The 72,089-nt window shown below is 35.9% G+C and overlaps 3 protein-coding genes across 3 annotated transcripts; 1 reads left to right on the forward strand and 2 right to left on the reverse strand.

The window, feature by feature from the left end:
- Nucleotides 1–30,766: 30,766 nt before the first annotated feature.
- LOC127125581 (NDR1/HIN1-like protein 10) lies at nt 30,767–31,888 on the reverse strand. Its single transcript, XM_051054358.1, has one exon. The coding sequence runs from the start codon at nt 31,789–31,791 to the stop codon at nt 31,105–31,107; it is 687 nt and encodes a 228-aa protein (XP_050910315.1). The 5' UTR covers nt 31,792–31,888; the 3' UTR covers nt 30,767–31,104.
- A 10,158-nt stretch (nt 31,889–42,046) lies between these two features.
- Nucleotides 42,047–42,746, reverse strand: LOC127129873 (uncharacterized). The gene is made up of 2 exons (XM_051058989.1): nt 42,361–42,746; nt 42,047–42,308 (listed from the first exon to the last, which is right to left on the reverse strand). The coding sequence occupies exons 1-2, from the start codon at nt 42,744–42,746 to the stop codon at nt 42,047–42,049; spliced, it is 648 nt and encodes a 215-aa protein (XP_050914946.1).
- A 9,332-nt stretch (nt 42,747–52,078) lies between these two features.
- On the forward strand, nt 52,079–53,191 carry LOC127125582 (NDR1/HIN1-like protein 10). Its single transcript, XM_051054359.1, has one exon. It carries the CDS (start codon nt 52,213–52,215, stop codon nt 52,897–52,899), a length of 687 nt encoding a protein of 228 aa, XP_050910316.1. The 5' UTR covers nt 52,079–52,212; the 3' UTR covers nt 52,900–53,191.
- The last annotated feature ends 18,898 nt before the right edge of the window (nt 53,192–72,089 follow it).

Genomic DNA, 72,089 nt, shown 5'->3' on the forward strand with positions numbered 1-72,089 from the left:
TGGATCAACTGGTTGGAGCTTGTGTGTTTAGCAAAATTGATTTAAGGTTTGGGTATCATCAGATTCGTGTAAAGGCTGAGGATATTCAAAAGACTGCTTTTCGGACAAGGTACGGTCACTACGAGTACTCCGTGATGCCTTTTGGTGTGACTAATACACCTGGTGTATTTATGGAGTATATGAATAGAATTTTTCATGATTATATGGATAAGTTTGTTGTTGTGTTCATCAATGATATATTGATTTATTCTAAGAGTGAAGAGGATCATGCCGAGCATTTGAAGGTTGTGTTATCGGTGTTGAAAGGGAAGAAGTTGTTTGCTAAACTCTCCAAATGTGAATTTTGGTTGAGTGAAGTGAGTTTCCTTGGACATGTGATTTCGAGTGGTGGTATTTCTGTGGATCCTACGAAGATTGAAGTTGTATCTCAGTGGGAAGCTCCTAAGTCTGTTGCTGAGATTCGAAGTTTCCTTGGTTTGGCTGGTTATTATAGGAAGTTCATTGAAGGATTTTCTAAGTTGTTGTTACCATTGACGCAGTTGACTAGGAAAGGTCAAGCTTTCATTTGGACTTCGCAGTGTGAAGCGAATTTTCAAGAGCTTAAGAGAAGATTGACTACGGCTTCTATTTTGATTTTACTGGATCTGTTAGAAACTTTTGTTGTGTATTGTGATGCTTCTTTGTTGGGTTTGGGAAGTGTTCTGATGCAAAAAGGGAAAGTGGTAGCTTATGCTTCAAGGCAACTTAAAGTTCATGAGAGGAATTATCCGACGCATGATTTAGAGTTGGCCGCCGTTGTGTTTGTGTTGAAGCTTTGGAGACATTATTTTTTTGGATCGAGATTTGATGTGTTTAGTGATCACAAGAGTTTGAAGTACTTGTTCGATCAGAAAGAATTGAATATGAGGCAAAGAAGATGGTTAGAATTCTTGAAAGATTATGATTTTGGTTTGAATTATCATCCTGGAAAGGCGAATGTTGTAGCCGATGCATTGAGTAGGAAGTCATTGCACATGTCTATGTTGATGATTCGAGAGTTTGAGTTGTTGGAGCAATTTAGAGATTTGAGTTTGGTCTGTGAAGTGACACCTTCGTGTGTTAAGCTTGGTATGTTGAAGCTTACGTGTGGCATTCTTGACGAGATTAGAGAAGGTCAAAAGTCAGATTTGAAATTAGTCGATGTTATGACATTGATTAATCAAGGCAAATGTGGTGATTTTCGGATTGATGAGAATGGTATCATGAGGTTTCGTGGTCGAGTTTGTGTTCCGGAGGTTGCGGATTTGAGAAAGAGGATTCTTGAGGAAGGGCATAGAAGTGGTCTGAGTTTTCATCCTGGTGCTACTAAAATGTATCAAGACTCGAGGAAGATGTTTTGGTGGCAAGGTATGAAGAAGGATGTAGCGGAATTTGTGTATTCATGTTTGACTTGTCAAAGTCAAAGATTGAACATCAAAAGACGTCTGGTTTGATGCAACCGTTATTTATTCCCGAGTGGAAGTGGGATAGTATCTCTATGGATTTTGTTTCGGGTTTACCGAGAACATCGAGTAATTGTAAGGCGATTTGGGTCGTTGTGGACAGGTTGACGAAATATGCTCATTTTATTCCGATGAGGATGGATTATTTGATGGAGAGACTTGCTAAGTTGTACATCGAAAGGATTGTGTGTTTACATGGTATTCCGTCGAGCATTGTTTCGGATAGAGATCTAAGGTTCACTTCGAGATTTTGGGAAGGTTTGCAAAGTGCTTTGGGTACGAAGTTGCATTTGAGTTCGGCATATCATCCGCAAAGTGATGGTCAAACGGAGAGGACTATTCAGTCACTTGAAGATCTTTTGAGGTCTTGTGTTTTGGAACAAGGAGGAAATTGGGATAGTTTCTTGCCTTTTATCAAGTTTACGTAAAACAACAGTTTCCATTCGAGTATTGGAATGGCACCTTTTGAGGCTCTTTATGGTAGAAGGTGTAGAACTCCTTTGTGTTGGTACGAATCGGGAGAGAGTGTTGTGGTTGGACCCGAGTTGATTCAAGAGACTACGGATAAGATTAAGATGATTCGAGAGAAGATGAAGGCTTCTCAGAGTCGTCAAAAGAGTTATCATGATAAGAGGAGGAAAGCTCTTGAGTTTGAGAAAGATGAGCATGTGTTTCTTTGAGTTACGCCAATAACGGGTGTTCGTAGAGCTTTGAAGTCGCGTAAGTTGATGTCGTGTTTCATTGGTCCTTATCAAATTTCCGAGAGGGTAGGTGAAGTGGCATATCGGATTGCATTACCACCGTTGCTTTCTAATCTTCATGATGTGTTCCATGTGTCTTAATTGAGGAAGTACATTGCGGATCCATTGCATGTTGTTCCATTAGATGATGTTCAAGTAACGGATAATTTGACGGTCGATACATCACCTATGCGAATTGAAGATCGAGAAGTGAAGAAGCTTCGTGGTAAGGAGATTGCTTTGGTGAAAGTGATATGGGGCGGAGTCGCCAATGGCAATATTACTTGGGAACTCGAGGATAAGATGAAAGAATCGTATCCGGAGTTGTTCGTTTGAGGTATTTTCGAGGCCGAAAATCTTTTAAGTGGGGGAGAGTTGTAACAACCTAATTTTTAGTAATTATTTCTTATATTATTATTATTATTATATTTTATTTTATTTATTTGGAGTGTTAATTAATTAATTGGTTGTTAGGTAGCATAATAATCAATTATATCAATTAATTTGGTGTGTTAATTAATTATTTAGTTGATATGAGATATAATGAATAATGGAATTAATTAACTTGGTGTGTATATTGAGTTGGTTTGATTTATTTGAATTAAATAGAGATGTTTAAATATTAGGTCTTATTGGGCCTAATAATTGAATTAGAGGTATCACTCTTTAAGCCCAAATATAATACTATATATAAGAGGTTGGAGAGTGAAAATTAGGATTCATTAGCTCATTGAAGGCAATAGAGAAAGAAAGAGGAAAAGTAAGGAGAAGAGGGGAAGAACAAGAGAGAATCTAGGGTTTCCAAAAAATTGAAGAGGTAAGGGGAGAATCCTTATTATTATGGGTTAGTATGATTGGGTCAATGGGTAGATGTATGTTTAGGTTAAAATCCCTAATTTTGTATGGTTGTTTGAAATTGTTAAGTTGATGAGTATTCTTGATTTGTGGTGATTGATTGTGTTAAAATTGTAAATTAACCTTATATGATTAGAGTATTGTATGATTTATAATTTTCTGAACGTTTGGCTTTTTACGGAATTGAAATCGGAGGTCCGAAAGTCCTCCAACGATGAAAAACGCAGTAAATTCTACATGTTGTTTTTGTGTTAACCGGTTACCCACCGAGCGTTAACCGGTTACTTGCTTGAATTTCTGCATTCTGTTTTATGTTAACCGGTTACCCACCGAGCGTTAACCGGTTACTTGCTTAAAAATCTGTGATTCTGTTTTTGTGTTAATCGGTTACCCACCGAGCGTTAACCGGTTACTTGCTTGAAAATCTGCGCAGGAAATTAATTATGTTTTATGTTAACCGGTTACCCACTGAGCGTTAACCGGTTATTTGTTTCGAAAAGTGAAAATTTGAGATTTTAAATGTTGTATTCGTTTTGGAATAAAATATAATTGTGCGTATTTGATAATTAGCATATATTTGTGAATGATATATTGTTATGAATGCGTATGTGTGCTATTGGTGGATTAATTCATAGAGTTGAATTATGATTATATGTGGAATGATTAAGATGGTAAGGATGATCTTAATTGTATATTATGTGAATGGTGTATTTGTTATAAATGTGTATATGTACCATTGGTGGATAATTCATAGAGTTAAATTATGGTGATATGTAGAATGATTAAGATGGTAGAGATGATCTTAATTGCATATGTATTGGTATTTGTACATTCATTCATGGCATGGTCGGCTTCATAGTGGAAGCGGTGAAACTGTGGGTTCACATGGTATTAGACGTTGATCCTTGAATGGAAATAGGCGTAGCATACGTTGATCCTTAATTGGAAATAGGCGTAGTAGTAGACGGTGATCCTTAATTGGAAATAGACGTAGCACACGTTGATCCTTAATTGGAAATAGGCGTGGTAGTGGCTTTGATCTTGTCCGGATCGGAAGCGTGGCTTGGATTCTAGATATTGAATCGGAAAGCGGTGAAACATTGGGTTCACATTGAGGTACCGCATGCATAGAGTCACATGTCTTGCATTGACTCACATTAGAGTTATGTGATGATTGAGTGTGTGCATTGTTGTGATTGTGATGTGTGTATGAGATATAGTAATTGAATTTGGTGATGTTTGAGTACATAACTTGGCAAAATATGTGATTATGTGATAATTGTAGTTATGTGTATTTTTGGGAATATAGTATTGGATTTTAATATTGTACTCCTTGAGTTTGGATGGATGTTTGAGACATGTGAAATAAATGTTGATTAATATTATTTACATGGTTATACGAAGTGTGATGAATTCCTTTAATTGTTGATTTAATCATTGTGCCTTGTTATACTTCTTCATAATGATTTGAATTCTCACCCTTTCTGTTTGAATGTTACCTTTACATGGGTATCGTGCAGATACTCCTGAGTAGTATTGCTGAAGTAAGTGGACGGTAGCTCACTCGAGATTAGCCGGAGAGTTTCCGTATTTTAGTTTGAAGACTAGGTAATGAGTCAATGCTCTGGTCATGTAACACTGGGTAGATTAATAGTATTGAACTCGTATCCTATTTGGATAAGTATTCTGTTATTACTTGTGAACATGCTTATGTGCAATTGCTGTTGAGAGGCCATAGTGCCATATTTTCTGATTATGGCTTTCGTTTATTTTGATGAGATTATTGAGAGATGATCATGGTATGGGACATGGATCATTTGATGAAATGCATGAGTATTCATTATTTTCCGCTGCGAACGCATATTCTGGAATATTCATGATAATTGAAATGTGTTATTTTAAATGACCAGGTGTATTGTGTATGGATGATGAATGATGTACGTTTTTGAAAGTTGTTAGTTTTTGAAAACGTCGACGTGACGCCCTTTTGTTTATATGCGTGCTTATTTACTCTGATTATATGTTAAGTATTTTGGGGTAGAAAAGGGGGTGTTACATAGACGCTAGTTCTTAATAAAAAGCAGAAGATAAACCTTCCTAATTTTTACCTGAATGACCCATTTAACCATTAATCATTTTATTGACTTCAAGGTCAGTAGATTTAACATGATAATTCCTAGTGAAACAAGCACGGCAAAGTTAGAAGAATTAGCACGCAATAATAGGAACCATGAAAAATGCTAAATGTTAACAACACTTACTTAACCCAAATAGCAATATATAACAAAACGTTTGAATATGTTTTTAATATAGTTTGATTATTGGTGCACAAGAAGAAAGAAGATGAAGATGATTAAGATGGGAGAGGGAGAGAGAGAAATTTTTCTAACAAACTCTAACATAAAATTTGGAATTCTATTATGGATCAAAAATTTAATTATAAACTAAAACCACACTTGATTTATATACTACTTATTCCTGATAAACACTATTTGGATAAATCTCTCTGAAGCTTACCATGTGAGATCACAACCGTCATATTTGTTAGGAGGTATTAGTTCATCTTCCTCGCTAGAAAGTCTCCTTTTTATACTAGTCTACTCATCAATGTCCCTTAAAGGGATGTCCCTTCATATCACATGTTAAAGTGACCTCTAGTAACGTTTGTCGTCTTCCCTAAGTAACGCATCTTCCCCTAGTATTTGTAACTCCCATGCAATCATGGAGATGTTTCATAACCGTCATTTGTGACTATTCATGTTGCCTCCTGATACCCTTCTAGAGACTGATTCCGACTTGTTCATCTACCAGAGTCACTACGTGATCGGATCCGACTTGCTTATGTCTTGTAACAATGTTCTCCTTGATCGGGAGACGACCTACTTAGCTTTTATGCAATCCGACTTGTTTGCCCTTCTATACTCAACCTACAAAATCTCGGTCTTTGAGAATTCCGGGATGTACATAAGCACCCCGATCACGAGATCTAATTGGATTGAAGTGTTCAGACATGAAAATCTTGGAATTCCTTCTTCCTTGCACCGACCACCTATTCGTCAAATTACCGTATGATAGTGATTTAAAATATTAATAATTACTTTTTTCTCTCTCCTTGTCATGATGACTTTTATGGGAACCATAATTTGTCATCATGGTTGTTGAGTTCGATACAACTTCTTGACCGTTGTAAACTTATCTCCCTAAAATACTTCTTCTTCATTTATTTTTTCACCTAACTATTGACCTCTCTTTCAAGATTTGCTGACGATTTTCCTTTTACATCTTTTGTCAACCGTTCTTTTTGAAAGCTCAAGCTTCAGGTATTATTTTTCCTTGCCCTTTTTACTCTCTTTCTCTCTTTTTAGACTTTTGTTATGGTTTTAATACATGGTTGTGATGATCCGGGAGAGATCTCATTTCCCCTTACTGTTCATGAGAGAAGAAAACACTAGAACGAATGCATGACTGAGTGCGAGGGTCATTTGACTTAAGCAGAGTTTGATCAGATTATTAGGGAACTTTATGGTGAGATCCCTTCATCTAGTAGTGAAACTGACTCAGAGTCTTCGTCGTCAGGTTTCATGGATACGCTGATGGACTCAACATGATCTTTGATTGATGAAGAGGTTCTAAGTTATGACCACAACGTCATCGATGGCAACTATATTTTGAAGCTTCTCTCCAATAACCAGATTTCCTCTACCGGAAACCAAGAAGACGTTGTGTTAGAACCCTATGTGGTTGGTGAGAGAGTCTGTATTACTCCTCCAAAGGGAGTGCCAAATGAGAATTTCTATTATTACTCAGGGGTAATTGAGGACTTTAAAAGTCGTATCCCCTTTACTGATTTTGAATTTGACCTCCTTAAAACCCTAAATGTTTCCGCTTCTCAGTTACGTCCAAATGGTTGGGGCTTTATTAAAGCTTTTGAACTTGTTTGTGAGACGGTGGATATAACTTCAACCTTAGGTTTGTCCTTCTCGTTCTTTGAGTTGAAGGGAGTGGATAAAGGAGGTTGGGTTTTCTTTAGCGGGATTCCTAGGAAGAGCTTCCTTCAGGCTTATACCACCAATTATAAAGGCTTCAAGGATAAGTTCCTTCAATTGAAGAGTGGGGAAAGGTGCCCCTAAGTTATGTATGCACTGGACGGGAAATATCGTTTCCCAATTTATTGGTCGGATATCCCACTTCCGCTTTCCAGTTTTGATTATGACAAATTGAACGCACTAGTTTATGTCCTTTTGGTTTCATGTCTTACCATGCATTTTGTTGAATCATGCTTTGAGTCCGTATGCATCTTCATATTATTTCTGGTTTGTTTGTTGCTTTTGGTATATGTATTAACCAATATTACTTTACTATTTTTTAATTTAAGACAATGATGGTATTTTGGTTGTTGTATTGAATGATTATGGCTATTGTTTAATATGGATGTGTTTATTAATCTTGTGTCTTTTCATATATGATAAATATATGTTAGTGTACTTCTTATCTTTACAATTGCCTTTGTACTATATATTAAATATGTGATATTGCTAATAGTATATTTTGTCTCTTTTTGATGTTGTCAAAGGGGAAGAAGTATATAAAGCTATGATGCACACATTGGGGGGAGCTTTTCATGAACAAGAAATGCATCGTCATCTCAAGTTTTGTCATTATCAAAAAAGGGGAATATGTGAGTGCAATTTTCCGTTTATATATGTTTTGTATGATTTTAAAACTAGGAAATATTGTTTATGTACATTGGAAGGCATCATTCAAGTATAGGTGTTCATTTTGGTGTTCTTGCATTATGAAGGATGTCAACATTGTTGGAAATGGTCTAGAAAGATTTGTGCATCAAGATATTGTGTTGTGCATGAAAAGTTTGGTTTTGGGTGAAAAATACTCATTATAGGTCGACACAAATGATCATAGGTCAACCTATAGAATACTTTTTCAAATTACAGATCAACACATAGAGTGTACAAGTCGACACCCATACTGCATTATTAAAGTCTATAAGCTTTGTTCCATGTGTCTCCCTGCCATGTCGACCTATAAGGAGCACATGACCTTTACAGGTCAACCTATGATTTAAACATGTCAACACATGACTTGTATAGGTCGACACATGGCTCGTATAGGTCGACCTATAGATCAAAAATCTTGAAAAGTTGCATTTGTTTCTATTCCTTTATATTCCTTTTTTCCTCCAATCACTCATGCATATAAATACTACATACATGCATCTTTCTCAAGTAAGATTTCTAGAGTGAGTAAAAGCTACATGAATCCAGGATTTCAAAGCATTCCCATCATATTCAATTCCATTTATGCATGCACACAAAAAAAAGTACACATAATCATTTTTTGATTGGGTATCATCTAGATTATGGTTGATAACATCCAATTAGGTTTGTTGCACCAGGAATATTGGGTTGAGAACTTTGAGGGATTCAAATCAGAAAATCGAGTTGGGATTTTCCTTCAAGATCTCTTAGGGTTTGAAGGTATTGGACAAGATTGTGCAATTCAGGTTCGATTGAGTGAAAACCTTGCGATAAGGGGTGTCATGCAAGGGAGTAGCGGGGACGGTGGATCGTGTTGGAAAATCTTGGGTTTCAATAATTGTGCACTTGGGATTAATTCAACCAGGTGAAAGCCTTGGGAAAAAGAGTGCCTTGCAAGGAAGTAGCAAGAACAAGTGAATTGAAGCGGCATTGTTTGTTACATGATCATGCGTTTGAGATTAATTCAATCGAGTGAAAGCCTTGGGACAAGGGGTGCCTTGCAAGGAAGTCTTAGCAACACGTGAATTGAAGCAGTATGGTTAGTTACTTGATTAAGATTGATCAAGGTTTTTGGAGGTGGTAGAGTCAACATCAAACTTAGGGTTTGTAGAGTTCGATTTTTTCATCTCTTGTACACACATTTTGCAAAGTAAGATTTATTATAATATCTCAATTCGAATTCTAATTGACGGTAGACGTACCCATAACAAGGCCGATTAGGGAAATTCCTAAACAAATCCTTGTGCACTCTCTCTATCTCTCTTTTGTTTTTCAGTTTGTAAATTATCGATTGCATTGATTTTATGATCAATATTGTTTGGATCATATATTTGAATACATTTTGAAATTTGTGTTGTTATGTAGATCACAAACCATTTGGTTGTGATTGGATTTCTAGAACAAAAAGCACCACATAGAATTCCAAACATTATTGATCGCACACTAAGTGTTCAATAAATTGCTTGACTTAATTTTTGTATGTATTTTCATTGGTGATAGACTTGTTCCTATTGTATTGCATTCAACTAGTTGTGATTAGTTGTTGTTGATTGACTTGTGGATTATTATCGTTTCATCGATACCTCTACGCATATCTGAGCTTTTTGATAGTAGGTTCGATTAGACGATTTTTGATCTGGGTAATTTGAAACTTGCTTCCGTGTCATAAACTTTTTCAAAACCAAATTTTGGTTCAAGTTTTAACTTGTGGTCTATTCACCCCCTTCATCTCTATGTTTAGGCATATCGTCTAACAAGTGGTATCACGAGCTCTGGTTTATTCTGTGCTTAAGATTCTCTTATTAGATAATGGCTACCGAACCTAAATCGGTGTATAAAAGAGAACCTATTTTTACCTGTGAAAATTAAGTCTATTGGAAAGCTTGTATACGTATCCATATCAACTCCGTTGATAAAGGTGTATGGAACGCCATCATCAATGATCCTAACGGAATTATAATGACCAGTGGTGAAGGTGTCATTGTACCAAAACCGGAAGGTCAATGAGATGATAATGATAGGGAGTTGTGGTCATATGATTGGAAGGCACAAAATATTCTTACATCTGCACTTGGTGTTGATGAATATTATTGTGTCTCTCAAAGAGAGACCTCCAAAGTTATCTCGTCAATCAATTGAATGCATTAGATAAGCTTGTTTCCAATGATTTTGTTACTAATAAGGTTTTTAGATGTTTTAATAAGGAATGGCAACCCAAGGTCACCGCTATCGAAGAGGCGAATGATCTTAAAGTACTTGATCTTACTACTTTGTTTGACAAATTGGAAGAGCATGATCAATAAATCTCTTGCTTAGAAAAACATGAAAAAGAGTATGTAAAGAAGGAAAAGAAGGAGAAAGCTAAAGACAAGGAAGAAGGGAGGAATTCCATTGCTCTAAAGACTTCAAGTTCAAAGGCCTCTAATAATGAGAAAAGTGATGATGGAACTAGAAATGACAAGAAATTCGATGATGAGAACATGGGGTATAACTTATCTTGTCATTATTGTTGTAAGAAAGGATTACACTATTGAAAATCCTATTTTTAGGAAAATTTGTACTCCGAAAGATGTTATTTTTTTGCCTAAATGCAACAAATGTTTCACTAGTTCTCAAGGACCTAATGAAGATTGGGTACCTAGTGTAACACCCCGATAATAATATGGTAATTATTTAAATTAAGTTAATAATATATTTATTAATTTAATTAGATAATTGGATTATTATTATTATTATTTTGGAATTATTGAATTATTATTTTATTGGGATAATAAAATAAATTGGAAAATATATAAGTGTGAAATAAAGAAAAAGAGCCCAATTGGTAAAGAAAAGGTTTTCACGTGAAACAGAGAAGCGATTGAGAAAGAGGAGAAAGGGCAAAGAGGCAGAGCAAGAGGAAGAAGATTGGAGAAGAGAAGAGCTTGGAGCTTAGAGATTGCCGGATTAACTCAGGTAAGGGGGGTTTATCGTTGTTTAATGGGTATTATGGGTTAGCATGTAATGGGTAGTGATAAACTGTTGAATTGACCCTAATTGGGATTGTCGAATGCTGAAAATTGTGATGGATATGTTGTGTAAAAAAACTGAAATTGAACCTGTAATTGAGTGTGTTGTAATTTCCCTAACGTATAGCTTTTTACGGAATTGGAATCGGAGGTCCGGAAGTCCTCTAACGGCGGAAAATGCGGAGAATTCTGCATTCTGCTTTGTGTTAGCGCAGGAACTACTGTTTTGTCTGCGTTAACCGGTTAACCCAGGGTGTTAACCGGTTAACACGGTTACGAGTTGAGAATTAGTGCTGTTTTGCCTGCGTTAACCGGTTAACCCAGGGCGTTAACCGGTTAACACTGTTAAGTTTTGGGCAGTAAGCGTGTTTTTCCTGCGTTAACCGGTTAACGCTGTTGCAGAGTGGAAAAATTGTTAGTTTAAATGTTGTGTGCCTAATTGGTGGTTGCCTATATCAGTGTGTGATATGGTAGGGATTATTTCCCGCTGTTCCGAGCAGTATAGGTATTAGTAGAGTGTGCTAATACTGTGTTCATTTATTTGAGATGATATGATGTTTTGACAAATGTGTTGATGATGTATGATGATATGCATAACGTTGCGAATGTATATAGTATGCATGTATTTGTGAATGGGCTGTTGTATGGCTTAGAGTGTGAGCATGTGTCCATTGTGAATTGTTGTTGATGTTGCATTGCTAGATGATTAGCATGTATAGCATAGCCCTTGGGGTTGTAGCTAATTCCCATGGTGAGGAATTAGTGAGTGAATTATTGTGGATTTGTTGTCGATGTTTGCATGCTAGGTGATTAGTGTGCATAGCATAGCCTTTGGGGCTGTAGCTAATTCCCATGGTGAGGAATTAGTGAGTTAGTCACTAGATCTCAAATGAGTGGGACTAGTGAGCTTAGTAGCCGTATCTGGATTTGATCGGTGAGCTTGAACTATATGTTCAAGAATAGTCGGTACCGCATGTGTGGGGTCTCATTGCATAATGTATGTATGGCGTATAATATGAATGGATGTATTCCAATATTATACTTGTGGTTGTATTGACATTGAGTATGAGTATGATTGAGTTGATATTGCCGTTGCTGAATGTGTAATCTGATTTGGGTGATGAAATGTGTTATTTACTTAACATGACATGATAATTTATAATGCTTATTATATCGATTGAGGAACTCACCCTTACAACTATTTTTCAGGTAACGAGCAATGAGTTGAGTAGAAGCTAATGCTTGGAGTCTAGTGTAGTCTCCTTAGTGGGTCGTGCTCTGATAGATGTAACATCGGGATGGGATGTTTTAACTTGTTTTAAATGTTTTATTGTTAGTTATGAACCATTTTACATGTAAAGTTTTACATGATTGATGAGATTTCTATCCGCTGCGTTTTATGCAAATGCTTATGTTTTGAATTAATAAAAGAGCATGACCGTTATATTGGTGAATGGTGTGTAGTAACTGTGTGACACCCTTGATTGCATATTACTCTGATTGACACTTTGTTATTTTAATTAAATAATTGGGGTATTTAGAAGGGTGTTACATTAGTGGTATCAGAGCATAGTCGGTCGAGTCGAGTCGTAATTATTCTGTTTCTCCTGTACGGGATAGGTGTTGTGTAACCCTATCAGTACTTATTGTTTTAGCTTGTTGGATTTTCAGAATAGAGATGGCTGGAAGAGGTAGAGATGACGCTGCGATTGCTGAGGCTCTGGGTATGCTAGCTGGAGTACTTGGAGGAAATCCGAATGTTGTGGGAATGGGAGCTGCTCGTCAATTGAGTGAGTTCCAGAAGAACAATCCTCCAATGTTCAAGGGAGCATACGATCCAGATGGCGCTCAGAAGTGGTTGAAGGAGATCGAGAGGATCTTCCGAGTAACTGAGTGTGCCGATAACCAGAAGGTCAGGTTCAGTACGCATATGCTGTCAGAGGAAGCTGATGATTGGTGGGTTGCTACCCGCACTGAGTTGGAATCTGCTGGAAATGCTGAGATCACTTGGGCTGTGTTCAGAGAGAGATTCCTGAGGAAGTACTTTCCAGAAGATGTCAGAGGAAAGAAAGAGATAGAGTTCTTAGAGTTGAAGCAGGGTAACAAGTCTGTTACGGAGTATGCTGCTAAGTTCACAGAGCTGTCGAAGTATTACATTCCCTATAATGAGGCTGCTGGAGAATTTTCGAAATGTGTGAAGTTTGAGAACGGGTTACGTCCCGAGATCAAGCAGGCTATTGGATATCAACGGATCAGAGTGTTTTCTGACTTGGTGGACTGTTGCAGGATTTTTGAACAGGATTCCAAAGCCAGAGCAGAGAGCTATCAGCAAAGGGTTGATAGAAGAGGCAAGAATCAGAATGATCATGGAAAACCGTATGCAGCTGGCAAAGGTTTCCAGAGGCAGAGTGGGATGAAGAGGCCTAGTGGGGGAGACTCCAGTGCCCCTGCTAAGTGTTATAGATGTGGTCGGGCTGGACATCGTGTCCATGAGTGTACCAGTGCTGAGATGAAGTGTTTCAAGTGTGGAAAAGGTGGTCATTTGGCTGCAGAGTGCCGGTTGAAGACTGTAACTTGTTTCAACTGTGGAGAGGTGGGTCATATCAGTCCACAGTGTCCTAAGCCGAAGAGAGAGAACCAGTCGGGAGGCAAGGTCTTTGCTTTATCGGGTTCTGAGACTTCTGCAGATGATCGTTTGATCCGAGGTACGTGTTATATTAATGGCTTTCCTCTTGTAGCTATTATTGACACCGGTGCTACTCATTCCTTTATATCTTTGGATTGTGCTGTGAAACTTAAGTTAGAGATATCTGAGATGCATGGTAGTATGGTGATTGATACTCCTGCAAAGGGTTCAGTGACTACTACTTCAGTTTGTTTGAGTTGTCCTTTGAGTATTTTTGGTAGAGACTTTGGAATGGACCTTGTGTGTCTTCCACTAGTACAGGTTGAGGTTATCCTGGGTATGAACTGGTTGGTGTTTAACCGAGTTTCTATCAATTGTTTTGATAAGACTGTGATCTTTCCTGAGGTTGAGGAAGGAAAGGATTTGTTTCTATCAGCGAGGCAGGTGAATGAGGAAGTAGCAGATGGGGCAGAGTTGTTTATGCTGTTAGCGACTTTGGAGGCTAAAGATAAACTGGTGATTTGTGATCTAGCCGTGGTGTGTGATTTTCCTGATGTGTTTCCTGAAGAAGTGAATGAATTGCCGCCAGAGCGTGAAGTTGAGTTCTCGATTGATTTGGTACCTGGTACTAGACCGATATCGATGGCTCCGTACCGTATGTCTGCTGTTGAGTTAACTGAATTGAAGAGTCAGTTGGAAGATCTGTTGGATAAGAAATTTATTCGTCCGAGCGTGTCACCGTGGGGTGCACCAGTGTTATTGGTTAAGAAGAAAGAAGGTACTATGAGGTTGTGTGTGGACTACAGGCAACTAAATAAAGTGACGATCAAGAATCGGTATCCTTTGCCGAGGATTGATGATTTGATGGATCAATTGGTTGGTGCGAGTGTGTTCAGCAAGATAGATTTGAGATCTGGGTATCATCAGATACGTGTGAAAACTGAGGATATTCAGAAGACTGCTTTCAGAACAAGGTATGGACATTATGAGTATTCTGTAATGCCTTTTGGTGTGACTAATGCGCCTGGAGTATTTATGGAGTATATGAATAGGATTTTCCATCCGTACCTAGATAAGTTTGTTGTGGTGTTTATTGATGACATTTTGGTGTATTCGAAATCTGAAGAAGAGCATGCTGAGCATTTGAGAGTGGTTTTAGAAGTTCTCCGAGAAAAGAAGTTATTTGCTAAACTGTCTAAGTGTGAATTTTGGTTAGAGGAGGTTGGTTTTCTTGGTCATGTGATTTCAAGAGGTGGTGTTGCTGTTGATCCTTCTAAGATAGAAGCGGTGTCTAAGTGGGAAGCTCCGAAGTCTGTTGCTGAGATTCGAAGTTTTCTTGGCTTGGCTGGTTATTATAGGAAGTTTATTGAGGGATTTTCTAAGTTGGCGTTACCGTTGACGATGTTGACTAGAAAGGGGCAAGCGTTTGTTTGGGATTTAAAATGTGAAGAGGGTTTCCAAGAGTTAAAGAGAAGGTTGACTACTGCTCCTATTCTGATATTACCGAGTTCGTCGGAATCATTTGAGGTTTACTGTGATGCTTCATTGTTGGGTTTGGGTGGTGTGTTGATGCAGAATAAGCAGGTTATAGCTTATGCTTCGAGACAACTGAGAGTTCATGAGAGGAACTATCCGACACACGATTTAGAGTTGGCAGCTGTGGTATTTGTTCTGAAATTATGGAGGCATTACTTGTATGGGTCAAGATTTGAGGTTTTCAGTGACCATAAAAGTTTGAAGTATTTGTTTGATCAGAAAGAGCTGAATATGAGACAGAGGAGATGGTTAGAATTTCTGAAGGATTATGACTTTGGTTTGAATTACCATCCGGGTAAAGCAAACGTAGTAGCTGATGCATTGAGTCGGAAATCATTGCATATGTCTATGTTAATGGTTAAAGAATTGGATTTAATTGAGCAGTTTAGAGATTTGAGTTTGGTGTGTGAGAGTACTCACAATAGTGTTAAACTGGGAATGTTGAAGTTAACGAGTAATATTTTGGATGAGATTAGAGAGGGTCTGAAATCCGATATGCTTTTGGTTGATAAGTTGACTTTAGTGAATCAAGGTCAAGGTGGTGAATTCAGAGTTGATGAGAATGGTGTTTTGAAATTTGGTAATCGGGTGTGTATTCCGGACGTTACCGAACTTAAGAAGAGTATTCTAGAGGAAGGACATCGTAGTGGCCTGAGTATTCATCCGGGAGCTACGAAGATGTATCATGATTTGAAAAAGTTATTTTGGTGGCCGGGAATGAAAAGAGAAATTGCGAGTTTTGTTTATTCCTGTTTGACTTGTCAGAAGTCGAAGATTGAGCATCAGAAGCCGTCTGGGCTAATGCAACCGTTGACTATTCCAGAGTGGAAGTGGGATAGTATCAGTATGGATTTTGTTTCTGGTTTACCGAGGACAAGTAAGAATTGTGAAGCTATTTGGGTGATTGTTGACAGATTGACAAAGTCGGCTCATTTCATTCCGATCAGAATGGATTATCCGTTAGAGAGATTAGCCGAGTTGTATATTGAGAAGATTGTAAGTTTGCATGGTATTCCGTCTAGTATTGTTTCAGACAGAGATCCTAGATTTACATCGAAGTTCTGGGAAGGTTTGCAGAGGGCTTTGGGAACTAAGCTGAGATTGAGTTCTGCATATCATCCGCAGACTGATGGTCAGACTGAGAGGACGATTCAGTCACTAGAGGATCTTTTGAGGGCTTGTGTTTTGGAAAAAGGAGGTGCTTGGGATTGTTATTTACCTTTGATTGAGTTTACCTACAACAATAGTTTTCATTCGAGTATTGGTATGGCACCGTTTGAAGCTTTGTATGGTAGGAGATGTCGGACACCTTTATGTTGGTATGAGTCCGGTGAGAGTGCTGTGGTTGGACCGGAGATTGTTCAACAGACTACGGAAAAGATTAAGATGATTCAGGAGAAGATGAGAATTGCTCAGAGTCGTCAGAAGAGTTATCATGATAAGAGGAGGAAGTCACTTGAGTTTCAAGAGGGAGATCATGTGTTTCTTCGTGTTACTCCGATAACTGGTGTTGGGCGAGCTTTGAAGTCGAAAAAGTTGACACCTCGATTTATTGGTCCTTATCAGATTTTGGAGAGGATAGGAGAGGTAGCCTATCGTATCGCTTTACCGCCGTCGCTTGCGAATTTGCACGAGGTTTTTCATGTGTCTCAGCTGAGGAGGTACATTCATGATCCGTCGCATGTAGTCCAAGTAGATGATGTACAGGTGAGAGATAACCTGACTGTTGAAACATCGCCTATGAGGATCGAGGATCGAGAATTGAAGCAGTTGCGGGGTAAAGAGATTGCCTTGGTGAAGGTAGCTTGGGGAGGACCAGCAGGTGGCAATGTGACTTGGGAACCGGAGAGTAAGATGAAGGAGTCTTACCCAGAGTTATTCGATTGAGGTATGTTTTCGAGGACGAAAACTCTTTTAGTGGGGGAGAGTTGTAACACCCCGATAATAATATGGTAATTATTTAAATTAAGTTAATAATATATTTATTAATTTAATTAGATAATTGGATTATTATTATTATTATTTTGGAATTATTGAATTATTATTTTATTGGGATAATAAAATAAATTGGAAAATATATAAGTGTGAAATAAAGAAAAAGAGCCCAATTGGTAAAGAAAAGGTTTTCACGTGAAACAGAGAAGCGATTGAGAAAGAGGAGAAAGGGCAAAGAGGCAGAGCAAGAGGAAGAAGATTGGAGAAGAGAAGAGCTTGGAGCTTAGAGATTGCCGGATTAACTCAGGTAAGGGGGGTTTATCGTCGTTTAATGGGTATTATGGGTTAGCATGTAATGGGTAGTGATAAACCGTTGAATTGACCCTAATTGGGATTGTCGAATGCTGAAAATTGTGATGGATATGTTGTGTAAAAAACTGAAATTGAACCTGTAATTGAGTGTGTTGTAATTTCCCTAACGTATAGCTTTTTACGGAATTGGAATCGGAGGTCCGGAAGTCCTCTAACGGCGGAAAATGCGGAGAATTCTGCATTCTGCTTTGTGTTAGCGCAGGAACTACTGTTTTGTCTGCGTTAACCGGTTAACCCAGGGTGTTAACCGGTTAACACGGTTACGAGTTGAGAATTAGTGCTGTTTTGCCTGCGTTAACCGGTTAACCCAGGGCGTTAACCGGTTAACACTGTTAAGTTTTGGGCAGTAAGCGTGTTTTGCCTGCGTTAACCGGTTAACCCAGGGCGTTAACCGGTTAACGCTGTTGCAGAGTGGAAAAATTGTTAGTTTAAATGTTGTGTGCCTAATTGGTGGTTGCCTATATCAGTGTGTGATATGGTAGGGATTATTTCCCGCTGTTCCGAGCAGTATAGGTATTAGTAGAGTGTGCTAATACTGTGTTCATTTATTTGAGATGATATGATGTTTTGACAAATGTGTTGATGATGTATGATGATATGCATAACGTTGCGAATGTATATAGTATGCATGTATTTGTGAATGGGCTGTTGTATGGCTTAGAGTGTGAGCATGTGTCCATTGTGAATTGTTGTTGATGTTGCATTGCTAGATGATTAGCATGTATAGCATAGCCCTTGGGGTTGTAGCTAATTCCCATGGTGAGGAATTAGTGAGTGAATTATTGTGGATTTGTTGTCGATGTTTGCATGCTAGGTGATTAGTGTGCATAGCATAGCCTTTGGGGCTGTAGCTAATTCCCATGGTGAGGAATTAGTGAGTGAGTCACTAGATCTCAAATGAGTGGGACTAGTGAGCTTAGTAGCCGTATCTGGATTTGATCGGTGAGCTTGAACTATATGTTCAAGAATAGTCGGTACCGCATGTGTGGGGTCTCATTGCATAATGTATGTATGGCGTATAATATGAATGGATGTATTCCAATATTATACTTGTGGTTGTATTGACATTGAGTATGAGTATGATTGAGTTGATATTGCCGTTGCTGAATGTGTAATCTGATTTGGGTGATGAAATGTGTTATTTACTTAACATGACATGATAATTTATAATGCTTATTATATCGATTGAGGAACTCACCCTTACAACTATTTTTCAGGTAACGAGCAATGAGTTGAGTAGAAGCTAATGCTTGGAGTCTAGTGTAGTCTCCTTAGTGGGTCGTGCTCTGATAGATGTAACATCGGGATGGGATGTTTTAACTTGTTTTAAATGTTTTATTGTTAGTTATGAACCATTTTACATGTAAAGTTTTACATGATTGATGAGATTTCTATCCGCTGCGTTTTATGCAAATGCTTATGTTTTGAATTAATAAAAGAGCATGACCGTTATATTGGTGAATGGTGTGTAGTAACTGTGTGACACCCTTGATTGCATATTACTCTGATTGACACTTTGTTATTTTAATTAAATAATTGGGGTATTTAGAAGGGTGTTACACCTAGCATTTGTTGTTGACCTTGTAAGATAAATGTCTTGGCTCTATGAAGAGAGTGTGTGATCTCTATTATGGAGGCTAATTCTGACTTGCCACCAAAGATTCCAATAGAGCAATCATTTTGTCTATTCTTACCTTCAATGAATTCACTTCCTCACAAAGTTCTCTTTGCTCTTGCTCAATTGTCTTCATCTTTCATCTTGAGTTGGCACGAGTATTGTATCGATGGGTCAACTTGTCTTCTACGAAGACCAAGGAAAACGAATGAGACTCTGAAAAACACTTGCAAAAAGCAAGACCAAATGATGCAAATGATGCTTGATATGCAATGTGAAAATGATTGTTTTCAAGGAACTAAGGAATTAAAAACATATTGCAAACACCATAAGTAATAACACATTAAAAGAAAAACTTGAACTTTCATTTCATTAAAATATCTGGAAGAATTACAATTTCAGTACATGATTTCAAAGAAATCCTAAACAAAAGACAAAAACTAAAGCCTATGATCTAAGGGAACCACAACTAAAGAAGATCCACCTTCATGCTGCAACTTCCTCTTGAGCTTCCTGATCTGAGCTTCAAAAGCAGTCTTCATGTCAGTCTTTTTTTTCAAGAACTTAGTAGGTAGACCAAGAATACCTCCTTTAGTCACACGATTAACATCAATCTCCCATTTTCTCAAATGCACAGCCTTTCCAATGACATGAGACTTAATAATCTCCTTTAAACCATTAAACGGTATCTGACCTGATACATGCAAGCCTATGTGTAACACGGTGGGAGAACTGACTTTAGTTAAATGTTGCGGATAGCAAGAGTCGCCACCGACTTTTATTTTATCCAAAAGGAAAGGACATAAAAGAACAGGAAAGACCTTAAAAAGATTTTGAGTTCGGGGGGTAGGTTATACAAAGGGAAGGTATTAGCACCCTTTACATCCATGGTTATCCATGGGCTCTTAGTTACTTAGCTCACTTTGTTTGTTTGCAAGAGTGTAGTGTGTGATTAGAAAAATTTCTTTAAGTACTTTGTAATGACCCTCGTATGGGTGTATACAAAGCCTAGTTTAGAAATTGTGAGGTGTAAAAGTAATTTTGAAAAGTGTGAGCAAGTAACTATGAGATACCTACCCTAGATTAAGTCTTTCGTGTTCTCGTATATTCTTTCAATGGTAAGACTGTCCCTATTATTAAGGAATAGGTAGTCATTACCTTGGATGTGTTTAAGGGACGGGCGTAGGGTCATCGTATGGTCAATGAAGGCAACATAAGGGGTGTCTTTAGCAACTCGTAGGGACTATCATCATATTTACCGAAGGGACAAGATCATTATATCGTAGGCAACCTCGTAGGGACTTGATCTTTTAAGTTTATAGGGACTTGATGATTTCTCTGTTTGAAGGGACTTTGCTTAAGACGCCCCTTTTTTCGAGGGACTTGACCATTTAAAGAAGGCAACCAAGAGGAATACCCTAGGAAGTACAGATGGCGATCAAAGATCGACTTACGTGTGTGAGTGTTATTTTTCAGATATTTGTCTTGAATTTAATTTTCTAAGTTCAATTATTTACAGTTAGTTTTTTGCACTCCCTAAATTACTAACCACGCAATAAATATTTACAAAAATAAAAGCAAGAAAAATAAATTCCTAAACTATTACATGGCTATGGGACAGATACATAATAATCAGGCGAGAAAGAATAAATTTACAACCTATATATTTGTTCCTAATATTATAAATAAAACAAAATTAAAATAAGGAAAATAATGAAGCAAAAATAGAATAGATAAAAGCAAATAATAATAAAATAATAAATAAACAATGGTAATAAATCAATAATGAAATAACAATAATAATAAAGTGATAATAAAAAGGTTAGAATTTTAAAAGAAATTATTTTAGGTTAAACAAGTTAGATTTTTTTAGAAGTTATTAGAAAAATATGAGTTTAAAATAAATTAGTAATAATAAAAGAATTTAAAATACATTAATGTACAAATTATAAAATAAAAGAGTTATATGAAAAATATTAAGTTAGTTATTTACAAAATAAATAAAGATTATAGAAAATATCAAATTATTAGATTAATAGGTTTATTATTATTATTCAATTAGAAAAATGATCAATTAGATTTTATTTACAAAATATATAAGGATTTATTATTATAAGTAAGTAATAAAAAAAAGTTATTAAAATAGTTAGTATTTATTATTTATTTACAAAAAATATAAAGGTTATAGAAAAATATTAAATAATTAATTTAGTAGGTTTTCACGCCCTACATTACTAAACCACGCAGTTAATATAGGATCAATGGCAGGAATTTAAATGGCAGAAAAATAAATGGCAGAAAAATAAAATGGCAGAAAATAAATGGCAGAAAATAAAACCCTAATTATTACAACGCTTTGGTGCAGTTACATAATAAAGATGGCGAAAAGTAAAACTGAAAATATTACAAGTTAAAACTTAAAATATTACAAGGGCGAAGCAGTTACAGTGTATGAATAACATAAATATGAGCGAAAATAGGAAATAATAATAAGGTTTGTTAAGGTTTAAGAAAATGTTTATGGTTTAGAGGAAACAACACGGTTAAAGTTTTAGGTTTGAAATTTAGAGTTTGTGGCGAAATTGTCAGGGTTTAGGAAAAATCAGGGTAGTTAGTTATGAAAAAAATGTGCAGATCTAAATATATATATATATATATATATATATATATATATATATATATATATATATAAAATATGAATTAAAAAAAAACAACGGCGTTGCTAGCGCAAAATTGCGATCATCGCAACTGGATCGGATAACACAAATGTCACGCCTCATACACGTATATGTGAAAACGGCGTATTGACACGATCTGATCCAAAAACATAATCAAATTATAACATAAAATAGAAATATATATATATATATATATATATATATATATATATATATATATATATATATATATATATATATATATATATATATATATATATATTTAACCAAACCGCATGTATCTGGAATACATAACACAGTCACACATATGAACATGTATTTGAAACACAGTAACAAATATATCAACAAAATAGATAAAGCATATATCATATATAAACTATTATCAAACTGTGTGTACGATAGTATAGATCAGTCACTCTCAGTTTCTCTTTTTTGTTCTGTCTTTCGGCCTCTCTCTATCAGTCATGCTAGTAAATATATATAAGAACAAATTAGGTTAATGATAATGGGCCTAAGTTTATTTTGAAACCCAATATTAAATTAAAAACTGAATAAAGTTAAATAATTAAAATAGTTAAAATTAAAATAAAAATTAATTAACCTATTTATTTATTCTAGACCCAATATGAAAATAAATAGACTCAAAAAAAATAAAAGTCGGGCACCAAAATGCTCGAAAAAATGAAATGAACACGTCAAAATAATCAGCGCGAAATAAATGACTCGGAAAAATACAGCGTTTGGTCGGATTTTGAAATAAAAATTATGACCGTTTAAACCGCTCAGACTGATCGACATGTGACCAAAAATAGTCGTAAAAATATTTTTAGCATGTCAAATTAAACCACGTGAACCGCAGATTAATGTTACCGACATTTGCAAACTTAAACTTGACATTTTTTCGTTGACTAATTTTAGGCACAGTTAAAAAATTAATTTGACCAGTCTGTTTGTAAATTCCGAGAAATTATTCCGGCTAATATTAAGACAGAAAAAAAATGTTATGCTATGAAGATGATGCAAATGAATGTGAAACAAAAAATTGGTTAGAGTTAAAAATAGAGGGCAAATTTTGGGGTGCAACACTATGTAATATGAGTACTCCTCCAAAGTAGGTGCAAGCTAATAATCAGGGAAAGTGAAACACTTATATGTTGAATCATAGAACTGGACCAAGGTGTTCAGAACTCCGTCTTTTACATCAGTATTCAACACAGTCAGAAGTCTTCCATACCGGTCTTTGAAATCAGAAGAACAAACCATCAAAGATCCTAGCTTCCTTAACTCTTTCAATTTGGGACGTTTCAAATGAAATTGATAAGTGTTTCTCCTTCTAGAGTCCATACTCAAATTACCTGCGATGTTTGCAAATACAGTTCCTAAGTTCCTTGAAAACCAGGTGAAAAGAGATGTTCATGAATGCATGAATGCATGATTATGCCATGATAACAAACATGGGGGGTCCAAAGGTTCAACATCATGAGCATGGAGTTAGGTGGAAAGGGTGGCAACCATCCCGCAGGGTATGTTGTATAGCTTTGGATGTCTCGAATAATAACCAGGTTCTAAAAAAGTTCCCAGAGTCGTAAATCCATCTTTTGGATATTACCAATTTAATAACTTGCTCATAGACCAATAATTTTTTCAAGAGAACCTCGTATGAGTGTAGTATCATGTATCAACCAGACCAGGCATACGCCGGAAAGGTCACTACACTACATCCTAAAAGGCCAAAAGGGGTTAAAGTGTTCTAAGGTCTCTTAAAATCTTGGACTCCCACATCAAAAATAATAACGTCATTACAACTAATCGCAATACGTTAGTACCTCCAAAGGGGTCTCATCTGAGCGGGGTTCTCATGCCAACCTAAAATGGCCTAACGCCAATAAGGTTAACATGACTATACCACCATCCTAGCTTAAGTGCGCTCACGCTCGGGTAGGGGACTTATCTCACCACACATAGACCATCAAGCACCCATAAACAAAACATCAAACAAAAAGTAATAACATAAACAAATATAAATAAACTAGGCTTAACCACTTAGAGACTACTCCCCAGCAGAGTCGTCAGTTGTCGTGGTGGAAAAAATTTGAGATTAAGCTATTGATTAACGTAGCTCAGAAAAGAAAAAAGTTACCACCGAACTTTATTGTTTCCAAAGGAGATGGGAAAAAGGTAGAACAAAACCCACAAAAGGTAAGCCAAAAGAGAAATTTGGATACCGGGGTTGGTTATATAAGGGAAAGATATTAGCACCCCTCACATCTATGGTACTCCATAGGATCCATTTGCAAATCTGTGTTTATAAAAAAGTTGGGTTGTTTGTTGATTGATTTTAATTTGAAAAGACATTTTATCGTATTCGAGTGGAAAACTCAACTTTTTACCCACAAGTATGAGGAAATGAGCATTTGCATCATCTTGAAATAAAGAACTTTTACTTGGACTTTCTCACAAGCACGTCTCAACAATCAAGTGGAAAATGTCAATCATTTCTCAACATATTGTAGAAGTATAGTGGTTTGCATCACTACAACAATAGACTAATATCCAATCTTTTAAAAAAAACTCTTAAAGTAAAGTTCACAAAGGCATAAAAAGAAGTTTGATGAGGTTTGTATTTTGTTACAAGTTTGAAAAAAAATAGTTTAAGTATGCTCAATTGTTTTATAATTTATTGAGAAAAATATTTTCTGGATCTCTTGACAAAGTCAGGGTTTATTAAGAAAATGTGTGAAGTTTGAAAACAAGAGGTTTTTGAAATAGGGAGAAGTTTTGAAAATTGAAGAAGTGCAAAGGAGATTAAGAGACTATCCTAAAGCATAAATTAAATGACATGAAATAAAAGGTCTCATTATAAGGTAGTCCAAGAGAAAATCTTTATGTGTGCAAGTGTACTAATCACATGATGGAGCAAGCATTTGACATTGTTCAAAACAAGCATTTCTTTCCCTTTGGATTGAGCCACAAGATGAAAATTCACATAAGCAAATGAATATCAAAAGATCCAGATGAACAACAAAATTGCAAAGCCACAAAGAAACATCCAAGTCTTGAATTGAATATCAAAGGGTCCAGAGGGATCACAAGGTCTCAAATGAATCACAAAGTACCAAATATACTTCAAGCATAGGGAAAGCGCTAAGTTCTAAGGTTCAAAGTCCAAAATACTCCTCGGGAAAGGGATAGTATCATAAAGTCCATAAGATCAGATTAAAGCTTTTTAGGGTTTTAGCCATTTTATAATGTTTTTGTTCTTTTGAAATAAGAAAGCAAAAAAAGGCAAAAAGTAAAAGGCAAGAATGTAAATGACATGAATGTAAATGACATAAATGTAAAGACATAAAAGTAAATATTATATGTTAGAATAATTAATATGTCAATGTTAGTATTAATGAGGATTCAACCGAGTCGAGACAATTTAGCGCTATGTTAAGTAATCGTAAGTGGACTTATGTAGAAGTCACACCTATCTGAGGCTGATCAATAATAATTTATGTGCCAAACATGTTAGAGAAATGATACAAAATCATTCTCCTAAAACAGTGTAACACAATAGCTAAAAACATAAGAAGAAGAGAGATAGAGATTATGAGAGACTCTAAAACAAGATCAAGTCATCACAGGGGATTATCTATCATCAAGTCCAAAAACCCAAACATATGTTACACCAAGGGATAAACCTATCATTAGTCCAAATCATCAAAAATGATAAAATGGTCATTTAATCAACATGTTTGAAATGATGAAGGTTCATGCAATCCAGAATCCATCTATACAATAAATGGAAGTGATGAAGAATTGATCAACCAAGTAAATTCTCAATTCAAACCAAATTTGAATAAAAAAGAAATTAAAAGGATTTAAAAGGATTTTAGAAGGAAAATAAATAGAAAATACAAAAGAAGCATTAAAACATAAAATAAACAGTTGAGCAAATTAGATAAGATCAGAAAAACTACAAGTAAATGTACCACAAAAGTTGAATCTCAAAATGTTTAAAAATCCTTGAAAATTAAATTGAAAATGAAAATAATGAAGAAAATAAGAGAAAAGAGCAACTAAGTTCTAAAAATGATTTTTAAAATGTTTTGAAAATAAAATCAGATAGAAAATATTTTAAGAGATTTTCTATAAAAAAAAATTGGAATCAAAAAGAGTTAGGGAGCTATTTTAATGATTTTTTGAAAGAAAAAAGAATTAAAAACAATTTAAAACAAAACTAAAATAAGCGAAAAAGCATGAGCCACCAGATCTAATTACTAAAGTCCAGTCAAAAGATCACATGGTCAGGATTTAAAGTCAAAACCCGATCACCAATGGATCACCTCCCCAGATCACAACGAACAAAAGAAATTTGAAAAAAATACACGTTGCCTTGTGAGTGGTAAATTATTTGAATTTTGGAGCAAAAATTAGAAAACACGAGGGAAACGTAGTCGCCTTCAAACTAAAACCAGATTTTTGCAAATCATGAACTTGTATTTTTAACATGAATTAAGCATGGATTCAATTGCCTAACACATCATCGTTCATGTCTCTTTGCTTCAGAAACATTAATTAGCTCTGAGCAAAGAGATTTTGATCAAGAACACGAAGAAACCTAGTTCTTCAAAGTAAAATTAAATGATGAGTACGAAGAATAAATTCCAGGTAAGTGAGGGCTTTTGATCAGTGAATCAAGACGAAGAGACTGGTAACTTGCTTGCTCAGAAATTTAACTTGTATCTACCTTTCCAGTTGAAGCTTCAGAGGTCAACAATGGTAGATTTGGAAGTCTGATTCCAAGGCGTTTCAAGCCATATCAATGCTTCAATTAGCTTCAAAGAAGGCCGGTGAAGAGTTATGGGCAAAGATTCGAAGCTAAAATAGCTCGAATCAAATAAACAGTCAACTATTTTTTTGAGGTATCGAGTTCAAACGGTTTCAGAGTTTCTTTGGCTATCCAAGATTTCTAATGAAGGCAGATCAACCCTCTATTTATAGGAAATGAAGTAAGGTCATGGGACGTGCGAAATTGTGAAGAATTCGTGTGAACTAGGGTTGAGTTTTGGTGTTTTGCAATCTGTGTGACATGAAGCACGAAATATGTGAGTTGATGATGAAACCAAGTCATTTTGGACTTGTTTAGATGTGTTTTGCTTTGTCAAAGAGGTTGCACATGTGCAGGTGGTCCCATTTTGAGATTGGCATGATATTCATGACCTTAAACTTGCACAAGAAGCAGAGTTTGAGGTATCATGTTAGGGCTTAGGAAAAATGAAATTCACTCGTGCGTTTTGAGATATTCTTTGTGCCAAATGATCTTCTCGTGATGAAGAATCTGAAGGAGAACGGCGATCCAAAACGCAGCCGAATTTAAAATTTCTCCTTTAATGATCCTTACGAATGGGCATGATCAGTGATAGAATCGTTACCTCTTGTGGCGATTGTAACCTTTGATGCAGATCTACGGAGCGATCACGAACGTTGAACGATGACAACGCCTCTACTCAGTCCACACGAACGAATTCCTTCAATCTCAGTGCTACCTGCTATGAATGAAGGCTTTGAGTGTGTGTGTGTGTGTGTGTGTGTGTGTGTGTGTGTGTGTGTGTGTGAGAGAGAGAGAGAGAGAGAGAGAGAGAAACGAAATTGCAACTGCCAAATGCTTCTACACAAGGGTTCTATTTATAGAACCACTTGTGTGGGCTTCAAGCTAAAAAAACCCACTTAAGTGTATGTGGCCCATATCTTATAATATGCCAAATTCACTTAAGCGCGGGGTACCTTACCATATTTGGTATTCTACTTAAGTAAACCGTACCTTACGATGTTCTACAATTCACTTAAGTGCACCGTACCTTACGGTGTTCCTTAGTTACTTTATCTCTCATCAATCCGTCCTTTGTGTGTGACCCTGTAGGTTTTCGCGACATTGGCAATTATATTAAATCACATATTTAACATAATAAACAGTGAGCGGTATCTAGCAACACATCACTGCTATCCAAGACAAGAAAATGTCATGTGATCTGACAAATCCTTATGTGATAATACTAATGTGCACAATTACCCTTTTGCCCTTATGTCTATATTGAACACAAGACATATACCGTGTCATCCTTGTCCAGTTCAATATTGGGCCCATAGACATTTATCCTGTTACGCAGGATGGGCAAATTCCATCTAGGTCACTCATGTCCCTTAGCATGCTTCGTGGAGTACCCATCAACTGTCTTTATGGTCATCCAATTATGGACAACGTTTGATCAGCAATAAGGCACTCGACTCTACATCTAGGTTCCATATTGGTTTCAGGTCGAAGGGTGGTATACACCATTATCACCATGAGAATAACTTATGACACTTTGCATAACATTCTATATAGTATTCTCATAGCGGGTCAATCCAGTATAAATATTACTCTTAATATTCATACTTATGTTTAACACTTGATAACTCCTTATCCATGATCCATGAGATGTGATCATCAGTCTATAAACATAATAGTCTTCATGCTTTAATGTTATCCCACTTCACAATAAAACTCGACTACGGATACTTTAAGAATAGTGTCCTTATGTTTAATGTGATCTTATGATTAAGTCATACTTGATACATTAAACGGACTAGCTATTCTAGGGACTTTATTAAACAAACATAATAAAGAAAAAACCTTTTATTATTAATAAATAATTCGATACAAGTACCAAAAGTATTGGCCTCTAGGGCTTACACCAACAGAATCAAATGCAAAAAGAATCAAATCAAAAGGATGCTTGAGTTAAAAATGGCATGGATGGAAAGTTTGGATCGTGACCTGAAATTCTAAGGTAGGCATTAGGCCGACCAGGTCTTGGGCAAACTTTTGTGCACACATGAGCATCTGGGCAAATTCCAAAATTGATGGACTTAGGGGAAACATTGATGATTGACCCTTGAAGAAAAGTTGTAGAGAAGTTCAAATGTGACATTTGGCTCAAAGTAGATTCCAAAAATATTGAGAAATGAGATAGTTATGGTGTTTGGACCAAGTGACATGCCATACTTGATGTTATGCCACCCAAACATGTGTCAACTTGTGATTTCTTGCCATTTTCTTCCATCCAAAGGCCCAATTATGAACACTTGAATACCAAATGAAGGAAACTTGATTGTCCTTTGAAGAATCTTGATAATTGCTTAAAAATTGGATGGAGATGACATGAAAATAAACATATGAACCATACTTGAATCAACTTTGAAATCGTGTACCAAACTTGAACTTCTCTTCACCAAATGATGTTGAATGAAGCTTGACATGAATGTGACCTAAGATTATAGGTCATGCCTTCAAGTGAAGCTCTTGTGGACCACTTGTTGACCAAAACTTTGAATTTGAGATTAAAAACCCTAATTTAGAAACCAAGCTTGATCTTTTAATTGCAAGTCTCTACCTTGTACAATAAGAAAAGAAAACAGCACATGTTTTGTATTTTGAATAAAGGTTAGAAAAGTTAGGATGCAAACATGCAATAGAAGTAAAAAGAAAACACAAAGGGTGCTTAGTGATCTCCCACAAAGGTCAACCCAAAGAGGTGGAGGTTAGAAGGATACAATGCTTGCGATCTTGGTTGGAATGCAAATAATATGAGTGGTGGAATCTTATGAGTAAAAATTAGGGTATGACAGGAATCTAATAGCAAAAGTCATTCACATTATCATTTGACTTGTCACTATTGTTGTAAGAAAGGTCTTACCATTTCTAAATGCAAATTTAGGAGATTTTTGGTTCTTAAAGGTGTATTTCAATTGTTGCTGAAAAAATGAAATAATATTTTCACTCACCCTCAAGGATCCAATGAAAATTGGGTACCTAATGTTATTGATTCACTTTGTAGGGAAAATATTTTGACTCCTTGAAAAGAGTATTAGATCTTAACAAGGGAAGATCAAGGCATATAAAATGTAACATCTCCTTATTCATTGACTTTGTGGCAAAGAAGAAGGATGTTGTGATCTATGAAGTTAACAAATATAAGTGCTAAATCGTGAAATAGGTAGTGTAGGTAAATCTCTCTTTTACTACTATCTTTGGTGTTATAATTTCTTGAGAATACTTACTATTATTAATGTTAAATACATCACTTGTGATGTATTGTATCTGAGAAACGTCGGAAAGGGTTTTTTCTTTTTCATGATGCAGATGAATCTTTAGAAGACATACTCAAAGTCACCAAAGACGGATTAATCACCCGGAAATGGTAGAAGTTGAGGAGGAGAAAAGATGACCATCAAGTCAAGAGAAGACAAGGCTTCTACAATATCTTAACTTGACCAAAAGTGTGACTATACGCTTTTAGATAAGTATTTTCAGTTATCTCTTAAATTGTGTTTCAATTCTTATCTTAAATAACTAAGTTGTATTCTTTGATGAGCATTGGTCTAAGGGCATGCTATTTGAGTTAAAATCATTGTGTGAGACATTGTCCTACATTCACGAGATCATCAATATATAGGTATCAAGTGAATTTGTGAAAATGAATTGGACGAAATCAAATTGATAACAAAGGGATTTCATCATTGCCTATATAATTAAAAGAAGTGTAAGTGATCACTTCCTCCGCCTTTCGTCCGCGAGGTAATTTCGTTTCACTTTTTCTTTGTGTTTCATTTTATTTTAAACTACATGTACTACTTGTATGCCATATCATATGCTATTGCTTGTTATGCTCTAAAGTGTGTGATAAATATGTTATATGATCAATCTCGTTTGTGCCCACTTCCAAAAACTTTATTGAAAAACTGTGTTTTTCAACGTATAAGTGTATAGTTGATTCATGATCTCATATGCAATTCATCTTAAACATTAGTTACATTTTAATGCTATTTTGCTTTAACATGTTATTTATCTATATTGCATGAAAATCAAACATTTTTGCATTAACTTATTAATGTCCACAATGCATGTCTCCACTCAAAATTTCATAAGTCAAGACATCCATGTACAGTTAAGTTTGATTTTTTAGATGAATAAGCAGCGCTACTCTTGACCAAAACAGTGTATTTAGCTACATTTCAGACATCAATATACTCGGCGCATTTGTGGTAGAATCATGATCTCTTTTCTACATTGAACACTTTCAACTCACGACTCCATCATTGAGACAAAATACATAACTAAATTGAAATGTAAAATCATCTTTATTTGTCTAAAATATGACATCGATGAGTGAACATCTTTTAAAAAACAGTGTGCTTTTTTTTTAAGGAAACTCTTAGAATAAATGGCGACATGGTGGAATATGGTGCCATATTAATTAAACTAATAATAACAAACAGGTTAATTAGAGAACTAAAGTAAATAATTGTTTATTTGATCGAAACATATGATAGTGATGTACACCCAAAGAATGAAAAAATAAATAACAAATATGACATAGAAAAAGAAGAAAAAAACATAAACAAATAAAATCCGAAATATTACTTATGTTCCAAGAAACCAATCAGAAGCGCACATCAGTAGAAATCAACACTGCACTTGGTGGGCACAAACGTTGCAGCGGTCTTGTTAGAATTCAAAGGGACTTTGAGATCACATTTCACCTCGGGCTTGTAATCACCAGATATCAAATCTCCGAGTCTGAATCTAATCCTGAAATAGAGTTTCACATAGATATCATAAACCTCAGCACTCTTATCTTCGTTCAACTCTGAGACTTGATCGTTGTCGAGCACCATCAGTTTTTGTCCTGAGAAAACAACGCTCATGGGGTCAGTGCTCTTCTTATATTGGCGAAACGAGTTCATGTGTGTGATCACATCAACATTATTAGTAAGCCTGGAGCCTTCGTAGAACGCTAGAGCCTCAACTTTGTCGTAATAGATGCTGAGTTTTTTGTTTGGGTTACGTGCTGTGAAATTGAGAACCATATTGTAGTGTATTGTGTTGTTTGTGTAGTCGAATTTAGTTAGGTTGGCTTCTGTGACATAGAATTTGAAGGGGCGGGGCTGAACAACGAGATAGAAGATAAGGACTGCGAGACCGGCAAGAATGATCAGCGTGACAAGGAGCTTCCAGAAGAAACTGAAGAGACAGCAACAACAGCTTCTGCTTCGGTGGTGGTGCGGACGGGGTTGTGCTGGTGGTGGAATGGCGGGACCGTAGTATGCTCCGTTCAATTGTGGTTGCTTAATATCTGCCATGTTTTATAAAGAGGAAATGAATACAGAACTGATGTTAGAGAGATTAAAGGAAGAAAACGAGTTGTAGTGAAAAATGTAAATTGAAAGAGTGAAATGTGAGGTTAAAGAACCAAAGAGTAATGCGTATATATATAGAATGGAGATTTGATGGAATAACGCGGTTGTAAAAAACGTGTGCGTGTTTGAATATTTGCTATAATTATTTATGATTCATTTTCCACTTTGCTAAGGAACCTATATCAATATGGCATCGCAGATAGTTTTGACTGCTGCAGTTTTATTTGAAGGTCCCCAGTTGGTCCGAAACATCCACGAAGAAACAAGAATATTCGTATGAAAGTTATCCAAGAATTTTTGTTCTATTATGTTTATGAATAAGACAATCTTATATTTTTATGAATAAGACATCCTACATGATTGCTTCACACATATTTTTGAAATTAGACCGTAGAAGTAGCATGGTATAAAATAAATACTCATCTTTATCCTTTACTCTGACAGAGGAAAAAGATATTTACAATAAAATAATTAAAAATTGTATTTATTGGGTCATCTATATATATATATATATATATATATATATATATATATATATATATATATATATATATATATATATATATATATATATATAGTATTTAAATAATTTTTTTAAAATAATTTACTATTATAATAATATATTTTATGATAAAACTTTTATTTTAGTTAATAAAAATTCAAGGTTAAATGACCTCAAACACATCATTTTATTTTTTATTTTCTAAAGTTTAATCTTCTTTTTTGATTTTGTAAAAAGTCGACAAGATATGTAATTTAGAATTTGAAGTTCAATTCACAGCTGCCGTAAATTTAGACTTTGTTTAGAAAATCGTTTTTATTTGATAAATCATCTTAATCCTCTATTATTTAAAAAATCGACAGTAAATGTTGATTAATATTTTATTTAATTAAATTGAACGAAATGTTTACCTTGATGCGTTCTCTCGGTTTTTCTAAAAACCGAGATGTAAACTCTAAACAATATTTTACTCCCTCAACAGAATGTTGTTCGAACGTGGTTTTTTGCGCGAACAATCTATAACCTTCCTATCGAGGTTTACTTGCAGGACCGGCTAAAAAGTCCTAGACTAATAAGTATGGTGTGTTTGTTGGTAAAGTGTTTGGGTCAATAGAGCGACAGGTAAAAATGTTTGCAAGAAAAGATGCAACAAAAATAAAAGGGTAAAAGCAAGATAAAGACGTAAATGAACAAAACAAATGAAATGACTTGATAAGTTAAATGGTTTGAAAATAAATGTGGAAGCAAGTGTACATTTTTGTAGGAAGTTGACTCTTTTCTCTTAGATGCTTGATACTTCAAGTGTTTTCCTATTGCAATGTTACAAATGCCACCCTTAGAAATGAAAATCACATCTACTTAAATAGTAATAAAAAATAACTGCCAGGTGGTTATGGTCCATTCACGATGCGCCACACGTCAGAGCCTGTAAACTCACGTCTTTAGCAACCTCCCCCACGTTCTACTTTAAATAATTTGTATCAATCATGGCATGTTTTGCTTCGACTTCAACGAGATCACCTCCCCCCCCCCATCGACTTTATTTCGACCTGGCTTAGGTCCTTCTTGACCGTTGAACTGCTCCGGCTTCATGTTTCCTACTTCAATTTTTTCCTCTTCGGCGTGGTCGAAATTTGCTAGCTAACAAATTGCCCCCCATAAAAAGGTCAGTTTCGACCGAGAGACATTTTGACTGAGAAGCTTGGCGTTTTGACTTTCCCAAATTTTGGTTGGATGTCTAATCATTGATGATGCTCTGTGCAATGATGATTCTTTTCTGCGCCACGATTTCCTAGGAAAAATGCCATCATTGGAAGCTACTTCCTAGGTCATGGGTACTCAACTAACTCTACTAACTTTCCCACTATCACTGAGTCTGACAGATATCGTCAATCGACTGACCCTTGGTTGTCATTTTGTTTGCCTATAAATATCACTCTTTCATCTTCGTAGTTTTTCTTTCTGCTTCTTCATTTGCACATTTTCCTACAACCTTTTCAAATCAATATTTTTATTCTCATTTTGTCTCCTTTTTCTGCTACAATGGCCTTCTCTATCAATGTCAAATATATAACTAGCTTCAACACCGATAACAACCCTATTGCGTTCCAACTTACTGAAGAAGAAAGTTTGAAACCTATTCCCCAACTCACATCCATTTATGAAGCTGTAGTCAAAATCTGGCAACGCCAAATGCTTATTCCTTGTGTTGTTGCTGACAAACTTATTGCCTTCCACGGGCCGTATCTAGATACCAAATCACAACCCAAAAACGTTCAAACTCACTTCCCTGACTTTAGTCCTGCCATTCCACCAGCCTTCGGAAATGAAGGTACCATCGACGTGAAGTTCATGGACCCAAAGGCTAGGGTCTTTAGGTCGATGCCCACTCCTGGCAATAAAAAGTATGCGGCTTGCCTTAACAAAGTTCAACGAAAACGCCACAAACAATGGAGGGTGGCTAGTATTTTTTTGACGCTATCCAAATCTTGAGGAACACCCGTCGAACCAACCCATGTATGTTGCTTGCTTCGATGTATTTTTGGGAAGGTTCGACTAATACCTTCCAACTTCCTTATGGTATGCTGACGCCAACTCTATTCGACGTGGCAGCTATTACTGGTTTATCACCTATAGGAGAAACTTTCGACCCTACTCTTCCTACAGAAAATACCATTTCTTTCAGTCGTGCAAGTCTTCAGAACTATATTGAAGACCACCACGATCAAGACTTTATCGAAGTATCTGACGAGGAGCATATTGCATTTCTAACTCTTTAGCTTTCGTATTATGTATTATGTATTAAGTCCTGGCTCTCTGTAAATAACCAAGAGCTACATAAGCCTGGAAATCCAAATCCACGAAGGTCGACAAGTTTCTTTAGGTAAACTTTTACTAGCTTCCCTGTACCATTCTCTAGGTCTTGTGACACTAAAATTGTAACTTATCCACTCTACTCCAAAGGCTATGAACTTGTCTTGCCCCATGTGGCTGCTGCAACATTAGTTAAACGCCACCTTCGAGTACCAGTTAGGCTATCCTGTGTCGGAGCGTATAATGTGTTTGAGCCAGGATTGACCAATCTAAGGCATAAGACTCGCCTTAATGACATGTTAGGAGACTCCCAACAAACACCTTTTCATGAAGTATCTTAGTATGTTTATCGAAGCCAATTCTTTTGTTCGAGTTATGGCCCCATTTGTAGATCGAAGCTTTGGCCCAAAATGGTTTTAAAACCCTCTCCCTGGTGATTCTCCCCAGGTTGCACTGATGTTGAGTGTTGTGTGGAGGGCGTTTTTGACTCATACACTGTTGTCCTTCAGGATAGAGGCAAGGTCGAAGGGATATGGTTACATGAGCTACCAACCTAACTTGGTGGCTTGATAATTTGGCTTGAGCCAAATATTACCAAAGACTTTGGTGTCTCATTCGATTGACATTATATGGACTGGTCGACAATTGAACATTGAAGGCCACAAAGCTTGCCTCAAATTTCACAAGTCGACTCAGCGTCTCGAATTACCAATCTTCAAATTTCAACAGTCCTTCCTGGCCACCAAAGAATTTGACAAGTGGTGGTCCGAATACCAAAGTCAATATTTTCCTAGTGCACTTTTTCTCCAGCACGTGATCGACACTTTCTTCTCGCTGGCGAAACAAAGGCTCCACAGCCGAATACCGATGCTCCCGTCGAAAAAATCCAAAATGTCGATGTCGAAGAGGCCCAAAAAAAAGGTAAATACTACTACCTTGCTTTTCCTTTCTTTGAAAATCAAAAAAAAAAAAAATTATCTTTATTTTATAGGGTCGAAAACGGGCTCCGGCTGCTGCGCCAGCCCCAAGCAAACCTCTAAAAAGGTAAAAAGCGCCCTCAACTCCAAAACCACGTGTACTTCGTGTCTTAACGTTTCGTGATGTTTTTATATTCAGTCACCCTCTGACGTATCTTATGACTTAGGTTCTTGAAGAGGTGCCTTTTGTCGGAAATGAGGATTCTTATGGCAGCGCGTATTCCCATATTTTCTCTACATCGAAGGCGCCACCATCCAAGCCGCCCACTCTGGCCAGAAAAAAGAAAATTCAGGCCAAAAAAACCTTCTTTGAGAATTGTTTCCTCGACCGCAAAGACCTCAATTCCTGATGACCCTACCGAAGTCTTTGCACCCATAGGTCAAACAGAAACTGCTTAAGCTTTCCCATAATACATGGCTCCCCATGTATTTGACCCCCCTTATTTCACCACCTCGTGAATTATTCTCCACCATTGATCATAACTTCTTTGTTGTGCGGACACGAGGCTGGTTCAACTCCTGCTGAGCCCATAATCGACGTGAGGGTTGAAACCCAACCAGCTGAGACTTCTACTATCTTAAGTCCTCAAAGGCAAGATGAGTTCCAAAGCATGTCGCTTGAAACTCAACAAAATATCGATGTTTAGAAAACTCAGGCCCCCTCGACCGCTGCTCGCGAAGGTACTTCTTTTATCACTCTCACTCCGGAGGAGGTTTTGGCCATGAAGCGAAAGAATCCGGCAGAGGCCCTAAGAAAGCTGCAACAGCTTCCCCAAATATCGACTGGGGTTCAGCCTTCTTCCTCGACTGTCGTACCTGCTCCATGAATGGATGCCTATGTCACTCTTAAACTTCAACAGATAAAAGATTATTTGTTTGAGCGTGAGATTCTAATTGTCGTCGAAGAAGAAGAACCTGTGGCGCTCGACATCCTCAAACTACTCTACGAACTTGCTCGACACGAGCTTCCTACTCCAGTTGCCATATACATGATTGAGTTCGAATCTTTCTTCACACAGCTAATCAAGGACCTCGCTCTTTGTCGGAATGCTGATTTTCAAATTAAAACAAAGATCAACGAGATGAGACGTGAGTAGGATTTTAGTGAAGTTTGTGAGAAAAAACTCAATGACTTCGAGGTCAAGAAAGAAGAACGTCTCAACCAACAACAATTCTCTAATCAGCAAATCTCAGATTATCAAGCTCAAATAGCCGAACTTACTAAGAAGATTGTTGAGGTCGAAGCACAAAAGGCCTCTTTGGATATGATTGAACCTTTTCCTACTCAAGATGTCGTCGACTAGGATATTCTTAAAGGGATTGCACACGGCGAAGAGTCCCTTGAAATCAAGGCAAGGATTAGCCAACTGCAGGAGAAGAAAAGCCTCCTTGATAACAGAATTGGTCATGAGAAGACCCTTTTCGAAGACTTTAAGTCTAGGTTTTCTGCTTGATGTATTTCTTTGTTGAGGCAATTATAGCACTGATTGGTCATTTTGTATGCCATCTTGGCTTTTATGATTAATGATCATTTTCACTATATTTTAGTTTGAATCTCTTGTAGCATAAGTTTATATTTTTTCAAATATTTCCCTTTTACCCTTAAGATTCGTCGATCAATACCCAGCTCCTGAATTTCGTAGGCATTGTTAGTAAACGTTTGGATTACTTGAAATGGTCCTTCCCACTTTGGTGACCATTTTCCTAAAGTTTGATCTCTTCGATCCATAAGTAAAATTACCTTCCAAATCAGTTACTTTGATGACCATTTTTCATCTTAATCCTTTTATTGTATACTTTGGCCACATGCGCCTTTTATCGTATCAACATGTCTATTGCAGCCAACCTTTCTTCGTCTAAATCAGTTAGTTCGTCGAACATCAATCTCCAATATTGTTCCAACGGGATATCGTTTTGCCGTTGCACCCTAACTGATTGTAAACAAATTTATACTGGCAACACAACATCGTGCCCAAATGTCAAACGGAAAAGCGTTGAAATAGTTGACTTTTTTGGGGATGTCCGATAAGCCCATAAAATTTGTTCTAATGTTTTGAGCCAATTCTTAGGTTACTTGGCAACATGTTTTTTGATTAAACCAATTATCACTTTGTTGGCTACCTCGACTTGGCCATTTGCTTGGGCGTAGTAAGGTGTGGAAGTAACCAACTTGAATCATGTTTTGGCAGTGAACTCTTGCATCTTTTGACCCATAAAAATTGAGCCTTGATCTGTAGTAATGGTTTCAGGAATCCCAAACCTATACACGGTGTGTTTTTTAATGAATTCGACCACAACCTCTTGATCCACTTTTACCAAAGGGATAACTTCTATCCCTTTTGTAAAATAGTCTATTCCGACTAGGATAAACTTTTGTTATTTCGACGAGGCTGATCGAATCTCACCGATGACATCTAATGCCCATCCTCGAAAGGGACAAGGCTTGATAATTGGATGGAAATTACTGGCTGGTACATGTTAGATGCTTGCGTGCATCTGACATTCTTGACACCCTTTGGCGAAGTCAATACAATCTTTCAACACACTTGGCCAGTAAACACCTTGTTGAAATAATAACCATTTCATTTTATGGCCAACTTGGTGTTCCCCACATATTCCACTGTGTACCTCAAACATTGCCAAGTATGCTTTTGTATCTCCAAGACATTTGAGCAACACTCCTTCTGGAGTTTTCTTCAACAACTCATTTCCCAGGCGTACATAACTTAAAGCTCTATAATTGATTTTCCTATCAGTGTTTCCGAATGGATTTTCTAGGTACTCTATAATTGATTTTCTCCAATCTAACTATGACAAATTGTCAATGGCAAAACTCTGTGTCTTACAAAAAGTTCGAAATTTTCAAAAAGTTTATTGTTGACGACATCTACCCCCCGAGTTTTGGGATTTCCATTTTGGATGACAGTGAGACGTTCGATACCATCTTCTCTTTTACCTCAATAAAATCCTTGAGCTTTTCTTTCGATACCTTGTACCAGATGCAATTTCTACTAACTCGTTGGCTTCTTAATTCTCCATTCGGGGCACATGCGCGATGCTAACAACCTCGAAGTACTCTAATAGTTGTGTCGCCATTGCGAAATACATCAGCAGATTTCTTTAATACACTTGTACTCTTGTGTGATTTGTTTGATCACTAGCTCTGAATCTCCTTTTATTTCAACCTTATTGGCTCCTAAATCCCTTAAGATTTTGAGACCAATTAATAGGGCTTCGTACTCCGCTTCACTATTGAAACACTTTCCGTCGATTTTACATTTGAACTTCGCCGGAATGTCTTGTGGGGATAATATTAAGATCCCAACTCTCGTTCCATTTTTATGACTTGACCCATCTAAGTACAACCTCTAAGGGTTCGTGTTGACCATGTTCAGTGATTGTTTGACTATAGTGTGATCCACAATAAAGTCTTCCATTATCTAGCCTTACATAGCCCTCAAAGGCCTATATGTTAAAGAAAACTTTGGTAATGCTAGTGCACATTTCCCAATTCGACTATGTAGAATGGGTTTAGACAACATATATTTAATAACATCACAATGAGACAAAACATAAACATCAACTTGTTTTATATATTGCTTTAATTTCATACATGAGAAGTACAAGCATAGGCACCATTTTTCAATCACATTGTACCTAGTTTCAACATCTATCAAAATTCGACTGAGGTAATAGACGGGTCTTTCGACACCACTGTTATCCTCTTGAGCTAACATACTTCCTATGGTCGTATCCAGTGCAACAATATACAACCTCATATTCTTATTCCTACTAGGTGGCAATAAAATAGGAGGCTTTGTGAGGTATTCCTTGATGGTGTCGAAAGCCTCATGTTGCTCTCGTCCCTAGTAAAAATCACTTTCTTTCTTGATCTTGAGTAGTGGCGAAAAAACCTTATTCTTGCCACTTAGATTTGATATAAATCTTCTCAAGAAGTTTATTTTCCCCAACAAAGATTGGAGTTGTTTCTCTGTTGATGGAGGCTTGAGATCTAAAATTGCTTTTGTTTTGTTTTGGTTGATCTCGATGCCTTTCTTGTGTACCACGAAACCTAAAAAGTATCCTGCATGTACACCAAAAGCACATTTTAATGGATTCATTTTCAATCCATATTTTCTCATCCTCTCAAATGAGCGTCGAAGATGATTCAAATGATCATTTTCAGATAAAGATTTTATCATAATATCATTAATGTATACCTGCAGAAATGTTTCAATAAAATCATGGAATGGCGTTCATGGCTCTTTGATAGGTTGCTCCTGCGTTTTTTAAACCGAACGACATTATAACCCATTCATATGTTCCCAAAGTTCCAGGACATGGAAATGTCGTCTTAGGAACATTACCTTCCGCTATGAGAATTTGATTATAGCTAGAATAACCATCAAGCATACTCAAGTATTCGAAGCATGTGGCTGAATCGACTAGAAATTCTGCCACATGCATCGAATACTCATTTTTTGGAGTAGCATTGTTTAAGTCTCTTAAATCTTTATAGACTCTAAGAGTTACATTCTTCTTAATAACAGGTACTATATTAGCTAACTATTCGACATACCTTGCAGTTCTGATGAACCGACTTTTGAGGAGTCTTTCAATCTCCTTCTTAATCTTTATTGTGATTTCTGGAGCAAATCATCGAGGATATTGCTTCACTAGTTGTTTTCCTGGTTGAATAGGTAATCGATGCTCCACCACACTTCGATTCAGGCCAGGGATTTCGCCATAGTCCCAGGCAAAGTAGTCTATGTATTCTTTCAATACTTCGATCAGTTTAACCTTCATATTTGACCCAACTTTAATGCTTATATATGTTGGTCTTTTTGTGACTCCGTCTCCTAGATCAATCTCTTCTAGTGGGTCTTGCGCTTGCATTCTCTGCATCTCGTTCAATGGATTTTTCTCAAACCTCAAAGGCTCATTGTCATAAATGCAATCAAGCCTTCGACTTTCTACATCTGTTGTTTGGCCTTGTCGGTCATCTTCACATTATTCAACTTTGGCTTCGATAGCCAAATTTTGTAGTTTCTTAGCTTCTAGAGCCAACTTTATTTTGTTCTCAGCCAAATAGACCAAAATTCGAGCTAAACTTTCTGACTTAGCAGTCATCTCATCGACTGCAGGCCACCCCATGGGTGAAATTACCATTTCTAGCTCCATTTCGTCTTTAGCATCCCAGATATACCATAGTCAGGATCGAGATTCAGGACACGACATGTGTTGACTGAAGTGTAGGACCCTGATTCATCATCCCAAGGCATGATGTTTGCCAAATGCTGGTCGAAAGATTTCTTCGAGCCCTTGGACTCATCGATCCTGTAATAACTCTGGTCAGCTTCGATGTTTTCAACAATGCCATCCTTTCTCCAGATTATTAATCTTTAATGTACAGTCGATGGGCTAGGCCTTTTAAACATGGATTTCTGTTCCTCCACCATGCCATTGTTCATAACGTAATAGCATAGTGGTTTGCCTTCAGCAGTTTCGTCTGGCATGAAGTCCTCATCTACCTCAGAGACTTCCGACACCATATCATATTTTGTAGGCAACACTAATACGATGTCGCAGTTAACAAAGAAATCTTCACCATAAGTGTCGTCATTAGTATCATCGTACATATCATCATCGAACTCTTCGTCGAACTAGGGAGAATACTCAGGTTCCTCCTCATCTGACTAAGGAGAGTATTCAGGCTCCTTCTTATTTGACTGAAACGTGTTCTCAGGTTCTTTCTCATTCTCGACCTGAGATGAATATTTCATACTTTAAGATGATATTATCCCCTTTCTTCCTGTAGGGTCAACAATCATCGTTATTGTCTGATTTGCCACGATTTTCCCTTTCTCCATCCAAACTCCTTTTGGGAGTTGTCTTTTTTGTCTAGAGGTTTCGGCATGCTTCAATTGCAAAGTCGGAGCCTCTTTCCCAGTTTTCTTGTTCACTGGTAATGCCTCCATTGCCTTCTGGTCATGGGGTTTTTTCCTTTATAATTAGGAGAAACAAAATAACCTCTTGGTTTGACCTTTTTCTATGGAGTCTTCGCTTCTTTTTTAAAATCGAGCACTCTCCATTTTGGCCGCTTTCCCCTCTTCTGGTTCACAGGTTCCACCCACTTCTCTTGTGGGATATCTGATAGAGGAAGTAAAATCCTTGGTCGAGGCTGCTGGAACTGCCTCATGTATTCTTCATTTCGGCGTGGTGTTCCATGTTTGTCGAACATAAATCTGGGGATGATAGGCTTCTCTTCTTTCTGTGCCTTCTTTTTGTCCGTTTCAAACCTTTCAACGACTTTCTTATCGGACACAGTGTTACACCTTGGGCATAGTACCGCTTTCGAACCAATCACCCTGCATTTTTCTTGGAAATCTGTCAGGTCTTCACCAGCTTAAGGATAAACCACCTCTAGTTCATCTTCAGTTCTCTTGTCGAAACCGTCAGTAGTTTCAACAATCATACACTCAAATGATTCATCTAGAGACTCAGCAGCCAGGGGCTCCATGGGACCATCAGTAGACTCCACCATCATGCATTCAAAAGGTTCATAGTACAAGGCTTCTTCAACCTTCATAGGATCTGAGTCCACTTGCATCTTTGGCCTTTCACCAAATTGAAGCTTGCCTTCTTTTAAAGCTTTCTGCACCAAATCCCTGAAAAGAACACATTGAGATGTTTTATGACCAAGAAATTTATGAAACTTACAAAATCCCCTTTTCTTTTTCTGTTCTAAAGGGGGGTTCCTTTAAACCCCGAGGAATAATAATTTGACCATCTTTAACTAACAAATCAAATATCTCGTCACACTTAGACACATCGAACATGTAAGTTCTAGCAACATATTTATCTATTTTTTCTGCTTCGATGGGACTTTTCTCGTTTGATGGTTTTAATACTTTACATGTGTAAGGAGGTCCATGCTTGAGCTCACCCATGTTGACCTCGCTTTTGTCGACAAACTCTTCATCGTCATAAGAGTATTCATCAACTGCTATATAAGACACTTTCTCTTTCTTATGGTATCGACCGATTTTGGTCTTTTCGGCTTTCAAGCGTTCGATATGTCGAACCTTATCAGCTAATTGTGCCATATCCCTCAGATACTATGTATCTAACTTCTTTCTGATAGAATAGTCTAGACCACCTGCGGCCATTTTGACTAATTCGTGCTCAAGGACTTGATAAAGCATCTAGCCTTCAAAAGTCTAAACCTGTTAAGGTATTAATTGACTGACTCAACAATCTTTTGTTTGACAATGGCTAGTTCTTTCAGACTTATTTTTGACTGTCCCATGTAAAATTGTTCATGGAACAACCTATCTAACTACGTGCGTGTATGGACAGATTGTGGAGGTAGCATTGTAAGCCAAGTGAACTGTGGATGTTTAATTGGCTGCATTTTATGTTAAAACATTAACTGGACTCTAATGTCTTGACTGATGTCATGACATGCTCTGGAGATGTTTGATTAGCTGCATTTTGTGTTAGAACATCTAACTGTACTCTGATGTCTTGACTGATGTCATGACATACTTGAGTAGTATACTGCAGGTTTAGCTAATACAGGATTTATAGAATGTCAAACTCAGTATTTAAATTTCAGTCTGTTTATCAAGGGAATAACAGACCTGGCATAAGGCCTACTGTCTGAATGTCAAACTGGATGTTATGACATTCATCATTGACAGCATATACTGAAAAATAGGCAAGTTGGTTTTCTGCTACAGTTCAGTATGTATCTCAGTCTGTTCTTCAGGAGGATAACAGACTATGGCATAAGGCTCTATGTGTAAATGTCAAATTGGATATTTTGACATTTATTAATGTAAGCTGATACTGAAGTACGAACTGAGTGGTCCTTTACAATACAACATTTTGTACAGTCTGTTTTCAGGAAAATAACAGACTTAGCATATGGTCTATGCTTTGGACGTCAAACTGAATGTTGTGACATTCATTCCTGACAGCATATGCTAAATTGTAGGTTGGTTAGTTTTTCTGTTTCAGCATTTTTCTTAGGCTATTCTTCAGGAATCCAACAGTTGAGCTAAAATCCAGGAAACTAACAACTAAGCTACAATTAATGAACTTAACAAATAGCCTATTTGTTAGTACCCTAATATGTGGAAATTAGGTTAACTTGCTTGACCTTAATTTCAGGAAATACAAGTACAAGGCCCAAGTGCTGCAATATAAAAGGATGACAATCCTTCATTCAGAACTTGGGGATTTTAGGCGTGAAGATTTTATTGTTCCATATACTTCACTGCTGTATTTGTGTGTGTGTCTTGTATTAGGTGTATCTTGTGAGCCAAGCAATTATCACCTAAATGATTGCATTGGACTAGGGTGTTCATTGAGTTGTAAGTGTTGTGTCACTCTAAGCTTTTAAGCGTGAGTGTTGTGTATCTTGATTAAAGCTGTTAAGCACAATCAAGAGTTGTTTGAAGTGTGACTTCACCATTAACTTTAATCTAGTTAAAGGTTGTAATCACTGAGGTGATTGAGGGGGAGTGAGTAGGAACTCTGATCTTAGTGTAAGATTGAAATTGCATTGGGTAGGTATTAAGTGATAGGATTAAACAGTTGGTTTAAGGTCTGAATTAATACTACTAATAATGGATTTCCTCCCTAGCTTGGTAGCCCCCAAACGTAGGTGTGTGTGACACCGAACTGGGTAAACAATTCCTTGTGTTATTTACTGCACTTACTTTTTAAGTTCTGCATAATTCTTGTCTGCGCAGAATTGGATGTCATAACATCCCATGTGACATTGAAAGTCTGTTAACTAGAATTTCATGAACACATGTTTTGTAAGAGAGCTTGGGAAGTATTTCAACTTCAAATCCTTATTGTTCACTATGTCGCCGGCTTTGGTTTGATATCTAGATACATGTTCGACGATAGACTCTTCGGTGTCTCCGGCGAACTTGGTGAATTTTGGAACCTTCTATCCCCTAGGCAATTCTGTTTGTAAAACAAAATCAGATAAGGGAGAAGAATATGTTGGCCTTTGTAGGCCTGGGTTTATCTCGTTTCGAACTATTATCCGTTCGAAAATAGCTTCTAAGTTTTTCTCTCCAACCATTGCCTCTTGTCGAACCTGCCTTACCATATGGTCGGGATCTTAATTTCTATTAACTAACACAACAGAAGGCCTTAGGGCCACCCTAGGTATTGGTTCGACCTTCTGGTATTCTTGCTCAATCGTTTCGTCGACCATCTCCCCATGTCGGCCCGAGGGTTTTCGGTCGAGGTGGAGGTGGAGGAGTCTGACGAACTTGCGCTCTGGGAGCCCTTGAGAAATTCCCTATTCGGGTCATTTGAGTTGCCAGTTGTTGGTAACTCTTAGTCGAATCTTGAATCAAGGGTCTCAGTATGGTACCCGTTTGCTGAGTCAGCATGTGGACTATTTTGTGATTGCTTTCATCCATTTGCTGTCTCATGACTGCAACAGAACTTGATGTGAAAGTTGGGATTGACTGAGTTCTATACATGCATACTTGCCATAAAATCAGTTGGCATTCTCAGAGTTCTATACATGGGCACTCTGAAACTGGGCATATATTACCCTGAATTCCCCATCGTTGCCAGTCTTGGAGTTTTAGGTTGACGCCGTGTTAAAATTGGTCCATTATATGCAGTCGAAATAGCAGATATTGTTCCAGAACCAACATCGGTCGCTTGCGACACAACTATGTCTCCTCCCGAAGACGGTTCTTTGTTTGGACGTGGTGATACCATTTTGCCACTACGTAGTTGCATATACTGAACACAACGGGTCCTACCAGGTGTGCCAATTTGTTCGCACATGGTTTTTCACGTGAACAATCTCTAGCCTTCATATCGAGGTTTAATTGCAGGACCGGCTACAAAGTCCTAGACTAATAAGTGTTGAGTATATGGTGTGTTTGTTGGTAAAGTGTTTGGATCAATAGAACGACAGATAAAAATGTTTGCAAGAAAAGGTGCAACAAAAATAAAAGGGTAAAAGCAAGATAAAGACGTCAATGAACAAAACAAATGAAACGACTTGATAAGTTAAATGGTTTGAAAATAAATGTGGAAGCAAGTGTACATTTTTGCAGAAAGTTGACTCTTTTCTCTTAGATGCTTGATACTTAAAGTATTTTCCTATTGCAATGTTACAAATGCCACCCTTAGAAATGAAAATCGCATCTACTTAAATAGTAATAAAAAATAATTGCTAGGTGGTTATGGTCCATTCACGATGTGTCACGCGTCAAAGTCTATAAACCCATGTCTTTAGCAACTTCCCATATGTTCTGCTTTAAATAATATGTATCAATCATGACATGTTTTGCTTCGACTTCGACGAGATCACCCCCCCCCCCCCCCTCCCGTCGACTTTATTTCGACTTGGCTTTGGTCCTCCCTGACTGTCGAACCGCTTCGACTGCATGTTTCCTGCTTTTATTTTTTCCTCTTCGGGGTGGTCGAAATTTGTTGGCTTACAAATGTTAAGTTTAATTCACTTTTTACGCCCTAGTAAATGAAACACCATTCTTTCCACCTAACAAACTTAAACACCATCTTCTCCAAGGAGGAAGGAAGTTCGAACCTCAAACCAATATTTTTATTTTACTCTCTCATCATGTTTCTGGTATATAAAACTCTCTCCATGTTATTGTTGTTTATGTATTTGTAGTTATTCTTGTTATTGTTTTCAATGTTGTTATTGTTGTTGTTGTTATTATTATCATGGTTTTTGAGACTTAGGGTATAATGTAGTATTATTTTCTGGTATTTGTAGTTATTGTTGTTTATTGTTATTGTTGTTTAATTTTTGGAATGTTCATTTTTATTTTACTTTTAGAAGTCGTATGTGATTATGGATCGAAGTTGGATGAAAGCCAATAGATTAAGTAAAGAGTTTGAGAATGGAGATTCAATTTCTTGAATTCACGGGGAAAAAAACCTTCATGACGATAATGAGATTTTTTAGTGTCTTTGTAAAATTTTCCGAAATACACAAAAACATCCTAGGAATGTTATATTCAATCATTTTGGTTGTGAGGAAAATACTCAAAATTACGCGAAATGGGTAAAATGGCATGGTGAAGTGATAAAAAAAATATTTATGTCACATAGAGTTAAAGATGATGAATTTATGAATGATAATTTAGAAGATATGATTTGTGATATTATAGTAGATGATTTTAAGAAAGCTCATATGGAAGATACTTTGCAAAGAGACCTTGAAGAGTCGTTATATTCGGGATGCAAAAAAATTACAAGATTTTCAGTTGTGCTAAGACTATTTAATCTTAAGGAAAAAGGTGGGTGGATGGATAAAAGTTTCACTGAATTGTTTGAATTATTGCAAGAAATGCTTCTAGAAGGTAACATGTTTTTGAACATTAGTTATGAGTCCAAGAAGATATTGTGTCCAATAGATTTGAGCTTTGTCAAAATACATGCATGTCGTAATGGTTTCATATTATATAGCAAAGAATATGAAAACTTGAAGGAATGTCAAAGGTGTGGGGAGTTATGCTACAAGAAGAAGGACAATGGTGTTGAAGATGATGATGGTGTAACTAGAAAGAGTGTTCGTTCCAAGATGACGTGGTACCTACCGATAATTCAAAAATTCAAGAGATTGTTTGCTAATGTAAATAACACAAAGAATACTATATGGCATGCAGATGAAAGATTATGTGATGGAAAAATTCCTCATGTAGCTAATTCATTATAATGGAATAAAATTGATTCGTTGTTTCCAGATTTTGACCTTGAGCCAAGGAACCTTAAACTTAAACTTGTCACCGACGGAATGAACTCATTTGTTAATTTGAATACTAACAAACCTTTATGGCATGTTCTTCTCATGATTTATAACTTATATCCTTGGTTGTGCATGAAAAGAAAATATATGATTTTATCAATGATGATTTTGGATCCAAAATAACCAGGGAACGACATAGATATTTATTTAAAGCCATTGACTGAAGATTTAAGAATTTTGTGGTAAGAAACTGTTGATGTTGATGATGTGTATAGAAGTGATAATTTTAAGTTGTGTGTCATGTTGTTTTGCACAATCAATGATTGTCCTACATACGATAATTTATATTGGTACAGCGTCAAGGGACATAAAGCATGTCCAATATGTGAAAATGATACATGGTTTCACCAATTAAAAAATGGAGAAAAAATGTTTAGTGGTTCAACTCTATCGTCCTCGTTGAGCCTACTCCACTCTTCAATGGTTTCGATGAGACTCTGCAAGTAAATAAGCTATGGTTACTTGCTATTCAGATGTTGATTAGTGTGGAGATAAGGAAGATCGAAGAAGCACAATTAATTATCTTTTTCAGGTATTTGGTGCACGAATCTCATGGGTCTCGAAAAAGAAACTTGTGGTGGAATTGTCATCATGTGAGACTGAATATATTGAAGGATCCTATGATGCGTGTCAAGCAATTTGGATTAGATATCTGCTGGAGGAGATTGAGGTCGAAGTGAAGAAACCTCTGGTGTTGCAGATCGACAACAAATCAATCATTAATCTTGCAAAGAATTTAGTTCTGCATGGAAGGAGTAAGCACATTGAGACTAGGTTTCATTTCCTAAAGGAGAAGGTAAGTAAGGGTGAATTTGAAGTGAGGCTTGCTCGAGTGAAGCACATTTGACCGATATTTTCACCAAAGGTTTGAAGACCGGCATATTCTTGAATTTGAGAAAAAAAATTAAGAATAGTTCAGATCGACTATAATTATCGTTTGTTCGATAAATTGGATTATAGGAGGTATGTTGAGATATAAGTAATATAATCCAAGTTGTTTGTAATTCAAACTCAAATTAATTAGGATTAGAGTTTGTTACTTAATAGTCAAGTAAATTTATATATAAATACGTGAATAGTATTATTCAGTTTAAACAACAATAACATTCAATAATACAATCTTTATTTTTTTACTTTGTATCATTTTTCTCCTCGTTAAAAGTATTTCACGCATTAACACTTATATTACTCATATTTTGAAATTAATGTTGTGAAGTGCAAAAATAGGAGTAGTTTATTCAATTGAATATGTCAAATGTAAAACTAGATCCATTAAACTAAATGTCTATTTAAGATGCAATAGAAAAAAAAAGCATTTGATGATCTTATTAATACTTATAAACACTTGAAAAAAAGTCAAGGTATATTAAATCGAGAAAAATAAAAAGGAAATCATAAGTAAGTCGATGACTTAGAAAGATAGGAACTAAACGTGAAAAGGAAAGCAAACAATAGTCAAGTCAATGGCTTTAGGGAGGTTGGAACTTGGAAGTTTCCACGAACGTGCTCCTTCCTAATACATTCAAATTCACGCGTTTCATTTGTGCAAAATTTCCCCTAAATTTCTAGTACTTCCTCCAATTTTTTATATTATAAGGGAAAAAAAAGAACACTACTACCTAATTAACAATAAGGTCTAACTATATTTGGTGGAGATAAAAGTTTTAATGGAGTAGAGGAGATTGATAGAGATATGGAAAGAGAAACAAAGAAGATAATTTAAAAAATGTAGTGTGTTTTGTTCAACCAATCTAAAAGAGTGGAAATATTTTGACAAAGAAAAATAAAAAATTAACATTTTAGCTTATTATAATATTTAACGTCACATTAAATACCTGTAGTCTTAAATACATATATGTTCTTGCTAATAAATACCTGTAGTCATTTTTAAAAAAATTTAATTAAAGAAAATATTTTATAGAAAAAAGTTAACTATTGCAATTTTCGAAATATTAATTATACACATTTTCAATTTTACTTTACTATTTTAAGATTTTAAAGAGTGTCACAAAACACTTGTTAACTTTTCTCATATATTAATAGTTAACTTTAGTTTTTAAATAATTGTTCCTTTTCAAAATATTTCTTTTTATGAGTTTTATTTTGTAAGAATTCTTTTTTAGTAACATTGATGTAAGTAAATATTGGCTTAGAGAAACTTTCCTCTCTTCTTTTTATATTCAATATTTCAATCTCTTAATTTTTTAACTATTGAAAAAAAACATTTTTCGCATAGAATAGATATAAGTCCTAAAATAAATTTATAAGAGTCATATTCATCATCTTACAAATTCAATAGTGGTGAGTGTGACAATATCTATCGAAAATAATTCAATGACGACTTAAGAGTAAGGACGCCAAAACAACCGCCTTAGATGTATTCTTTGGACGCCAAGACAATCGTCTTATGTGTATTCTTTAGTTTGAATTGAATTCTAATATAACTTTTGATTATTCAATTACGAGGTTGAGATCCAATAATTATTATCTAAGAGATATAGTCTCAACTACAGCTAGTTGACACTATAAAATGTTATAGAGGTTTTGAAAACCTTGTTGAAATGAACCTGGGTTGAGGATTTTTCATGGTTGCTCTTGGTTCACTAATATAGTGTTTATAAGATGATTTCGCAATATCATAGAGGTGTTACATTGGTAAAATAGATTTATGATTCATGGTAGCTCAATAACATAATCAAGTGTTGGTCCAGGTGTCATTGAACCTTTCATGGATGGTAAAGATACATCAGGTAATGGCATGTATTTTGTAAGATTATGCAATATGGTGGGAATCGTTCTTCTACCTGCTGAATCAGGTAGTCCTCAATTGGTCTTTAAATTCATGTTGTCAGGATAAATATGTTTCATTTATCATAAAATATATGATTCGTTTGCACAACACTACCATAAGATAATAGTCACAACATACAAATTTTCCTTACCGCCTCATATGGTATTCTTGCCACATGTCCCTATCCAAGTTTATGATTAGTCTGATTATAAGTATAATTCATCACTAGGTCCCCTCTAGGGTTAGTTGTTGCAAAAAATACTAGCTAACGATGAAAATAACAAAGGGTAAAAGGAATACGTTGTATAGAACTAAATTGGACCTGAAAAGACCCTACCATCGTATATGCCTACTATATATCTTCGAGTAACAATGTCGGCCTAACATTGACTTTCTTGAACTCCTTGAGTAGTTGACATGATAGAACTATCATTTGAATTGGTTGATTTAAACCCAACTCTCTAACTTTTGGGACCACATTCTGAAATATAGGTCGTACAATATCAATAAATTGTTAAGAGAACTGATACATGATGTCATGTATTCTTATGAGTAATTTTTGTCTATTGAAAGTCATGGTTGTTAATAGACAATATAGATAATTTCATGTATCCCTCATGTAGAACAACAATCACAACTTCTGAACCATTAGGAATATGCACAATTGTTTGTGTTCCCATTGATTATAAAAAATGTTCAATCATTATAGGCCCGACCTCCTCGTAGATCACAGTTATGGTTGATCCAGTGATTGAAGATTTGTAGTGGTATTAGATATAGTATCTCATTTAGTGTGTCTGCTTTATTGACAAACTATTAAAATTTAGCCAAAATTTGGTCGATAGATCTTACCTTATTGATAAACTATTAAAATTTAGCCAAAATTTGGTTGATAGATCTTAATAGTAGTTCTCTTTTATCTTCAAACGAGGGGAAATCTACCCTGGGACTGATGACTCTTTAACTAATTCAAAGAGTGTTGCGTATGAACGTGAAAAGCTAAATTATTAGTATAAAAAAATACATAAAAATGCTAAAATAAAGAAGATGAAGTGTATAAAATATTTTAATTATCAATTTCACGTGTTTAAAATTTTGCAAAATTTGATATTTATAAAGGTTATGATGACATGAGAAAAAATTCTAAAAGGGTTGATCATTTGTTATAGTTACATCCCAAATAAAATTACATTAAGTCCTTAGATCATATGTTATAGTTACATCCCAAATAAAATTATTGTTACAACTACCTACATATAAATCTTGGATGCAACATAGAAGGAGACCTCTCTATCACCATAAAAGAATGCATTTCTTTTATAATTCATGACTCTTTTCACTTGATGTTATCATAATTTTGGCACTATAACACCATAAAAGAATGCATTTCTTGTTTGAATCCCCTTCTTGTAGTCTATTATAACTGTTTTTTTATAAAATATATTAAAGATCAAATTATTATAGATAAATAAAAAAAACAATTCAAGATGAGTGACTTAGCTTAAAAACAAGATGTTTGCAAAAGCAACCACATTTTGAAAACGAACCACTCTACACAGTTGATTCCTATGTTCTTTTTTACCATTTAAAATCAGCAAAGATATTCTTCTAATGTTTTTTCCACACGGTTGATTCTAATGTTTTTGTTTTTCTGAACGAGCGAAAGCTTAACTTAAATCGTTTTTTGCCGTGTCTTTTATTCCATTGCCGTAATTATTTTCCCAACTATGAGTATAATCTAATGCAGACTATTACACGCGTTTTTTCACTTGTTTTGCCGTCCACAATATACACTTGTTCCTTTCAACCTCTCTTCCTATCTACTCCATATGCATCATTTCCATTCATACCTCATACCTTAACTTCCTATCAACTATTATTCTCTCTATATAAATATTTCACTTTTCTCATACTTTCTCATATCTTATTTTTTCCTATCTCTTTTATCTCCACAACCATGTACGAGAAGCAACAACTCAACGGAGCCTACTACGGCCCCTCCATCCCCCCACCAAGATCCCACCACCGCCCATCCCGCGGCGGCGGTTTCGACTGCTGCTGCGGTTGTCTCTTCAACCTCATCTTCAAACTAATCCTCACCGTCATAATACTCATCGGAATCGCCATCTTCCTCTTCTGGCTCATAGTTCGTCCCAACGTAGTCAAAGTCCACGTCACCAAAGCTTCCCTCACGCAATTCAACTACACAAACAACAACAACAACCTCAACTACGATCTCTCTCTCAACATGACAATCCGCAACCCGAACAAAAGACTTGGTATCTACTACGATTACATCGAAGCCAGGGCTTTGTACCATGATGCTAGAGTTGACTCTGTTTTTCTTGGTCCTTTTTATCAAGGACACAAAACAACTAACACGCTGAGCCCTTCGTTTAAGGGTTCGAAAGTGGTGCTTCTTGACGGTGATCAGAGTTTGGATTTCAATAAAGAGAGGGATTCTAAGGTTTATGAGATTGATGTGAAGATTTATCTTAGGATTAGGTTTAAGCTGGGAGTGCTTAAGACGAGGACGATTAAGCCAAAGATTACTTGTGAGTTGCATGTTCCTTTGAACTCTGGCGGCGGTGCTGCGACGGTGGACGGTGGGTTTCAGACCACCAAGTGTGACTGGGATCGTTGATGGGTTTGTTGACCCGATTCGATGACTTTGTATGATACAGTTATTTGTTTGTTGTTTATTGGTTACATAGTTTTGGTTTTCTTTGACATAGTCATACATATTCTAGAGGGTTATTTCGGGGAATTTATTACTACAGAATATGACATTTTATATTTTTATTATTATGTTTATTTGCTTGATATTCTCCTATATTGCATTAGGTGGAGGGTATTTTAGGCTTATTGTTTTATATCATAAATAAACTTGTTATTTTGTTACATAAATAAATATGATTTTTTTTCTTATTGGTCAACTAATAGTTTCCCTAGTTCGTGAAGTGGGATGTGAATTCCAAGACTTATTACCAAATTAAATAAATGGCATGTATGATTGTTTTTATAATTAGTCTGTTGTTAAAGAAAATGAAAACTCCATGAAACTCTATGAAAGGAGTTGAAAAATCGAAGATGGAAAAGAGAAACGTTGTATTCCTTCCCAGCGTTACTTTGCAAATGTCATTTCAAAATTTAAAATAGTATTGATTGTTTTTTGTCAAAAGTATTCTTAATTAATTATTATAAAGAGAGAAAAATTAAATAAATTAATAAAAATTTAAAAATAAAATAAAATAAAATAATGATTGTTTAAAAAATAACAACAATGATTATTTTTATTCGTATATGTAAAAAATCAAAAAATTACATTTAAAAAAAAACGAAGGGAATAATATTTATATAATTCAAATTGATTATAAATTTGTGTATGTTTATCATGATGCTACATTATATCTAACATAACAAATTTTTAAAATTTTGTTATGATAGTTACAACCGATCTTCATAATTAACTTAAGTGACTTGGGCAGCAAGTAATTTCATGATCCTCTTCTATATCATGAGCAATGCTTATGCTTAGTTTTGAAAAAACTTCAATCACTTAGGATATGTTTGAATCATTTCTCAAAAATTGTTTTTTAATTTTTAAAAATTAAAAAATTAAAAATTTGTTTGATAAATTATTTTTAAAATAATAATTTTGAAAATTAGTTTTGTTTTTTAATTTTAAAAATTGAAAAACTAAAACTGGTCATTGGAGTTTTAATTTTTATTTTTATTTTTCTATTAGATAATTTTAACTTGTGCCTTTAAAACACAAGATAAGAGATAAATATAATAAAAAAAAATTAAAAATTGTATCATTGTTTTTAATATAAATTTTTTATTTGTGAATTTTTTAATATGTGTCATTGGAGCACAAATTAGTCTAACTTTTTTTGTTTAAAAAAATCTAAAAAATAAAAACACACATAAATCTAGGAATTTTCATTAATGACACTTTAATAATTTTTGATTTTTTTATTTATAACTTCAAAAGGATATCAATATTTTGCTTTTTCAGAATAAACATTTCTACAAATGTTTAGCATAAACCACTACCAATAAATATTAATGGCCGATTATTTTAATTTTCTGTTTTATTTTTTTTCTCTAAATAACCAAATTCTTCCAAGCATTTTATATTTTCATTAATGAAACCAATATATATGCATCCAACTAAATTACATCAAATAAATATACTAAAAAATATTTTTATAATGTAACACTAGCATGTATTTTTATTCGATTGAAAAGTTTTACATACATACATATAAATTATATATGGTAAACTTATTTAAGATTATTTAAAAAGAAGTATTCTACTCAAAAATCTAACTAAAAATATCTAAAAGATATACTTTTACCAAAGTAAAATATGTATCATAAAAATTAGGATTTTTTTTTTTAAAATAACCAAGTTTTTCAAAAAAAAAATCGAAAATAATCAGGTTTTCAAAAGAAATACTAAAATAACCAAGTTTGGTAGAGCGCACCCACATACATTTAAGAGGAGGCGCCAGATGCATTGGCGCACATGCATTGAGCCTCATGAAGAGGCGCCAATGCTTGTGGCGCCTGCATTGGCCCTCCAAGAGGAGGCCCCATTGCCTCTGGCGCCTGCATGGCCCTCTAAGAGGAGGCGCCCATGCATCTGGCGCCTGTGTGTGTTGTGTATTGTGGGTGTATGCACCAATTCATCTGGCGCATACACCCCCTCCTAGTATTTTTTTTTTAATTTTTTTTAGTTATTTAATTTTATTAAATATTTTTTGTTTTTAATATTTAATATTTATTATTTAATACATAAGAAATAATAATGAAAATAAAATAAATTCATTAAATATGTAATAATTGGTTACATTGGAAAGACCAAAACCTAATGACCCGCCCAATTATAACGTCTCCTGATTCCACATCCCGGTGCGTTAGTTTGTCTCCGAGGTCTCCCACGATTTTCTTAAGGTGTTTGTGGTCTTTTGGTGCTGACCTGATCGAGCGATGACTGGTTGGAAAGTCCGGCGGAAGTTCCCGCGGTATTTGACAGATGTGTCATCATTTGCTCCCAATATCCGGAGGGGCTCTGGCCAACGGCGCTTCCGTAATGGAGTTCGATGCCCATGTCATCGTAGTTAGGGCGTTGGGGTTGGGTGAATTGGGGACGGTATAGTTGCCCAAATTGGGCCATTGAGTCGTTTTGAAAATGAAGCAATGGTTCTTGGGGCGTACTATAGTTAAACAGTGGTTGGGTGTTAATTGGTGGGGGGCTACGATGACGTGACCCATATGAATCATCTGGGCTATAGACGGTTGTGGTTGCGGGGTTTGATTCTTGGTTTTGTGTTTGGGTGGGTGGTATGAATGGATTGCGACGTTGGATGGTTCGTTGTTGGGTGGTTGGCATGAACGGGTTGCGATGTTGGGTGTGTGGTTGTTGTGTGTATGTGGTCGGTTGATGTTGTGTGGTTGGTTGTTGGGTTTGGGTGGGTTCACATTGGTGTTGGATGGTGAATTGATGTGGGGCATACGATGACGAAGCAAGTTGGCGCAAATCCATCAAATACCGCGACTCAGATACAAATTGCTGAGTTGTTACAGACCTAAACCATGCCATGTATTGTTGAGTCGGTATTGCACCTTGGATGACTGGTTCGTTCAAGATGTGTTGTCGTCGATTCCTCCATTGACGACACATGTCTTTTGCAAAGTCTCTCCAGTCAGAATAATCCCACTGTGCATCGACCCTTTTTTGATGCCAATTCCCTAAACACGTGGGAGATTCTGGAATATGTTGTAGCATTCCGAACTGCAGCTTGACCCGGTCACTTTGGTGCATTTCAACTGTAGTGAATCGGATAATCGATGTCTTCGATGTTCAAACTGCAGCATCGTCATGGTTCACATCATGATTCAGACCCAGATATGGCCTCCAAACAAACTGGAAAAAAATACCAAATCGTTAGATGGACAATAATTTGAGAAGTATTTGTAAATTGAAATATAGTTTGGTAGGAGTATTACATCATCATGTCCAATGTGGTCCAATAGATTTCGATAGACTACAATAGCGTGTTTCGGACACCTATTGTAGTTCATTCCCCTTACTGACCACCTAAGATAATAAAAAGAAGTGAAAAATATTATTTACTGTTAATTTAAATAATAAATATAATTAACTAAATGGTGAATGGTAAAGTGTTAGACTTACTTGGTTGCAAAGGGGAACATGAATGGGTGCTCATTTATCGGGGCAAGCGACGACATTCTAGACCACCCCCAAGCTTGAAGCAAATAAGCACATGAAAAAAAAGTACAGGTATTCTTTTTTGCAATTCTACACATTGCACTATATAGATGGGCCAACACAGCTGAACCCCAACTATAAGTGTTTACCTTATTAATGTTGCGTAATAAAGGTAAATACATTATATTCACAGAATTACCTGTACTTTCTGAAAACAAAAAGTTACCAAATAAAATCATAATATAACACCGAGCTTTTATTATTTTCTCATACTCGGTTGAATCGTCGGACAATACTATACTGACATAATATTGTTTAAGATATTTTAAATTTATACCTTGCCCTCTTGCTTTACCGGATGTGTCTCCCTCAGTTTCGTCGTCTAACAAAGGGGCACCCAATAATTCATTGCATATATTGTTGTCTTGCTTAACTTGCCCATTCACTGCCTTTCTGTCTATACGGAGACCCAACAACATGTACACGTCCTCAAGTGTGACGGTACACTCACCAATCGGAAGGTGAAATGTGTGGGTCTCGGGTCTCTACCTCTCCAACAAAGCCAGAATGAACTTGTAGTCCACCGAGTACGAAACAATATTTAGTAGATTTCCAAATCCACATCCTCTAATATATGGTTCTATTAAAGGATCGTGGGGTACATATTCATGTACACGACATCTAAACCGTTTCGGATCCTAATAACAAAAAAATAAGAAAATACAATTAGAAGAAGAAATACATACTCAACAAACACACATCTATAAGAAGTAATCCAAAAATAGTAACTAAAAAGAGAGAGATTACAAAGGTATAACACAAATAAGATATGTATAAGAAGTAGTCCTAAAATAGAAACTAAAAAGAGAGAGATTACAAAGGTATAACACAAAGAATGTATGTATTAGAAGTAATCCAAAAATAGAAACTAAAAAGAGAGAGATTACAAAGGTATAACACAAAAAAGATATGTATTAGAAGTAATCCAAAAATAGAAACTAAAAAGAGAGAGATTACAAAGGTATAACACAAAGAAGATATGTATTAAAAGTAATCCAAAAATAGAAACTAAAAGAGAGAGATAACATACAAATGCCGAGATATTCTAGATATTTCTTAAGATTGTAATATTTTCTAGAATACTCTTTGAATATCTAGAGTTGAGAACTCTCTAGAATTAGTGTGTCTAGAGTTCTCCTTAGAGTACTATAAATAGAGATGTAATCCAGCACTTTTGAATCAAGCAAAAATATAAAGTTCTCTCTTCCATAAATAATTCTCCTATCTACCAAGTTTTTGTTCAAGCCTCTAATATTCCCACACACTTTTCCTAAACACAAAAGGGTCTATTTCCAACAAAGTGGCATCAGAGCTTCAAGGTCCTAAAAAATGGCAAATGGAGGTTTCCCTTTTCAAATGCCGATGCTCACAAAGAATAACTATGACAATTGGAGTATCAAGATGAAGGCGCTACTAGGAGCTCAAGATGTGTGGGATATCGTTGAGAAAGGCTTCAATGAGCAAGATGAAGCCTCGCTAAGCCAAGGTGTAAAGGAAACATTGAGGGAGTCAAGAAAGAGAGACAAGAAAGCTCTCTTCCTCATTTATCAATCGGTGGATGAAGATACATTTGAGAATATCTCCAACGCAACGACGACCAAAGAAGCATGGGACAAACTTCAAACTTGCAACAAAGGAGTGGAACAGGTGAAAAAGATTCGTCTTCAAACTCTTAGAGATGATTTTGAACGTTTATTTATGGAAGAGTCCGAGTCAATTTCTGATTATTTTTTTCGAGTATAGGCCGTAGTCAATCAACTTAAAAGAAATGGTGAAGATGTTGATGAGGTAAAAGTCATGGAGAAAATAATTCGCACTTTAAATCCAAGTTTTGACTTCATTGTTACCAACATTGAAGAAAACAAGGATTTAAAGACCATGACTATTGAGCAACTCATGGGTTCCTTACAAGCATACGAAGAAAAAAAAAAGAGAAAAATTAAACAAAAGGAGGCTATGGAGCAACTACTACAACTCAACATAAAGGAAGCAAATTATGCGAATTACAAGAGCCAAAGAGGACGAGGTCGTGGCCAAGATCGTGGGCGTGGACGAGGACATGGAGGAGAAGGAAGAGGCAGTTACAACAACTACTCTAACAATGGAGAAAGAATTTGGAATCCACAAGCAACAAGAGGTCGTGGAAGAGGAAATTCATGGTCGAGGTGTGACAAATCACAAATCAAGTGCTTCAACTGCAACAAGATCGGTCACTATGCATCTGAGTGTAGATCCTCGAAGAAAGTTGTGGAGAAAGCTAACTTTGTCGAAGAAAAAGGCAGAGAAGAAGAAACTTTGTTGCTCGCGTGCCAAAACCAAGTTGAAGAGAAAAGAAACAAATGGTACCTCGACACCGGCGCAAGCAATCACATGTGTGGCGATCGAAGCATGTTCGTAGAGATTAATGAAACGACAACTGGCAATGTCTCATTTGGAGATGACTCAAAGATACCGGTCAAAGGCAAAGGTAAAATTCTTATACGCTTAAAGAATGGGAGTCATCAATTCATATCCAATGTCTATTATGTTCCTAACATGAAGAATAATATTTTGAGCTTGGGACAATTATTAGAGAAAGGCTATGACATCCACTTGAAAGAACATAGTCTTTTCTTAAGAGATTGTAGACATAACTTGATTGCTAAGGTGCCTATGTCAAATAATAGAATGTTCCTCTTGAACATTCAAAATGATGTTGCAAAGTGTCTCAAGACTTGCTATACCGACTCTTCGTGGCTATGGCATCTACGATTCGGACATCTCAACTTCGATAGTCTAAAATGTTTGTCAAAGAAGGAAATGGTGAGAGGCTTGCCTAGTATAAACCACCCAGACCAACTATGTGAAGGATGTCTAGTTGGGAAGCAATTCCGGAAAAGCTTTCCAAAGGAATCAACGTCAAGAGCGACAAAATCGCTAGAGCTCATACACACTGATGTCTGTGGACCAATCAATCTAAACTCTTTTGGTAAGAGTAAATACTTTCTCCTCTTTATTGATTATTATTCTAGAAAAACATGGGTTTATTTCTTGAAGGAGAAGTCAGAAGTGTTTGAAAACTTCAAGAAGTTCAAAGCCCTTGTGAAGAAAGAAAGTGGTCTTTCCATTAAGGCCATGAGATCTGACCGAGGAGGAGAGTTCATCTCAAATGAGTTCCAAAAATATTGTGAAGACCATGGAATCCGCCGCCCACTAACAGTGCCAAGATCACCACAACAAAATGGAGTAGCAGAGAGAAAGAATCGGACCATACTTAACATGGTGCGAAGCATGCTTAAGAGTAAGAAGATGCCGAGAGAGTTTTGGGTCGAAGCAGTGGCATGTGCGGTTTATCTGACAAATCGTTCCCCAACAAGAAGCGTGCATGAGAAGACACCACAAGAAGCATGGAGTGGAAGGAAGCCTGGGATCTCTCACCTCAAAGTGTTTGGAAGCATTGCCTATACTCACGTTCCTGATGAAAGGAGAACAAAGCTCGATGATAAAAGTGAAAAGTATGTATTCGTCGGTTACGACTCAAGCTCCAAAGGGTACAAGCTCTATAATCCAAATAGTGGAAAGATCGTCATAAGTCGTGACGTGGAGTTCGAAGAAGAAGATTGTTGGGATTGGAGTCTTCAAGAAGACAGGTACGATTTTCTTCCTTACTTTGAAGAAGAAGACGAAATGGAACAACCAATGATAGAAGAAAATATTACACCACCGGCCTCACCGACACTAAGGTTCGACGAAACAAGCTCAAGTGAGAGGACACCACGACTAAGGAGTATTGAAGAGCTTTATGAGGTAACCGAAAATATAAATGACATTAACCTTTTTTGCCTTTTGGGTAATTGCGAGCCTCTAAGCTATCAAGAAGCAGTTGAAAACGTAAAGTGGAGAGACGCCATGGAAGAAGAAATCAAGTCAATCAAGAAGAATGATACATGGGAACTTACTACACTTCCACAAGGACACAAAGCAATCAGAGTAAGATGGGTGTACAAGGCGAAGAAGAATGCAAAAGGAGACGTGGAGAGATACAAAGCAAGATTGGTGGCAAAAGGATATAGTCAAAGACAAGGAATTGACTATGATGAGGTATTTGCCCCTGTTGCTCGTCTTGAAACTATTAGACTGATCATTTCTTTGGCAACCCAAAATGAATGGAAAATGGATGTGAAGTCGGCCTTCTTGAATGGTTTTCTTGAAGAAGAAGTTTATATCGAGCAACCACAAGGCTATAAAGTAAAAGGGCAAGAAGAAAAAGTCTTGAAGTTGAAGAAGGCATTGTACGGACTCAAGCAAGCACCGAGAGCTTGGAATGTTCGAATTGATAAGTACTTTCAAGACAAGAACTTCATCAAGTGTCCATATGAGCATGCACTCTATATTAAAGCGCAAAGTGGAGATATTTTGATTGTGTGCTTATATGTTGATGACTTGATCTTCACAGGGAACAATTTAAGCATGTTGGAAGAGTTCAAGAAAGACATGTCAAATGAATTTGAGATGACAGATATGGGGCTCATGGCATATTATCTCGGCATCGAAGTAAAGCAAGAAGACAAAGGAATTTTTATCATCCAAGAAGGTTATGCCAAAGAAGTCCTTAAGAAGTTCAAGATGGATGATGCCAATCCCGTTGGCACCCCGATGGAATGTGGAAACAAGTTGAGTAAGCATGAAAATGGAGAGTTTGTTGATCCAACTCTTTACAAAAGTTTGGTTGGAAGTCTGCGTTACTTGACAAGTACAAGGCCAGATATTCTCTATGTTGTAGGAGTCGTAAGTCGCTACATGGAAGCTCCAACAACAACTCACTTCAAGGCGGCAAAAAGAATCCTTCGATACATTAAAGGTACAACAAACTTTGGCTTGCACTATTACTCTTCTAATAATTATGAGATTATTGGCTATAGTGATAGTGATTGGAGTGGAAACTTGGATGATAGAAAAAGCACTACTGGTTTTGTGTTCTTCATGGGAGATAATGCTTTCACTTGGATGTCAAAGAAGCAACCTATCGTCACACTATCAACTTGTGAAGCTGAGTATGTTGCTGCCACATCATGTGTTTGTCATGCAATTTGGCTAAGAAATTTGTTGAAAGAATTAAAAAGGCCACAAGAAGATCCTGTCGAAATACGTGTTGACAATAAATCAGCACTTGCTTTGGCAAAGAATCCTGTATTTCATGAAAGAAGTAAGCACATCGACACTCGTTACCACTTCATAAGAGAATGCATCGAGAAGAAGAAGGTGAAGTTGAAGTATGTGATGTCTAGAGATCAAGCTGCCGACATTTTCACCAAGCCACTCAAATTGGAAACTTTCGTGAAGCTAAGGAATATGCTTGGAGTCACAAATCAAGTTTAAGGGGGGATGTTGAAATATTAAACTTGATTTGGGCCTAATTTTATTATTTGATTTTGAACTTAGTTATTTGGGCTTAGTTTATATTGGATAATGTTTCTAGAAAATTTTTGTAGTATTTAGAGTATCTAGATATTTTTTAAGATTGTAATATTTTCTAGAATACTCTTTGAATATCTAGAGTTGAGAACTCTCTAGAATTAGTGTGTCTAGAGTTCTTCTTATAGTACTATAAATAGAGATGTAATCCAACACTTTTGAATCAAGCAAAAATATAAAGTTCTCTCTTCCATAAATAATTCTCCTACCTAGCAAGTTTTTTTCAAACCTCTAATATTCCCACACACTTTTCCTAAACACAAAAGAGTCTATTTTCAACAATGGCTTCCAATTAAGAACAAGCTTTTGGTTTCTGTTGCTGTTGGAATCAAGTTGAAAGGTCTTCGGGTAACGGAATTTATCCATTTTTCACCTTCATTTCTGCATATAGAGTATAAATGCTTCACTCATTTTAGCTTATATATGTTGGGAGAAATACATGGATTTTGGGTAAAATTTACTCAGACTAAATTGGGATACTAGGATAATTTTAATTTTGTTTTTACATAACATATTTAGATGATAATAAAAATATATAAAAATTTGGCACACTTATATTTTAAATATTAAATCAAAGCCTATTAGTATTCTGTGTCAACTGTTTTTGGAGTAGAATCAAAAGGTGCTGAGTTGTTTCACGGACATGTTTTCTGTAAATTGGCTGCAAAAGTGGTGTCTATGTTGGTGCATTGAATATTTTGTCTCTGAAAGTAGTGCATTTGGAAAATCCAATAGTGTGGCCACCAGATAGAACAACTAAGTCTTTAAGGTTTAGTCCATGATGAGTTGTGAGAAATTGAAAAATGGAGGTGGAAGAGTTGCATTTGCTGCACCCCAGCTTGCAGTTCTTGCATCTCTTCTTCCTAGTAACACTTGGTACTAATATTGGTTACCACCCAACTGTTAATTGATAATTTGATACAAAATTTGTAAGCCGAAGAAATATATACAATTAGAAAAAGTTGAATGAAAAACCAAAAATTATTGAAAAGACTTACTATAGCTACAAAATCTCGAGCGGCTGCGCATTAGACGACATCGCCTCTGCAAGCTTTGGTAACTGCAATTTAATTTGATCAACAACTTCATAACCTCAAATTGAATTTATATATAGAAATGCAGTCTTCTCACCACGAAGGTAGGAGTGTCATCTAGTAGAACTAATGCATCATACCCCCTGTAGTGTCAAAGTTCATATATTAATTAAACCAAGAACATGTTATCTGGTGTGCACAAAAACTAATGATAGATGTTTAGGTTCATTCACTCTGACAATCTGAATGAAATTATTCTTAAATCACCATAATATTACTCAAAGTCAAACAATAAACCAAAACCTGCATTTTGTTTTCCTATTTTTATTCATCAAGTAAAAGATTTTGAAGAATCAACAATTACAAAATTTTGCATGGTAAGTCCAAACTTGTTTTCCTATGTACATATCCTCTTGTATGTCTCCATGCAAGAAAGCATTGTTCACATCCATTTAATGGATGTGCAAATTCTTCATAGAAGCACGAGCAATGAGGATTGTGATTCTTGTCAATTTTTCCACATGTGAGTAAGTATCAAAAAAATCTAGATCTTCTATTTGATTATAAACCATGGCCACCAATCTAGCTTTGTATCTCTCAATTGAACCATGAGCTCTATGTTTCACCTTATACACCCGCTTGCTACCAATAGGTTTCACATGTGGTGATTTGTCAACCAACTGCCAAGTATTATTTGCAGTTAATGCATCTAACTCAGTTTTCATAGCCTTGAACAAATAATCATGCTGGCATGCTTCTTTATATGTCCCAGGCTCAGTACTATTAGTGACATGCATGGAAAAATCCTTTTGAGAAAGAGACAAATGATCAAAATAATGGAAAGATGCAATAGAGTAAAGAATATATGAAGTTGGTGATTATTTTGACTTGAGGAAGAATTGAATATATAGTCATTCAAATATGATGGAGCATGTTTTTTTCCAAACAAGTCAGAGGTGTGTCTCTTGTGTATTTTTCAAAGGTATTTGAAATTTCAGCAGATGAGGTATCCTCTTGTGTGTAATTAGAATTACTTGAAATTTCAACAGGGTAAGACATCATGTTCAGGATTTTGGGATTGACATTGACTTTGATTTTGGTTTTGGTTTGTGTATTTATGTGTTTGGTTGGTTAGTGTTAAGTGAGGCATCATTCTCAATGTTTTGAGGCTGAGTTGAATTAGAGTTTGGTATGTGTGGTCACAAGTTTGGTTTGTTGACATTCCGCAAGTGTACAGTTGTGCGAAGTAGTATGAAAATAGATTATCAAACCATAAAGACGAAAGGTTTGATTACCGAATCCTATTTTATCGGTGTATATCTAAAGTGACTGAAAATTTATGTTTTGTGAAATAACTCAAATAAAAAGACTTTTGGAAAACAACTTAAATAAAAATCACTTAAAATATTATGAGACAAACAAGACTTAGGGTCCATGGTCCTTACACTGACATTTCCATATAATTCTTTCGTTTTTATTACGAAAATTTAAACATTGTTATAGAAAATAGATAAATATGGACAACACCTACTTTCGTCAGCGTGTTATCCTATCTATGGTGAATAATTAGCCTTCTTTTGCATGTTCGAATTATTCATCAAAGATTCTTTTCTTTGCACCACTATAAAAGATGGAAAGATTCTCAACCACGTCCGAGCACCTTCATTATTTCGAACTCAATTGTTTTAAAACATGTTTTTATGTAGTGATGCATATCCTTTCAGATTATGATTGGTACCTGAAAACTATTTACTTTCGTATAAGGGTTGGATTGAAAATTCAGGTTTTAAAATAATGTGTGAACGAAATTCTCATAATCGAATTGTGAAGATTCATATGAATAGTCATAAGATAATTCTTATGACCCTTAGTCCCTAGTGGACTACTCATTCATGGTGAGAAACTACACAAACAGAACAGTAATCACAATCGAAAACATGATTAATAGTAAAAATATAAATTGATAATTATAAATGATGATAAATATAACTTGGTTGACAACAAAATAGCTTGAATTTATAAAGATCCAGGCGATCTAATAGAGACTTGAGTACACGGAAAAAACTTAGAAATAACATGTAAAAGCTTAAAACAAGATATCTCAAACTCAAGACTACCGATGAGTTCTATAGTCATATCTATAAGTGGGAAAATTGTTCATGTTCAATTCTCATCAAATGGAAAATATTACAAATTGAAATCAACACAAGTTCCCAAAACAACAACAACTTGAACCAGAAAAGGAAAGAAAAGATGGAGGAGGCGCGCACCTGCTACAGTCACCCGTAGCAGCTGCTACGACCGCTCATAAAAGGTGTCTGGGATTTGTATGGAGGATAGGCTAGGGCGTGCTTGCTGCTACGACCCATAGTAGCTCCTACGGGTGCCAGTAACATCCCTCTAAAAAATATATGGAGGAAAATACGACTTTTTGTCTTTTTCCGTAATGCTCATTTTGGTTCCTCTTTTGTTCAGGATACTTATTTAAGCATAAAAAATATCAAAAAAAATACCGAGCATCAAACATGATAAAATGAAAGTAAATCGAACAAAAATGAGAAAATAGCTAAGTAAAACAACTAACAAAAGAGATATAAAAACCATTTATCATCCTTGTGGTCAAAGTTGGTATGATAAGTCCAAGTTTAAGGTCAAGATGAAGATTGGTAAGATAGTATATGTTCATGATATATTAGGTTTCTTGAAATAAATATTTCTTTGTTGTTCATGTCTAAGGTTTTGCGAGCATTAGAGACACCTTCTCCAATGCTTTATCACCACCGGCATAGGTCTTTAGTCTCTTTCCCTTCATGGTAAAGACTTGTGAATATCAAGGAACCTTTACTTCTACCAAACCACCAGCAAGTAACAACTCTGCTAACAATATATGGACCAAATGCCTTAAAATTACAATTACCAAGTAACTTTCTCAAGTGAGATTTATACAATAAGACCTTTTGTCCAACCTGAATTTCTTCTCTTACCAACTTCTTTCACTAATTCCCTTTAGGTATTTGTTTTCATTATGTTGACTTGATAACGTTAAAGGTGTTCTTTCCCTCACTCATAAATAACATAAAGTATGGTTAATAGTTAGTGAACTAATGGAATAAGAAATCATAAACCTATATGTATCAGTGAGTTTGAGTGGAAGCTTTCTCTAAATAATAACACTTCACTCTTGCGCCAAAACGATGTTTTCATCATGCTTAAACTTACGCTTTTTCGATAATAGTTCGTTCATAAATTTAGCATAAACAGGAATTTGTTCGAGAGCTTCTTAGAATTGAATATTGACATATGTACTTTGTTCATCATCTTTATAAACTTCTTAAACTGACTCTCTTGCATCTCCTTCTTGGGTTTCTTCTTCAGGATTGGGTAAGGCGATTTAATGGAATCAGATAGATCATGATTTGGTTCATTTAAGATTTGTTTTTTAGTTCTTTTGAAGGGTAAATTTTTATCTATGATTTGATCAAGGACGTACCCTCTAACTTCATCATCACTATCATTCACACTTTTCTTCTCCCTCATAATTTTTCTCAACCTCCTTTTCAACTACCACTCTTTTTCCACTCCGTTTTTCAACTTCCCTTGATTTTTTCTTTTCTTCACTCAACCTTGTTTCATAAGGTACCACTCAGTTTCTCAACTTAATAGCTTTACATGTTTAATTAATTGGGTTATCCAATGTATTACCAATAAATTCCCCACTAGAACTAGCTCAGGCTGCTATTTTTCGAGATAATTGATCGATTTTCATCTTTAATTTCTTTATTGAAGATTTAGTGCTCTTATTCAAGGTGATCTAATTTTGTGCCATTTCCCCTTGAGTCTTAAACATGTCTTCCCGAGTCTTATTAAGTTGCTTAAAACTTTACTAAGTTGCTTTCATAAAGTTGGCCAAGGTTTCCTCTAAAGGTAAAGGTTTATGTTGAGGTGCTTGGGAACTTGTGACCTCCTTGATTAGCATTCAAGGTTTCATTGTTGCTCCACTTGAAGTTCAAATGATCTTTCCAACCAGGATTGTAGGTGTTGGAATACAAATTGTTCTTTTGAAAGTTAGCATATTGAACTTTCGCACTCTCAACCTCTACTATACAATTACCATTTACATGTCTTTCTCCACAAAAATCATAACGAAGTGTCTACACTTAGCTAACATTTTCTTGGGCCAGTTGTGTTGCAGCTAACTATTTAGAAAGTGCTTATATTTAAGTTATTAGTAATATGCTCAAATCAACTACATGAATACACTTTTGTTTCATTGCTCGTTCACTTGAGCGATACTCATTCTGGCACATATTCTCAATCATCATCTTTAACTCTTTATTAGTCTAGCCGAGTGTAAGACCCAAATTTTGTCCCTAAGATCCCTCATGGCATCATAGCATTGCATTGCATAGCCTTAAGGATCATTGAGCATCTTGGCTCCCTTTCCCTTTGGGTGGGACTTCCTTGTGAGTGGTTTGAGATCACCAGGCATGCTTGAATTGTATATCATTGCTCTTCTCATTTTTTGTTTACTAACCAAAAGCACAAAAATATGTCATTTACATTTTGTTTGTAGCTCAAGCAAGCACCAGGTCAAGGGCTTCAAGAAGATCCTTTGTGCAAGAGATGAGGTATTTTTCTTGAGATGAGGACCACATGATCATTACAAAAGAGCTTACATGAGCTAGGGTTCCATTTTGGAGCAATTTCATCAAGAGATAAAGGCTCAAGTTCATCAAGGCATTTCAAGGTCATCTGAGGACCAGAAAAAGTCAACTGTGTAGTCAATTAAGGGCTATGAGGTGGGGGAAATGAGTTGAGACACCTCAATCATGTTCAAATGAGGCCTATTCTTCATTCTAAACTTCCATCTTGAAGATTCAAAGGTCATGGCAAAAGTTACTAAAAATGGAAAATGACCTGTAATTCAAAGTTTCCAAATTTGGCAAGTTTTGGGTTCACATTCAACTTGACTTGTCAATGTCAAAGAAGTTTCAAATGGATTTTTGGTGAACATGAAAGTTGTATATCTTTGTCTCCCCTTTCCAAAAAGTCCTAATTCATGTCCATATGATGAATGGTTGAGAAGTTATGGTCATTTGATCACAAGGTGTGCATGGAAATTCAAAATGGCCTAACTTTTGATACAGAGCTCCAATTTGGTCCATTCTTTTTGCAAAATGCTACTCATGTTCAAGATATTTCAAATGAACCATTGCCATGCATGGGAAAAGTATGTATGCTCATCATTTCTCATGTGATCATTTTGGAGGGAATTTCCATAATTCAAATTTGGCTTATGATACAAGCAAAATACCATTTCTATCATGATCCTTGGTTGATTTTAAGTGAATTCAAGCCTTGCATGGGATGTCTCACGTGTAGCATGTCCATAATGAACTCATTTTGCATTTTTGCACTTTGATCCAATTCTCACTAATCATGATTAATGAATGGCTTAATTGGTTTTCAGTGTGATTAACAGGGAATATAAAAGCCAAACCCTAATCCATAACCACAATAACAGAAAATTTCAGATCAAAAATTCAAGAATTCTCTCATTTTTCTCTCTCTTCGAATTTCATTTTTCTTCATACAAACACCAAATATTTTTGTAGATTCTTGATCCTCATGCAATTCTGAGTAAGAATCAACCATTGTTTTGATCAATTGAGCCATAATTCAAGCTGTTCGTGTGCACTCTCATATTGATGGAAGTTGGAAATTGAAGTGGATCCAGGTGATTTCAACTGTTGATCATTGCATAAAGCTTCAAGACAAGTTCCGTGGAGTAGATCTGGAGCTTTTGAGAGCTTGAGGACGCGTAAATAGAAAGCTGCATTTCCAAGTGAGTTGAAATTCGATCTCTCTTTTTGCTGTTTTATGTACATAGATGTGTAGATCTTGCTGTGTAGGTTATGTAGACATGTTTAGAATTGAAAATGATCAAGTATTGAGGCTGTATGATGAACTGAAAGTTTTGATTTCAAATATGTTTTGCTTCGATCTGGAAAATTCATGAGGAATTAGGAGATTTGATTATGATATTTGGAATGTATGTGAGAAGAGGATTCGATTGGTATATGATTTGTTGAATTCTGCAAATTTTCACGGCAGAGCCACCGCGTGCATGACCGGAGACGACGACCGGAGACTGTAGCTCCGGCGTCTGGTTCATCTTAGGGTTTTGATGACTGTGTGCTGATGTGTTTGCTGTGTGTCCATTTGATTGGTTGTATTTCCTTTGACTGTTGCCACACGAGCTTTGAATGATGATTAAGCATGCCAACACATTAAATGAAACGCATCGTTTCATTTCGCTTGCGTGGCTTCCATGTGTGCGCTAGCGTAGCAGTTTGATTGGATACCATTTGTTTGACCTTGCCATGCGTACCGTTGAATGCTGATGTGTGTAGTGACTGAGCATGCTGACTGTTTAATGAAGTGATGCGTTTTGGTCCTTTGAATGTGATCTGTTGATTTGCTTTTCGCGCCTCATCGTGTGGCTATGAATATTCTGAGTTTATTCAAATATTTGAATTTCCCTCCATTTCTTTTTATTATTTCATTTATTTTGCTCATCTTAGAAAATTCATTAAAAATAGAAAAATGATCCAAATTAACTCCAATTTTTTTCCTAGTTTTGTATGAATGTCTAGTTTTTTATGGTATTAATTGTGTGGATTGTTGATGTCTGATTTTTTAATTGTGAATTTTTGATTGAACATTGTGTTAAATTGATATGTTGTGTTCAATGCTTTGTGAAATCCTTATCTTTGAGCCAATTGATCTGATTTTTTGTGTGCTTGATGATCATACATGATGTGAATTTTTGAGCACTAGTTTGGATTTTTTCTCATATGCTATCATTGTTTTTGACACATGAAGATGTATGTGATAATTTGTGTCACATTTTTGACCTTGCATTTGTGCATTTTTGTTCATCTATCATTTGAACTTTTCTGGATTTGATTTTTGGCATAGTGATTGTTCATGACATGAGAAGCTTGTATAAAAAATTTCAAAGCCTTTGCATGCTTTTCTGTTTTGATTTGAATTTTCTAAATTGGAAGTTCACTTTGTGCACATTTTGTGATCATTGCATAACATAGGCCATTTGAGATATTTGCTTATTGAATTGATGCTGGTCCTCTTGAAGACATTTTGTGACATGTTTGAATGTGCATTATGTGGAAGATTGAGTTCTCTTTTGATCATTTGGTTTGGTTTTGAACTTAGTCTTTTTACTAGTGTTTTGTGCATATACTAATTGTGCTTTGTGTTTTAGGTTTGGACATTTAGCATTGATGGTTGATTTGTTCTCACTTTGTGAGATGCAAATGATTTGAGTTCTAACTTTTGTTTATTTTGTAGGATTTTAAGTGATGTGCTTGAGCTCATAAGTCCATTTGAGTGCTTGAGCATTGTTCATTGGATTGTGTAACTGTTGAAGATTCACTGTTTGTCTATTGTTTTTCTGACTGAAATATTAACTGTTTAGCTTTTGTACAGGTACATTAGTTGCTTGCTTTTAGCTCTTGCTTGAGCTTTGGACTGTGGTTGATACACCACTTAGGTAGTTAACCTCTTACTCCATGTAGTCTGGAAGTCCTGTCACCTTTTTGGCAGGCATTTTGCTGGCAAGTCCTCCTTAAGAGGCTCTGTTTGTGTTTGTTTACAATTGTGCCAAAGACCTCCAAGATGAGGCATGTGTTACTTGATAAGACCTCCAAGAGTTGAGGCAATTGACGGATAAAAGAGATTAGCAGCCAATTCCCCGTTATTCAGTGAGTCGTTCATTATGCTCGCACTACGTGCTGATGCTTTTGAACATGTACCCAAGATCTTCGTCCTGTGTCTGTCAAGTGGAATAGGATCTCGATTTCTGGATCCCTACGCTTTCTTTATCATGAGCTCACCCAGGCCAGGGTTAAGAGCACGAGGTCTCATCCTCATTTCCATATTTGATCATCTTCACCCTAACTCTCCATGTTAGTGGTTAAGAGCTACAGATTACCCTTGTACAGTTTGGCTTGTTTGTCGAGGTTGATATGACCCCTCTTGACTAAAGCCCACCCATTGTTTTGAGCCTTTTGTATGTATATGGTGTGTGATGATTGTTTGCTTGTGAACTTTTGATGTGTTTGCTTTTGATGTTTGTTTGTTATGGTTGGGAGTCGGATATAAGTCCATGTATTAGCATTCTGTTTCCTTTTTGTGGTTGGGAGTCAGATATAAGTCCATGTATTGGCATTCTGTTTCCTTTTTATTGAGGATCTCTTATGAGACTTGTGTGATTGCTTATGCTTTGTGCTTGCTTATTCCAAAGGATGGGAACTTACTTGGATCATCTATATGATCTCAAGAGAGGAACTCCTAATGTGGTTTCATTTCTTACCTCTCACCCTTTCTCCTTCATTTCTCCATCCTAACAAACCAAAACCTTTTGTGCAAACATTTGACTTTGTTTTCAACATTAGAAACCTAAGCCTTATGCTTTTGATTTTCAAACTTTCTTTTCATAATACTCATTTTGAATCGAATCTTTAAGTCAACTTTGACCATTTTGTACATACTTCTAATTGGTAAATATAACCCATTCAAATTTCTTTTGTGGTTTCAATGATCACGTCTTAATCAAATTTTTTATAACCTTGAGCTATTAGGTTTGAGTTATCTTTATGGTAGATGTAATACTCACCTTTGTCCTTAGTGATATACAATGAGCTTTCCATGCTTATTATAGGGTTAACCCCTCACTAGCATGTTGAAGCTATCCTCACATGGTGGACTTGTGGTTTTTCAGGTTGAGTTTTCTCCCTCTGATAACAAAAGACCTTAAGGCTTTTGGACCAATCAATCCACTCATTTGTTTTGAATTTTTTTACCCAAACTACGAGGTTTTGATCCTAGTCTTTTCATAAGAGGGTACGTAGGCAATGGGTTTATCCATCCAAACACAAAATGTAAATAAACTTGTATATTCTTTTCTCATCTCTTTAATCATGTTTGCACAAATAAAAATTTCACAAAAACAAATAACCTTTG

The sequence above is a fragment of the Lathyrus oleraceus genome, chromosome 3, assembly GCF_024323335.1.
Source record: "Lathyrus oleraceus cultivar Zhongwan6 chromosome 3, CAAS_Psat_ZW6_1.0, whole genome shotgun sequence".
NCBI lineage: Eukaryota > Viridiplantae > Streptophyta > Magnoliopsida > Fabales > Fabaceae > Lathyrus > Lathyrus oleraceus.

Excerpts from the sequence above, each read along its gene's own strand:
- LOC127125581 (XM_051054358.1), bottom strand. The coding sequence starts at position 31,791 with ATGGCAGATATTAAGCAACCACAATTGAACGGAGCATACTACGGTCCC.
- LOC127125582 (XM_051054359.1), top strand. The coding sequence starts at position 52,213 with ATGTACGAGAAGCAACAACTCAACGGAGCCTACTACGGCCCCTCCATC.
- LOC127129873 (XM_051058989.1), bottom strand. The coding sequence starts at position 42,746 with ATGGCACAATTAGCTGATAAGGTTCGACATATCGAACGCTTGAAAGCC. Across the intron at positions 42,309-42,360 it reads GAAAAAGAAAAGGGGATTTT|GGATTTGGTGCAGAAAGCTT; the intron begins GTAAGTTTCATA and ends TGTTCTTTTCAG.